Source organism: Hakea prostrata, chromosome 2 (genome assembly GCF_041222555.1).
Source record: "Hakea prostrata isolate BN-2017 chromosome 2, UWA_Hpros_2, whole genome shotgun sequence".
NCBI lineage: Eukaryota > Viridiplantae > Streptophyta > Magnoliopsida > Proteales > Proteaceae > Hakea > Hakea prostrata.
In genome coordinates, this window is record NC_142601.1 from 55,770,304 (window position 1) to 55,830,200 (window position 59,897).

The 59,897-nt window shown below is 37.8% G+C and overlaps 3 protein-coding genes across 10 annotated transcripts in view; all 3 read left to right on the plus strand.

Moving 5' to 3' along the window:
• The window catches only part of EMB2753 (tetratricopeptide repeat (TPR)-containing protein), a 35,377-nt gene extending 19,354 nt beyond the window's left edge, over positions 1–16,023 (plus strand). The window contains exons 10-26 of one of the 2 annotated variants that reach the window (XM_089145209.1): positions 904–981; positions 1,104–1,157; positions 1,273–1,343; positions 5,526–5,580; positions 5,724–5,819; positions 7,413–7,541; positions 7,701–7,783; positions 7,886–8,116; positions 9,352–9,484; positions 9,567–9,677; positions 10,471–10,602; positions 11,452–11,508; positions 11,606–11,703; positions 12,413–12,471; positions 12,562–12,667; positions 12,760–12,860; positions 14,420–16,023. In XM_089145209.1, the coding sequence (XP_089001335.1) occupies positions 904–981; positions 1,104–1,157; positions 1,273–1,343; positions 5,526–5,580; positions 5,724–5,819; positions 7,413–7,541; positions 7,701–7,783; positions 7,886–8,116; positions 9,352–9,484; positions 9,567–9,677; positions 10,471–10,602; positions 11,452–11,508; positions 11,606–11,703; positions 12,413–12,471; positions 12,562–12,667; positions 12,760–12,860; positions 14,420–14,622 (1,797 nt within the window). In that variant the 3' untranslated portion in view covers positions 14,623–16,023. Of the gene's footprint in view, positions 1–903; positions 982–1,103; positions 1,158–1,272; positions 1,344–5,525; positions 5,581–5,723; positions 5,820–7,412; positions 7,542–7,700; positions 7,784–7,885; positions 8,117–9,351; positions 9,485–9,563; positions 9,678–10,470; positions 10,603–11,451; positions 11,509–11,605; positions 11,704–12,412; positions 12,472–12,561; positions 12,668–12,759; positions 12,861–14,419 lie in introns of both variants that reach the window. The other variant, XM_089145208.1, reaches the window with a different exon arrangement.
• Positions 16,024–24,280: 8,257 nt separating this feature from the next.
• Positions 24,281–40,230, plus strand: LOC149025018 (E3 ubiquitin-protein ligase At1g63170-like). 3 transcript variants are annotated; one of them, XM_089145212.1, is made up of 5 exons: positions 24,281–24,509; positions 25,775–26,427; positions 37,968–38,111; positions 38,208–38,502; positions 39,480–40,230. In XM_089145212.1, the coding sequence occupies exons 2-5, from the start codon at positions 25,775–25,777 to the stop codon at positions 39,723–39,725; spliced, it is 1,338 nt and encodes a 445-aa protein (XP_089001338.1). In that variant the 5' UTR covers positions 24,281–24,509; the 3' UTR covers positions 39,726–40,230. The 3 variants fall into 3 exon arrangements, with proteins under 3 accessions (XP_089001338.1, XP_089001336.1, XP_089001337.1); XM_089145210.1 differs by having other exon boundaries at positions 25,505–26,427; positions 39,480–40,227; XM_089145211.1 differs by having other exon boundaries at positions 25,635–26,427; positions 39,480–40,227.
• Positions 40,231–41,969: 1,739 nt separating this feature from the next.
• Positions 41,970–59,600, plus strand: LOC149025019 (uncharacterized). Of its 5 annotated transcripts, none has more exons than XM_089145214.1 (7): positions 41,970–42,182; positions 43,680–43,771; positions 43,898–44,013; positions 48,745–51,052; positions 55,294–55,414; positions 57,909–57,968; positions 58,077–59,600. In XM_089145214.1, the coding sequence occupies exons 4-7, from the start codon at positions 49,077–49,079 to the stop codon at positions 59,223–59,225; spliced, it is 3,306 nt and encodes a 1,101-aa protein (XP_089001340.1). In that variant the 5' UTR covers positions 41,970–42,182; positions 43,680–43,771; positions 43,898–44,013; positions 48,745–49,076; the 3' UTR covers positions 59,226–59,600. The 5 variants fall into 5 exon arrangements, with proteins under 5 accessions (XP_089001340.1, XP_089001342.1, XP_089001343.1 ...); XM_089145216.1 differs by having other exon boundaries at positions 43,903–44,013; XM_089145217.1 differs by lacking the exon at positions 43,898–44,013.
• The last annotated feature ends 297 nt before the right edge of the window (positions 59,601–59,897 follow it).

Below are 59,897 nucleotides of genomic sequence, written 5' to 3' on the forward strand. Positions count from 1 at the left end.
TTTCTAAATGGGTCTTGTTGGCTGGTTTTGACTTTTATAAGGATTCTTGATTTCTAGGTCAAGACGTGATCGAACAGGGTAGGGGAATTCAAATATAAGTTAAAGAGGAGAACTGGAGAAGGGAGAACTGTATGGGGTTTCTAACTTGCAGATAACTGGATGGTGGAGTCTTACATGAAGCTGTGGTGGAAGTGAGGTCAAATCTTCAATCAAAAGAAGGCTGTCAGTTTGTCTTCTTACAAGAACCTTTTCGTTAATGCCTTGGGGACCAAAACTGAAACCCCAGTCTAATCTAATATTAGAACAACAAATAAAAGTTCTGCTAATTGCATAATCTCATTCAATAATCAACTGTAATTTGTCCAAATTCCCCCTCCCCCCCCTTTTTCCGTGTGTGTGGGGTGGAGGGGCTCATGATAAGAATCCTAATGGGACTTGAACTTGGACTGCCTTTTATGTCGTATAAGAAGACCTGTACATGGACTCCTAATCGTTAGCTGCTTTATTACATGTCAACTTAAATAGAGACTGACTTTCAATAAAAGAAACATGGAAGGTCTAAAATGTCCCTGCCTGAAAAAGTTAGGCAGAATTATAAAATTGCCCTTGGGCAACTTAAATTAATTAGACTTGAAAAGAACTACATATGGAATACTAGTATACTACTCTAGTGCTGCTGGGCAGCAGGCCTAGGGGTTTCCTTGAGTCTTGGGACCTTAATCATTTGTTTAGTTTTTCAGGGTTTGGTAATATTAGGTTTATTACTAGCCAAACAAATAAAATGTTCTTTTCAGTTTTTATCTGGGATTTCAGCATACATATGCCAATTTGCTACTACTAATTGGATTCACTACATTAACTGGAATTTCTGATACCCCCTCTCTCTTTCTCTCTCCCATGCAGAGAATACCACTTGATTTTCTAAATGGTGAAAAATTCCGTGAGGCAGCAGTTAGATATGTCAGGCCTCTTTTAACCAAGGTAATGATTTGTAATTTGTGAATGTTTTCTGCTTGGTTATTAGAATGTTAGTTCTGTTTTCGTTTATCTAAATTTGCCCTGGAAACGGAACTCATTTCTCTTTATTGGTGTCTTTCTTTTAGGGAGTTCCTTCATTGTTCTCTGATCTCAGTCCTCTGTATGATCACCCTGGCAAGGTTAGTTTGATTTCTTTGCTTGTGTTTGTGTATCTGTAGAGTGGGAAACAAGCTGTTTTTATTGGGTGCTTATTCTGACAGTTGATCATTTCTTACTTTTGTGTGCCTTCTACAGGCGGATACTTTAGAGCAACTGATTCTTGAGTTGGAAGATTCTATTAGAACAACTGGAGCATATCCGGGGAGGTAATTTATGACTAGTAATTTTTTAATCATCTCATGTTTGCTAGAGGCTAACAAGCTTGCAACCAATATGCACAATATTCCAACATTGTTATGCTTCTTTAAAAAATTTAATGGTCAAATTGCAACTGGTTTTTCCCCCCAGCTGAGAGGCCATTTGTATGTATGCATGCATGTATGCATGTATGTATGTATGTATGTATGTATGTATGTATGCACAAATGTATATATATCAGACAAAAGCTTCAGTTAAGAGGATAGACCCAATGAACTGAACCCAATCAAACTATTCTACAAAAACAGCTCAGAGACCTGTCCACTAACAGATTGTTAATTGTGAATCTGTATCTGGGTTTCATGATAATGTCCCATTTCATCTCTTTTTGGATGGTAGCTGGCAAAGATACATTGTTTGAGACGACTGTTCGTTTTCTGCTGACCCCTGCCACTGAATCGGTTTCATGAAAGCAGTAGTTATTTTCCAAGTAATTGTATCCAAGTATTGTAGGAGGGCCAGCCATATCTGTAATACCAACTAGGGTGGATTTCTTTTACAGATCAAAAACTCCATAGTGGCTGAATCACTTTCTATCCAGAGCGTCTGTGAACCAAGATCCCTTGGACACTCCAATCCTCGGATAAAAAGCCCTAAACACCACCTCAAAATTAGTTATCACCCCTAGGAATGTGTGCAAGACATACACCCCCCTTGCTGCTGCATTGTGAGTTGCCCTTTTGTTCCTGAATTTCCTAAGTTGCCAATTGAGCTTCCATCAACATTTAACTTGTACCAATCTTCCTGAGGTGGTAACCCAAGAAACCCTCCATCAGAGCTCTAGGACTAGTTGGTAAAATATAGTTTTTGTCAACTGAAGGAGAAATATCTTGGGTTTGGATCCTTTCCTTGAAAATCTCCCAATGAGTGCCCAATCAGTGATATGATTCAATCGTGTGGAATATTTTATCCAAAGGTTAAGTAAATCTAATGAGTGCACTTGGATTAGAATATTTACACATGGTTGAATCCTATCACTCGTTGGGCACTCATTGGGAGATTTCTCCAAGGAGAGGAGCCAAATCCAAATATCTTGGGCACATCATCAGCAAAGGAGTGGCGGTGGATCAAGAAAAGGTAGCGGCCATGTTTGAGTGTTTCAAGCGACAGTCAGAATTGTGATTGTGAGGCTTTTTGGGATTGACAGGTTATTATCGTAAATTCATCCAAAATTATGGTAAAAATCGCAGCCCCTCTCACCAACATGCAAAGAGATGAAGGTTCAAATGGGAGCCAAGTTCTGAAGAAGCCTTTGAACAACTCAAATAGGTGATGACTCAGGCCCCTATGTTGGCACTCAAAGATTTTCTAAATCTTTCGAGATTGAGTGTGATGCATCTAGCACTAGTATAGGAGGAGTTTTGGCGCATGAAAGACGACCAATAGCTTTCTTAGCCATGCATTGCAAGGTAAAAGTTTATTTTTATCCACTTGTGAAAAAGAAATGCTTGCTATAGTCCTTGGAGTGCAATGTTGGAGGCATTAGCTACTGGTTAAACAATTTATTGTGCAGATGGATCAAAGAAACTTGAAATTTTTATGGGATCAAAAGATCACTTGACCAGCCCGACAAAGATGGTTATTGAAATTAATGCAGTATGATTTAGTAATTTCCTGTAAACCAGAAAGAGAAAATGTGGTGGCAGATGCATTATCTAGAGAAGGAGAAAATGAAGAGAACTTTGCAATATCCAGCTTAGTCCCACAGTGGCTTGATCCAATTGAGAGGAGATGCAAACTCATCCAAAATTGCAAGAAGTCAGGAAATGTATAACAAAGGGAGAGGCGGTCGAGCCATGGAGTTACAAAGAGGGTGTTTTGTTTTTAAAAACTAGAATCTATTTGTTGGAAGATTCCCACACTGGCACCTATGAAGGCTATCTCAAATCTCTCCAACAGTGAGAATCTGTTTTTTATTGGAATGGAATGAGGAGAAAAATCAGGGAGCACATCAAGCAATGTGGCGCGTGTCAGTGACATAGATGGGAAAATGCCTTTCTTGTGGACCTACTCCCAACCACTTCCCATTCCCACTCACGTATAGATCGATATTTTAATGTAGTGCCAGATTCTAAGGAAAATCTACCATAATTGTCATGGTAGATTGACTTTCTAAATTTGCACACTTGTGTCCGGTTTCCCATCCATATTCAGCCATGCCATGGCTCAAGTATTTTTTTTGAGCAAATTTTTATTTATATGGGATGACTTAGACAATTGTTTGTGATGATCCGGTCTTCACGAGTCAATTTTGGAAAGAATTATTTCTTTTGCAAGGAACTCATTTCAGTTCTTCATCAGCATATCATCCGCTGACAGTCAATCAAATAGAGGTGGTAAATCAGGCGTGGAGATGTACGTGCGGTATTTTACTAGTCATAAGTGAAAGGAATAGGTCAATTGGATTCCGTGGGCGGAATATTGTTACAATACTAGCGTGCATTCTACAACAATAAGACATCTTATGAAATATTTTGTGGTCATGCTCCACCCATGCTTTTTTGTCTTGTGTCCCTAGCACAATTCAAGTGGAATCGGTCGACAAAGAACTCAACATGTGGGATCAAGTTCTAAAACAAATATGGGAACAGTTGCAAGTGGCCCAAAATCGCATGAAAAAAGTGTATGACAAGAAGCACATGGAGAGAAGTTTTGATGTAGGAGATTTTGTCTACCTACTACTTAAAACTTATCGACAAATCTCAATGGCACTTCGAAGAATTCTCAAGTTATCGCCATGTTACTACGAATCATTTGAAGTCAAGTGGCATACAAGCTTCAGTTGCCAAGGGGATCAAAGATTGACCCTTCTATGTTTCATGTATCTTTTCCCAAGAAAAGGGTGGGAGAAAAGATCCAAGTGCTTGCTGAGCTGCAGGATTTCCAGGAAGAAGACATTGTTATTGTTCAGCCACAAGCTTTGTTAGATCGAAGTGTTAGAGGGAAAAAGTAAGATGTTTTGGTGCATTGGAAGGGGTTGGCTCCTGCAGATGCAACTTGAGAAAATTTAGAAGAATTAAGGAAGCGTTTCCCCACCCTTGAGGACAAGGTGAAACCAAGGGGGACCCCCCTCCCAACCCTAAATTGTAGGTGGGGAGTGGAGAATTGGTTATTTGGTTGTAACAGTAACTTGATCGTCAAGTCTGGTGAGTTGTTGTGTGGGTCTAGAGAGTTGTTGTGTGGGTCTTTTTATATATGGGATAATTAATGTATTTAGGATCAAAGAGAATTCTTGTCAAATTAAGCATTTGCTTATTGGGAGTTTGGTTCACTTGAAGAAACTGTTCCTTGTTGTTTTCCTTTCATCTAGAAATATCGGTCGAAGGAAAGCTACTCGATCTGGTGCTCGTAACACAATGTTAGTGGGAGAATTAAAATAGGGTAAATGAAGTGGAGAGGTGTGCTTTTGGTTTTTTGTAATTAATGTATTCCTGTAAAACTCAAGGATTTTATAGTATCATCATATGATCAGCTATGGTATATAGTGCAGGGCATTGGGCTGTTGAAGCATAATTTAGATAAACTCACAATGGTAGAAATGAGGCTGTTGAGATGTATGAGTCGCAAAAATTGGAAGTATGAAGTAACGAATGATCATTCTTATAGTTGGTTTGGGAATAGCTGAAGACATGGCTATGATCCACAGAGGCCTTTGAATATTCCAGTGAGGTGGAGCAATTCAATCCACGTTGATGGAACTGAAAGAGTTAGACAAGGGCCTTAAATACCTTGGGAGGAATAGGAAGAAAAGACATGACCTTGAATAGGGCTGGTTGGAAGGCAGGGTTCATGTAGCTGACCCTTTGTAGTTGGGATAAAACTGAGTAGTTTCTGATGTTGTTATTGGTGTTGGTAGCTATTTAACTGTATGGAATACCCTTTTTGTTGGCCTACTATGGTTGTCGACAACCCTCTCCCACCTTCTCTCCATGACAAATGGAAGATTATTAGCCTTGTATGTGGTCCGGTCCTAGGTTATTTAGATTTTATCTAGAGTTTTCCATGGCTAAGGGGTTAAACTTTATCTTTGTTTTCTGTAGTTGAACTTCTTGTTTATTTTCCTTCTCGATACAGTTATTTATTAAAAATTAAGAGATTTCAGTTTATTACCAAAACCTTTTAAAATGCAGGCATGAGAAAGAGCCCCCTTCAACGCTTATGTGGACCTTATTTTTATTGGCTCAGGTTCTTTTCTTCACTATACCTTGGTTAAATATCCTACTGTCCTCTTGCTTCTTCTTCTTCTTTTTTATTTATTTATTTATTTATCACTTTTATTTATTCATTCATATGAAGGGACTTATTTTAGGGAATTTGTGCTGATGCAGCATTATGACAGACGTGGTAAATATGATATTGCTCTCAGTAAAATTGATGAGGCCATTAATCATACACCAACTGTGATTGATCTCTACTCAGTGAAGGTTTGCGTTTGTCATTTTTAAGGTTATTTGAGTTTTGTCCAGTGCATGCTCTAGTAGTCCCCCCCCCCCCCCCCATGTAACATTTGTTTTACTAATATATTTCTCTTTTATCCTGTCACCTTGCTGTTTATTCCTTTTGTGCTTCATTTTATCTTTTTACCTGGAGGATGGTGCCTTGCATTGAGCATTAGTTGATAATAATCTGTGTAAAACTGGCAAATTTTAACAGTATCTTCTATACTATCTTTGCTCATTATGCAATGGTAGTTAGGGTTTTATGATTGTTCTTAAGTAAGAAATTTGTTGATTAACTAATGAATATTATCAGTCTTCAGAGGAGATTCATTACTGCTTGTTTTTTTTATAGAAACTGTACATTCAAATCAATGGAAAGTAACGAAGTTGCTCATGTGTTTTATGTTTAATTTATTTTTCCCTGAATATGCTTGAGTTGGGTATACGATTCCATTCAAATCCATATTATGAGGGAAACAGGAAACCTGACGGTTAAGGGGTGATTGTATGTAATTTTTTTCAAGAATACTAGGTTACCACAAAATGTCTCATAGCTGGTTTTTTTAGCCTTGTGTTGTGGTTTAAGAGATTCAAGGAGTTCATTCTGAAGAACCACTATATTGATTGTGCTATGCTTTGTTTGGGAGGAAAACATTCCTGGCCTTTTATTGGGATACAAGGTACTTCGCCCCTTTGGGTATGAAGGACCCACTGTTCTGTTGTGACTTCTTGGCATATCTATAGAGATTGGAAGGATGTGATACCCATGTTGTATGTGATCTACAATCTAGACTGCTCAAGGATTTCTGATGATGAATTTTGGAGGTGGTTGTAACATGGATGAGTGATGGATCTGTAGTGAGTTCTGTCTAGGCCTTATTGGTAAGGGTGATTCCTTGAGGGCTGAAAGCCCCCCCCCAAAAAAAAAGTTTTCAACCCGAAGTTAATACCTGAATTGGATACTAGATCCAGTTATACCCGCAAATCTTGATTTCTGGTCTGGATCAAACTGCACTAGCGCCAGCTTTTTCTCACATAACTAGTTTCTCATGAGACACCTGGCTCAGTATATTTATATAATTTTCTGATCAGTAAAAATTGCTTACTTTGGAGAACCACTTCCTTTTCTGAGGTCCGAGAATGAAATTTGAAAAAAGTAGGAAGAGCTCACCTACACCAGACGAATTGAGTAATTGAGAAACGAAGTTTCTTCATAGACATATGTTTATGGAAGCTTTCTTCAGAGGAAGTGGTATGCCTTTATCTTCAAAAATGGGCTACCAGGTGGTGATGGCTTCCAATCCGACGCCGTACTTCACGTGGACTTATTTGAAATTAACAATAGCAGAATTATAGATCTTTCTACTTTGAATTTGGATATACCAACAAATTTTGTCACCTAAAAGATAGTTATTTATTTTGCCAAAAGAAATAAAGATGGTGTCTTTCTTGATTGATATGGCCATTTTTATTCTATCATGAACTTGAGAAATCTATTGGCTATTCGGTTGTTTACTCACAGAGCAATCTATATTTTGTTGACTTTAAATTTCCTGTTGATTTGGTGTCTGTTCACAGGGCAGGATATTGAAGCATGCAGGTGACTTGCCTGCTGCTGCTGCTTTGGCAGATGAAGCAAGGTCTATGGACCTTGCAGATCGCTACATAAATAGTGAATGTGTTAAGCGTATGCTTCAGGCTGATCAGGTGTATATTTTTATTCCAATATTTTTCTTTTATTTTATTTTTTTTGTTGAATTTAATCATTTAATTTTGTGTTAATCTCCTTCAATCTGCATCTTTCTCTATTTTTTGTGTTCTTGTGGGAAACTGAGTTTTTTTTTGAATGTTTGACTTTCTGCAAAGGTTGGACTAGCAGAGAAAACTGCGGTATTGTTCACAAAGGATGGAGATCAGCACAATAACCTTTATGATATGCAGTGCATGTGGTATGCTTTTTGTCCTTTTTTGTTAAGATTTTAGAAGTTTCTATCCCAAGTGGCTATTGTGACTCTACTGCTAATTTGTCTGTGTTTATGCATCCTGAGAAGGTATGAACTAGCTTCTGGTGAAAGTTACTACCGGCAGGGTGATCTCGGTAGGGCTTTGAAAAAGTTTTTGGCTGTGGAGAAGCATTATGCAGATATGACTGAAGATCAGTTCGACTTTCATTCTTATTGCTTAAGAAAAATGACTCTGCGTGCCTATGTGGAGATGCTAAAATTTCAGGATCGGTTGCATTCACATGCATATTTTCATAAAGCAGCAGTTGGGGCTATTAGGTAAAGGATTTTTTTTTATGTGTATATCTATGCTCTAAATTATGTGTCACAGCTGGATGAGAGTTTTGATATCCTAGACGATTAGTTTTGAATGCTAAAGTAACTAGAACCAAGATGGCATTTTGACGATGAACAATTCCAAATTGAACTATGCCTCTGATACGGTCAAAATCCAATATTTTGTTTGGTGGTCAGAAAGTTGGTAAAATTTGACGGCACAATCATTGGTTTTGTATGTATGTTCCTCCCCCCGTGCGCGTGTGCGCGCGCACAGGGGGACAGGTCTTTCTCTTTCTCCTCTTCTCTCCTTTTTCAAACTTCCAGACATAACCTAATCTTAATTGAATGGTTGGTAGTTGGTAAAATTGTAGGACATGAGGGGAAATTATAATAATATCTTAATGGAGCTTTAGGGAGTACTATAAGGATAAATATGCACTGGTGTATAAGTAATCGGGGTATCGGTTCAAGTGTTCAATGACTGCTAGATTCTAGCAAAATTGTGAAGCAAGATGTTAAATTTGTAGGGACCTGTGTATTACTTGATGTTGCAATTCGAATATTTTGCTGTGATATTAGCTGACCTCATCTAGTTGGTGTGATGCTGTATTATTGTACAGTCGTGGGAGCTTATATTTTCAGGAGATTGTATTTCTTTGTGCAAATTCATAGCTTTTTTTGCATTTGTACCATTTCACCTCAATAAATTGTACTTTTTATGGGATGGAACAGTTTAGTAATTTTTGGGCCACTTTTTTACATCAGTTAGTTTGACTATACTGTACTCTTTGTTATTTGTATACAGAGAAACCAAAATATTTCACTAAATTGTTATGCATTTCAATGGAAATGCAATGTATGTTTATGTATTTCCTGTGGCCTAGGATGAAGATGTCACTGGAATGGGAGAAAAGGACATTATGTCTTTCAGAGGAGAGAGATGGGGATGAGGGGATACAAATTTGGGATGTTGAACTTTTTCTGTTTGGTGTTTTCTTGGGGACAAGAATCATGTGTATTTGATTACTATTAATCATCTTGATAAAGAACATGGGAAGATTAAAAAGATTTGGGGATCTTGCAGTCGCTGATCGATGGAGGAGCTGAACCATACCAGCTACCGCCACCCTTGAAATGTTGATCAGTCGTAGTCTCTATAATGGCTTCCATTAACTTGTATCTTGTAGCACTTTTCAACTTTCTATTTAACCATATTCATCTATGCATATATATAGATGCTATTTGAAGCTGTATGATTCTCCTCCAAAATCAGCAACTGAAGAAGATGATGAAATGTCAAAGTTGCTTCCTGCCCAGAAAAGGAAGATGAGACAAAAGCAGAAAAAAGCAGAAGCCCGTGCTAAGAAAGTAAACTAGTTTTATATCGTTTGTTTTTTAGTCACCTTTCTTCTCAGTGATTTAATGTGACATTTTCATATTTTGAAAGGAGGCTGAAGAGAAAAATGAAGAGGAATCAAATGCAACTGGTGCCTCTAGGAGTGGAAAACGGCAACATGCCAAACCAGTAGATCCTGATCCCAATGGGGAGAAGTTGTTGCAGGTAGAAAGGGATTCATGAAACTTTTTTTCTACTGAGTATTTGATTTTTTTTCTTCTTTTTTTTCTCCCCTTTCTCCCCTCTAAATCAGTGTGTTATTGAATATGCACAATCGGGTAGCAGATCATTTGCACTTATGCCAACAAGCTAGTCCTTGAGAGAGCTCAAAGTTGAAAAAATAGCCATAGTTGATTTGTAGTAAATGCAAAGGTGAAAGGTTGAAGTAATTGAGTTATTTCCTACTTGAAAGATAAAATTTTAGACGGCCAGAAATGGGAAGGACCATCTTCACCCCCTGCCCTGGGGGGGGGGGGTTGGGGTGTTACAGTTGAACAGAAAATTACTAGTACTACTGTCCCAGTCATAGTAGCCATGGATATGACTTGGCAAGAATGGATCTTCAAAGGATCAAAGGGTAATTTCCCTTAGGAAAGAAGTTGCTTTCCTTGGCTCAGATGTGTCATGGCCCCTTTGAAGGTGTAGTGTGCCTATGTCGATGGGTAATCATTAATCTCTCCCTTGGGGAAACTCATGCACCTGACTGAGACAGATAAAGGAAAGATTCTCTCACCAAAAACAAGTAAACGCCCGTGAACATTTCTCCAACCTGTCAATGAAATGAACAGAAGGGCTTTCCTCTTTTGAAATAACGTTTTTGCCCACTTGCTTACTCCTTTGAGTGGCTAGCTTTCCTGAAAACTACTCCTCAAGAGTCTTCAGTATCTGCTGACAGAGCACATATATTTAGCTCTTAGGAACAATAACTTACTCTTTGGTTTTGATTTTCATTTGGCAGGTTGAAGATCCATTGTCAGAAACTACAAAATATCTGAAGCTACTGCAAAAGCATTCTTCGGAGTCCTTGGAGACACACTTACTTTCTTTTGAAGTGAATATGAGAAAACAGAAAATATTGCTTGCTTTTCAGGTACATTTACAACCGAAAGCATTCTTAACACCCCCCTCTTACCAAACCAAAAAATAAAAAAAGAATACTAGCAAATTATGGTTGCATTGAAACTACCTTTGTTGAAGGGGTGAAATCACATGGTAGGAAAAATAATTTGTTGGGACAATCTTTCCCATGCACTGGCAAGCCTTGGAAAATGAATTTAAGACATTTCCATAATTTCTCTTTTGGAAAAAGGAATATTAATGTCTTATCTACAAAAACTGTAACAATGTGTTCATCTCTCATTAGTGGAAGCAGCTGTGAGGGCCATATGAAGTAACCGCTATCAAGCATGATGGGAGAGAGGGGGGGGGGAATTTGAGAACTGTAAATCAAACAGGAGTTATCTTCCAAATCTTTGAACCTTTGTTGTTGAAATTTGATACACTAATATTGAAAATGATAAATAAAGCTATGAGTACATCACAATGTGGAGATGAGGTTCAACTAATTCATCCATCTCATGTGGGCTTCCATATGAGGGATTAAAGGACACCTCGTGGTGCCTCTTTTTCTGCCCAGATGAGGGGTTAAGGGACACCTGATGGTGTCTCCTCTCTTTTTCTTTTTCTTTTTTTCCCCATTTTTTTTTTAAGTCTTATTGTTTCCTGTTTGTCTTCACGGAGATGTTTCTCCATCTTGCTACCTTGCATAGTTTTTTCCTTGCTTATGGAGAATTTGATGATTTCGAAGGGTGATAGGGTTGCCAATGGTTGTGTTATCCTCACAAATGTCACTTGTTAGTTGGTTTCATGGAATTACTGTATTTCTAACATTGATTTGCAGGGAAGCATTTCTTTAACTCAGCTTACACTTTTTTTGCAGGCTGTAAAGCAGCTTCTTAGGTTGGATGCAGATAACCCTGATTCCCATCGATGCTTGGTATGTTAATTGTCCAGGCTTAATTGTTTGTCCGTAAGATTTTCTTTTTATTCTTATATGCATCTTTATTACACTAATTTTGGACTTTTTATTGCAGATAAGATTCTTCCATAAAGTGGGATCTCTGGCAGCTCCAGCATCTGATTCAGAGAAACTAATTTGGAATGTCTTGGAAGCAGAGCGTCCTGAACTCAGGTTCCCCACACATTTCCCTGCTATGATAGTGTATTTGTATTTTTCTTGTTGACAATATCATGATCCAGTTAGTGGATGGTTACTTCTGTTTTGCTTGCTTTCTAATTTTCTTATTGCTTGGTTGACAAGTAATTTCCGATAGTTTCTTTTTCAGTAGATCTGGGAGATTCTATGCACTTGTGTAATTTTCTGTTGCTCTAACTCAGTTTAGGAAAGTTCTGCTAAACTCAGATTGGGTTCTTTTTTATAAATAAAGTACATAGGGGTAAGCCTCAATACACGAGTTCTCCCCTTCGTCTTCTGCTCCTTCCCCCCTCTTCTTTTCTCTTCTCATCCCCATTATCTCTGCTGGTCAGTTCTTTAACATCTGAAGTTGCTACAATTCTCTTATTAAGTTTTTCTGTTGGGCAAAGGATATTGAACGTTCACTATCCTCATAGTTACTTGAAAAACTTCTCTTGACTGGTTGGCAAGGCATTGCATAGGCACAGGGATGATGAGACGTGGGATTGTAAACCCCCCCCCCCCCCCCTTCAAAAAAAAAAAAAAAAAAAAAAAAAAAAAAAGAAAGAAAGAAAGAAAAGAAGAAGAAAAAAAGTGAGAAAGAATTTGAGATTCTTCAGCTAATGGCTTGACTGATTATTCCACCCTTCAGTGCTTTTTCTGGAGCTTTTATCTCATATTTCCTCTCTTTTTTTCTTCCCTGCAGTCAATTGCATGGAAAATCTTTGATAGAAGCAAATAGCATTTTCTTTGAGAAACACCAAGGTATTTTTATTCTTTTTCTGTCTACCTTAAACATCTACTAGGGTTTTGTTTGCTACATTCATTTTTCACGGAGATACTTTTCTTTTGTAGATTCATTGATGCACAGAGCAGCAGCAGCAGAAATGCTTTATCTCTTGGATCATGAAAAGAAGTCTGAGGCTATTAAAATTATTGAGGAGTCAGCCAACGATCCCATGTCTCTGTCTCTCTCTTTCTCTTAAAATTATTGAAGAGTCCTATGTGTCTCTCTCTGTGTTGGATTCTAACTCTTCATGTGTTCAAAATCAGAAATGGAGCATTGGGATCAGTGAAGGACTGGAAGCTCAAAGAATGCGTTTCAGTTCACAAACTACTTGGAACAGTATTGGTTGACCCTGATGCCGCATCTAGTAAGTGCCTCCGTATCATTTTGTCCATCTTTTTCCTTTCATGTATTATGCTGAGGGAAAAGATGCTCTCTTACCTGGGATTTAGATACATGAATACTGCTCTACTATTCCATTGTTTTCATGGTGCTGTATTTATTGTTGAGTCATAAACTTCTAATCTTTCGAGAATTCAATCCCGGTCCTTACAGCCTTCATCTTGCCATTTACCCTTTAAAGCCTGGAAGTCATATATCATCACTCCTTGGTGGAATGCGTGAACAATCTCAGTTGATTATGCATTATTGTGTATTGTCAGCTCAGCACTATCACTTTCATTGTTAATGAAGGCAGCCTTTATTTTGTCTTGTTTCAATGCTACTCATCCTCAAAATCTTGTTTACTAGTTTTTACTCGTATGCCTGAGATGCATCTAAATATGTGGTAGATGGTATCTGCTTGTATTTTCCTTAAATTTTAATTGTTTTGCACTGACCATATAATGTTTTTAGAAATGTCCCCAGTTTGTTCGTTCTTTTTAATTCGAGGGACAACAGAGTTAAATCCCTCCCTCTCTCCGATGTCTTTCTTTTTTCAATCTAAACTACTACCTATTTCCACTTATTATCTGAAAACCATTGTGGTTTCTTCTAAGTGGTGCTCTTTTCTTTTTTTTCTTTCTTTCTCTATTTTGTAGTGCAGTTTCGTGAATCAGAACCTCATTAACATCATTCTGCTTGACTGTTATCCCTTCATTATATGCAATTTTAATAGGTTTCCTCTCTCAAAGCCTTGAAAATAGGAATCATTTTTTGTATCTTCTCACCTTTCATCTTCTTTCAAATAATTCTGTGTTTTATTTTATAATTACAACTCAAATAAATATTTTTCAGTAAATTATTAACTTAATTATTTTTTTCTTCCTTAACAATATATATATTTTTTGTTTTTCAAAAAAGAAAAACCTAAATAACAAATCTTCTTTTTTTTTCATTTGTACTTGCCTCACGTGTATGTATGTATGTATGTATGTATGTATGTATACAATTTTGAACTATTGAAGTACAAATGGTAAAGGTGCAACATGTGGTGGGCTGTATGGCAGAATTGGAACTCCTATTTGACATTCTGACCAATTTATCAGATCCTGTCCCTGTTTATCATCTCGATTTGGCACTAATGATAGGCCATGCGGGAAAGTGGCCACTGTACTACCTTCTTTCTAGCCTTCTTAACGATAAAATAGAAGGAAAGGAAATCCTTTCTTACTTTGTATTATCTTTGAGGTTACTTTTGGAGGGGGGGGGGAGGCCATATTGTTCAATGAAGTGAGGTTGGATGTATGAATTGTTGTGTTGGATGCACTTCTTGCACCAAGTACAAGTGTGTGGTGGTGGTTTTTTTCCATTTATTTATTTATTAATAAGGCTGATATGTCGTTGATTTCATTGCACCAAAGCAAAACATTGGTTTTTATTTTTTGGGGTAATACAAAACAGTATTCTTGAGGCTATACAATGTGAGGTGAGCAAATATCATTTCCTTACCAGGTAAATCTCAAGGTTAATTCTGTTCTCATGCAGGATGGGAAGCACGTTGTGCTGAGTACTTCCCTTACTCGACATACTTCAAAGGCCCTTGCAGCTCGGTCATCATGAAATCTGTCGACGACAGGTTATGTAAAGTGCCACAAAATGGGGGCCCAGGCCATCAGGAAGTTCTTGAAACGGGGCCCACTCATTCCCTTAATGGAAAATTAGAGGCCTTCAAAGATCTCACTGTTTAAACTCAATTGTCAGTCTTCTGCTAACCCATCTGGAAGAGTCGTAGGAAATTAAAAGGGTATATTGAAAGAGAATCCCAAGGTTTGGAGCCATTCCACTTTAGAGACAAGAGCAAGTGCACTTCAAGACACTGACATGGAGGAGGTACCTCAAGCCTGAAGATGTTCCTTGAGGTTTTGTGCGCGATTTTGCGGTGAGCAACTAGAATTTTGCATTGAGACTGGGTTTCTTTTTGTTTTTTGCATGCCATTTCTATGTTTACCCCACCCACCCCTCCCAAAAAGAAAATGGTGCAGGATGGATTCTGTGAGAAATGTGTACATTTGCTAGTTCATCATGTTGTCCGAGCTGTTGGATCATGTGCTGTCTTCTGTTTGATCTACAAAATGGAAGGTGATGGGTTGAGGGGTTACTAACGGCATTTCAAGTTCATAAATGCTTAGGGCAAAGAAATGCTTTTCTTGATCTTGTCCGTGCAGGGTACTGCAATGCCTCGATGAGCTCTGTCCTGTTATTACGCGTACTCAGCCCTTTGTTCTTGTCAATTGTTCATTCATCCTATGTGTACACTATAGAATTTAAGAAAATTTTGACAGATTTATATTGTATCCATTGATTTTATCTTGAAGTTCAAGAATCTACCTCGTGCTAAGGTTTACTAATTTTTTTCATTGAAGTTGGAGCAACGTCTTCTTTTGGTCTCAATTGTGCATCTGGGTGTTTGGGAGCAGGACCCGGACTTTTTCATGATTGAGGTTTTCAAGCCAGGCTTCTTAGTGGTTCTCAAAATCTTGAGGGTTAATAATACTAATAGAATAGCGGTAGATGTTGATTGAGTAGTGTTAAAAAAATTCCTGCTCTTGGCCTGTTAGGTGGGTTTTTTGACTGCTTGTGAGGGTGAGTTTGGATCAGGGGATTGTGTTTTCCTCACATCTCTACATTATTTTCGATCACTGACAAGATATTAGAAGTGGATTTCCTTCTAAATATGTGGAGGGATGTAATAGGAGTACATGCTTCAATCCTCCCGGTGGATAATGACTCTAAACTCAATGAGGGTATGGTGGATAAAGGGAAATATTCACTGGAAATACCTTTTGGAAACCATTCTAAATGTGCTTGTTTTGTAGTTGATCAGTAGTTATGAACCTCTGACGGTGGTGTCCATGGTGATGCACTATCTATCTCAGAAAAATTGAGGCATTGCTAGACCTGATTTTAGGTCAACCCAGGTGAAAAAGGTACCCTAGCTTCTAAACAGGAGAAAGAAAGAAAATATTACATGCTATGCCAAATGTTTGTGCCGATTCAATGTGTTGATACACACTGTGAACTATCTCATGGGCTCAGTTGGCTCTCCTAATTCGTTACATGCCAAGAAGTGGAACAGCAAAGCTTGGGCATTCGTCAGTCTCAGCACACAGGATGTGCTCCTGTGCTCCTAGTGGAGTATTTGCACATTGTAAATCAAGTTGCAGAGTGAAAAAAAATCAAAATTTGGAAAAAATCCTTCGCCACAATCACCTCACTCTGGCTCTGATAAACAAAGTGCAGGCTCCGTTTTGAGGCAAAGAGAAATGGAGGATCCAAGAGTCTCCCGCCTCTGTGACTCTCTGCCTCTTCTTCTTCTTTCTCCTTTTCTCCGCCATTCTTCCTATCTTCTTCCCTGACTTATTTTTTTCTCTATTTTCCCTCAATCGAAGGGCTTTCTCTAGGGTTTACTCTTCACACCAAAGCTGCTTTGCACTTTGCTGTTTCTTCTTCTTAGATCTGTGTTGTTAGTTTGATTGGTTTGGTTTGGTTTGTTTGGAAGTATCGATTTGTTTTGGTTTTGAAACAGAAGTAAATTGCAGGTCTTGATTATGTTAGTGGTCATAGATCTGGCTATTCAACTCTTTGGGAAAACCCCTTGCTAGATTTAGATGTTAATCTCTCGGATCTGAAAGCTTTGATGCCGCGAGCCTCTACCGCCACATCATCCGAGCACGGATTTGGCGAAGGTAAAATCACTGCTGTCAAAGCACTTGACCATTCTCTCTTCTCACTAAGTCAAGCGACGAAACCTCCCTACAATGTGTATCTCTCCGCCCCCACAGCATGTTCTCTCTCCGCCCTTGCGTCGTCTCAGTCTTCGCATTTGCGGCGTGTTTTCACCTATTTGGGCACTTGTGGTGGTAGATGCGTAGTTGCATCTTTTGAGCTAATAGTTACTGATGTATTTATAGCTTCATATCTTAGGTTTTATTGGGAGTGACCAATATCGTAACTTGGATGACACTGTCTATTATTGCATGTATGACATTTTGGTCAATCCCTCTCATTGGTTTTAGATTTTTGTTCGAACCTTGTGTTTACATCCAGCTATCTTTCTATATTTTTTATTTTCCGGTGTGTTGCAATTTTTCTTTTTTCTTTTTTTTGGGTGTGTTTTGTATTCTGGTGAAGCTTTCTTTGAATCAACTTCTTCTTCTTACCCAAAAAAGAGAAACCCAAAAAAAGATTGTTAGAAGATGCATCATACGAAATGATAAGAGCATTAATGATACTCACAATCCTTACCTAATGCTTTCCCTACTTGACAAGAAAGAAAAGGAAATAAGGGAGGCATTATTTCGCCGAAAAGCAGCGATATTTCGGAAAAAATACTTCCATGTATATATCATATCATACTATCATACTACTATTATAAAAGCACGAACTGAGGGAGGATGGCTACATTTCACTTCCCAAAACACCCTTATTTTCTAAAACTACTAAACATTTAAGTCATAAAAAAGAATTCCAAAAATGTAATTTCTCAAATAACTAAATGAGATTTAATAACTCAAAACTCATGGCTACATTTACCCCAAAATAGCCTTCTTCCCTAACTACATGATATAATTAATTAAGTCAAAACCATGGCTACATTTTATTTCCCAAAATAGCCTTCTTCCCTAACACATTGATATAATTAATTACGCCTAAAATTGTAAATTCATATTTTATACTTCAATAATATTATATTAATTAAAGTTTACTTGAATCATTAACAACAACAAGCCTAAGGAATAGCAAGAGTTTCTCTTAAAAACTAGGAAATATTAATTGAAGAAGAAGAAGCAATCAAAATCAACTAAGCATGTTGAATACCGCTAATAAATGTAATAATGATAAAAATTAACAATTTATTCTTTATTAAATATTCAAAAATCAAATTTGCAATTAACTAATCGGCGACAATTTTCAAACCGAATTAAATCGTGTGCAAATATTCAAAAATCAAATTTGCAAATAACTAAGGACAATTTTCAAACCGTAATTAAAATCGGGCTAAATATTCAAAACAAATTTGCCAAATAACAATTGGCGACAATTTCAAACCGAATTAAATCGGTGCAAATATTCAAAAATCATATTTGCCAAATAACAATGTGGGGACAATTTTCAAACGTAATTAAATCGGAACTAAATATTAAAAATCTAATTTGACAAATAACTAATGGTATTCATATTTCATACTTTCAATAATATTATATTAATTATAGTTTACCGAATCATTAACAACAAGAAGCCTAAGAAATATGAAGAGTTTCTCCTAAAACTAGGAAATATTAATTATTATATTAATTATAGTTCCGAATCATTAACAACAAGAAGCCTAAGAAATATGAAGAGTTTCTCCTAAAACTAGGAAATATTAATTGAAGAAGAAAAATTAATCAAAACAAGCATCTAAACGTTAGAATACCGCCATTTAAAAATAATAATAATTAGCAACAACTAGCATAAGGAATAGGAAGAGTTTCTCCAAAACTAGGAAATATTAATTGAAGAAGAAGAAACAATTAAAATCAAGGGTAATCACGGACCCCCCGAGGTTTGGTCCAGGTCATTTAGTAGTTAAGTTTCCTTTGATATGGCTCCCCGAGTTTCAAGAAATGATTAAATGAGGACAAGTTTCCGAATGTTAGTTTAATAATTTTTATGACAAAACTACCCTTATCTTTTAATTAATATTATTTTAGTAGATTAAAATTAAAATAATAAAAAAAATCCAAAAGACACAAGGGTATTTTCGTCACAAAATTATTAAACTAATAATTTATGCTAAGTTTGTCCTTAGTTAATCATTTTGAAACCAGGGAGCCATATGCAAAGAAAACTAAATTGGACTATAAGTGATCGGACCAAACCTCAGGGGGTCCAGATGAAAATTACCCTTAAAATCAACCAAGCATCGTTTGAATACCGCTTAATAAATGTAATAATGATAAAACATTAACAATTTATTCTTTATTAAATATTCAAAAATCAAATTTGCCAAATAACTAATCGGGGACCATTTTCAAACGTAATAAATGGGCTAAATATTCAAAACAAAGCAAATAACTAACGGGCCAACAATTTTCAAGCAAAACGTGGCTAAATATTCAAAAATCAAATTCGCCAAATAACAACGGGGACAATTCAAACGTAATTAAATGGGAAATATTCAAAAACAATGAAATGACAAGATGCCACAAAACCTCCCCTCTCAGCACCATCCGACAATTTTCCTCTCCCTCCGGCCCATTGTCCGCTCAAATTCTTCCTCCTCTTTTTGCTTTTTTTTTGGCGATTATTCTCTTATGCTATAATTCATTTTTTCAAATGGTTTGGAGCTTTAAATGAGTTTGTTCGTTTATCTTATGGTTGTTTAGCGTGAATTTGAAGATTATGATTCCATGCACGACGGGCCTTTTGACCGATAACGTTCTTTGTTCGGTCCGGAATCATTGCCAACTATATTGCGAGAAAGTATTCGTTGATGTGTGATTTAGATAAAAGCTTGAAGGTATTATTGTATAAAATGAGTTTTTTTTTATTATTATTTTTGTTATTCCCATTTAGTTTGGAAGGGATTCATGTCATTTTTCTAGGGTTTTTAAAGCTCTGGATGCACAAACAATCTAGGGAATCGAAATTGTGAAGCATGTTGCCATTAGATGTTAAAGCCAATAAATTCTTTGAAGTTCGGATACTCATACATGAAATACCCATCGATACTCTGTTTTATAGCTTGCTATTTCCCCCCCTCTTTTGGAAAAGGATTTCATTCTCGAAAGTGTTTTCTTGTTAACATGAACAAAGCGGCAAAATGAGTTACGTGGAACAAGAAATAGAAGATATAAAAGAGGAGTTGCGGGATATCACACCGGATACTCACTTATAAGATTCTAATCGATGATGCCCTTGATGAGCAAAAACACACATCGGATGCGATGAAAAGGTTGGCGGCGATGCAAGCCTATGACTGGTATGTTACACTCTACTTTATGGCCTCATTAGTAATTCAACTCAGCCAATCCTATTGCCTCGAAGGAGCACATTCGTAGTGTGTTGAATGTGATCCTCCGATTCTTCTCCTCCTCTCTCTTCTTTATCTTTTGGTTTCTTCGATCTTCAACTCGTTGCTTTATAGAACTTAAAATGAGACGTGTTTTAAGATTGCGAGAATGCCGTGCTTAGATTGTCTTTTCATCGTAATATTCATGCCGGCTATTATCATGGTGTTCATTCGCTCTTGAGATTGATTTATTTAGTTTCTTGTAGGGATTGTGGAAAGGTTGACAAGGAGGATTCATGGTTTCGGAGTCTTACGAACCATCCGGCTAAGCCGCTACTTTTGGCGCATATAAAAGAGGGAGTTGGAACTGCGCCAAAGATGAAGGAGCTTTACTCTTGTTCGGTGGTGGAGAGACTGAAAGATCCAGGTCCCCGCAGTGAGGCTCGAGTTATTGGGGTGCCAAACGGAAGGTTCGGAGTTTAGTCATCTTAGAGTTCACGGCTACAAATCTGTTTTGCCTTTTAGAACATAAACAAGTCTTGAACTCAATGATCATCTAAACTTAAGAGTTCGAATTCTTTTGGAATATTCTTTATAAAGAGAAAACGCCCGTGCCGAGAAGGCAAGGAAGGTGACAAATCATTCTCCCCACCATCTTTACTTGACTCTACGCATCCCTTGCCTTGCAAAACACGAGTTGCTTTTTTTTTCTTTCAATTTTTTTATCAAACGTGTAGAAACGATGATCCTAGGCGGAGTGATCATAGTTTTGCAACCGTGTAGTTTCGAATTCTACCCCGATTGAGATTACAAGATGCAAAACTAAGAGACTATACTTATTTGTTTTTTTGTTAGTAAGATTAACATCAATCATTTTTCTCTTTCATTATTTTATTAGTTCAATTTTGAATTCAATTCTAAGTGGATTGTTGAGGATTATGAGTAACTGAATTAGTACGAAATACGATCCATTGTCCTTTTAAAAGCTAGATAACTAGCAAGGTAAGGTGGGGAGAAGGGAGCTACGAGTTTCATAGTACAAAATTGCATGATATATCTAATCAACATGTGGAATACAAAGTCTAAAATTTAAAATCTAACAAAGAAGTGTTGCATGATGCTCCTTTTCTCCCTGCATCATTGAAGCTACAATATCAACAATGGATCCAGTGACAAGAGCCATCTCAACACATTAATGATAACGATAACAAGAAGAACTAGTACACGACCTATATTCTCTATGTGAAAGATGATCCGAAAGATCAAATATTTTTCATAATATAGAGAGACAAAAAAAAACACCCCAAAGCCACACCACAAACACAAAACCAACACGAAAGAAGGCAGATGGTAGGGATAAAGAACACCTCCCCAAATTCTAGATGTTTAATAACCACCACAAAAAGCATAAAAAATACAAAGAAAACAACTACCACAAGAAGTAGAGGATATAATAAAAGGCATACAAAAATAAACCAAACATATCTCAGAAGGTCCCAACCAACCAAATATAATAAAGAAACCCAACTAAGATCGATGAACAAAAGATCGGACATAGTTCTACTTAGGACAACTACTAGACTCACCCTCAGCATTAAAATGTTACAAAATTAATCCTCAAATACCAAAATTTTATGACAAAGATGAACAATACCACTACCAAAAATACAACAAAACTAGAATAAAGAATACCACTACGTTTACTAACGAATGCTAATCCACGGAACAAACCACACGTGCATATGCACGGTGTCTTAAGTATATATATATAAAAATATATATATATATATATATATATATATATATATATTATATATATATATATATATATATATATATATATAGATAAAAGAGGGGTATGATAAGTGATTCTTCAATTTGAATACCATTCTATTATTATCAGTGATTTAGATGCATTACTCGACTTAAAATGGCTTGGAAAATGAGAGAAAGGTATATCTGACCAACAGTAACGAAACAAAATAGACCTAAAAACCCACGTATGATTTTTTGTTTTAAGTTTTTTGAAAACATCATTAACTGAATTAACGTATTATTATTTATTTTTTCAATAAGTTGTCTACCTTGGCCTCGAGTGTTTGTCTTAGGCTGATGAAGCAATAACCATCACTAGTCATTAATTTCAACCGTTCTAGTGAGAGGATTTATTTAAACGATTATATTTAATTTTAAAAATAAATTTTCAAGACATCCTAGATATATATAAGCACCTTAAAACTATATCAAATTAACTATGTACCTCATTAGTACATTTCGTTAACAAATTCTGTTAAGTTATGGTCAGGTAATTTAATAATTCGTAAATTGTCCTTCATCTCTTACAATTTTACAATGTTGTCCTTAATCCCGTGTGACTTTATGATGTTGTTCTTAATAAAATAGCTTTCTAAATTTTATCTTCTTTCTTCCTTCATGTGTTCCTTTAAATACAGGACTAAAGAAGTGCAAGAGTCTCTGCATGGGATTGTAAAACTAGTGATCCGCTTTGCTTTTTCAGTAGAATAATTTATCTTCTACGTGGTTTTTTTTGTTTTAACAATCAAATTCATCATCATCATATTTATGAGTTGCATCACCTTTTGTATGGAAACAAGTTTTGGTTCTGAGCAATATGCAAAAGTTAGAGCATGAGTTAAAAGAAATTTGATCACATCGCATTCGAACTAACAAGACAATCACATTAAACTTCTTTTTGGATAAATGGAATTGTTTTAGCAATTGAGGATCAAAAAAAACAAAAAACAAAAAAGGAATTTGGTCAAACAATCTTAATCGAAAAGGTCATCAGACCCTCCTAGCCAAGATACCTACCGAAGAGCTTGCTTGCCTTGGGATGCAATTGAAAGTACATACATCAAAGTAGGATACAAGGTGATTAATATTCTCTATTTTGAAGTAATTGATCTCAATGAAGCCATTGATGATAAGCTTGTAAGTTTTTGTGATTGATGTAGTGAAGGAGCTCATACTTTTCAGCCCACTCCTTGAGTTAGGCCCTGAAATTAATGCTACCCTGTGTTAGAATCAGAAATGCTTACCTGTAAGTCCCATCATAGACACTTAATTTTATTATAGTGTCCCAAGGCCTAGCCAGATTGGGACACACAGACCACGGCCGCAGCCAACTCAGCCCAGCTCGGCGCATGCGTGTGATCCATATTTAACTCTCTACCGGCATACAACTCACTTAGGAACAATCAATTTATATATAATCAATATTATCATTAACTCCATTTGATGTGGGACTAAACAGATAGGGTAAATTAGATTACCTTATATATGCCAAATTACCAAAATGTTTGGATTGGAATCTTTACATCCAGAAGAATCCTATAGAGTAATAATCAAACAAGAGTCTTAAACCAAAATTAAGGATATAGAGTTTTAATGTTTTTGAGACTTATTTAAATAACATATTATATTATATTATTTGATTTTTAAAACCAAAATCCAACACCTTGAGAGCTATCCAATTTATCAATCATATCTCCTACAGGGCGAAAATATATCAAAGGCCTATCGTTAGGCAATTGCAATTAAGTATTGATGTAAGCAAGTTAAATATTTCAAAGACCAAGAATAACTTTAAATGAAAACTCTACGCTCAACTCATTTATTTGTCTCTCTTTATTGTCCGCAACTTCTTCCTCTCCAATCATAAATCATCGTGAAGTTTGGGAAATATGGTTCATGAATAATATATTTGAATTTAGAATGTGAGAGTAGTATTGAAAATTGATAAATAATATAAGACAATAATAACGGTAAATTGAGTAACTCAAGAGGGGTGAGACTAAAAAAATTCTCTTGTTTTTATATAACATCCCTAGTGGATATCTTTATAATTATATGTTAGGACTTCGCCTCAGACCCTATAAGGGGATTAGGATTCTTAACTTCATACTATAAAAACTATGAGTCATTGGTGTGCCTCATTTTTGTTTTATTTCATATATTTCTTAATATAAGTTTTTTTTTTTAAGTTTTTGAAAAGTTCACCCATGCCAGCTTTGACTTATTTTCGGTGGATAACTATTACACATAATTTAAATATAGTGCGAGGCTTTGCCCGTGACCCAAGAGAATTTGAACTCTAACCTCCTACTTGGAAGTGTTGGTTTCTTACCGACCAAGCCACTTATGTTTATTAATATAGGTTTTATTCCATAAAAGGGGGGGGAAAAAAAGGGGAAAAAAAAACCCATACTCTGGTCTAACAACAGTATACGTATTTTCATAATTTAAGATAATGTCATGAGATGTACCATATTCTTTGTATCATCTTTTTAAATCGATAAAAAAAAAAAAGAAGATGGGAAATGGAAGACAAAACAAATTGGGAAGTCTTTATCGGTTTCTTGTCTGTCCTCTCTCGCCCCTTTGTGTTTCACACTCACATTAACATTTCAAGACGACTCAGTGAAGTAATGGAAGATGAGAAGAGCTGAGGCTAATCCTGAAACTAGGATGGTGAGCAGCAAAAAGGGTGGAAAGGAAGAAAAATTGTGGAACTTAAAAGGGCTTCTCTCATTATTTCTTCTATCCCTTTAATGGCGGCTGGTTAGTACAACTGCTACTTTTTAGCATCTTATCATTTTTCTCCTGTTTCTCATTTGCATTTCATTTATGTTTCTCCATCAACCATCGGATTCAAGACCATCTTTTTCATATGGGTTTCTCTATTTGTTTTTCTTCTTTTTTTTATCACTAAATAAATGGGCTGTGTATTTGTTGCTTGCATCGTCAAGTTTTTGGTTGAATTTGGTGGTCGAATCGGTTGATTTTCTCGAGTGTCCGATCGATTATCTTTTCAAGCTCCTGCGATTTTGGGGGGCTTTTCTTTGATCCTTGGTTTGTCGTTCACTAGCTTGAATATGGTCTGAATTTCATTTGTTTGGGTCACCTGGGCAGTGATTCTTTTTTTGTGGGTCGGTCTTGCGTGGAGATCTGTGGTCGTTTCTGTACTATGTTCATGTTTACAGTCTGGATTTCATTGAATTTGTGGGGTTGTTGATCAACTTGTGGTCCCTTTTATGTCGGAGTGGCCTCTTAGATTCATTTCCTTTTGCTAGTCTGCACTGTGTAGTTCTTATCTACCTCTTTTGAAGCCTTGATTTATAAATTTTCCGTTGGGTGGTATCCGGTACTTCTTGAGTGTGAATACCTTACTACTGTTACGGTGAACTGGTAGTATCATAATCTACTTATAGATTGGGATCATTCAATTCAGAATCCCCTTTTGAATTCTCGTAGCTTCTGTACGAGTAAGCTGATCTTTTACAAAGGTTTACCTAGATCCTTGATTCATAATAGTCTGGTTAACAGAATTTAGGAGTAGAGTTACAGGATGAAGTTATGTTGATTGTCTATTCCTAGTTTAACAATGAATAGAAAGGAATAGTCTTTGGTGAAGAAGATTGCACCCAGATGCCGTGACGGGCTTGTTGAAACCGTTTTGTTTCCAATAATCATGTATTGTTTGAGGTCTATTTTATTATCAACGGTTGTTAAAAAAATTTCCTGAGTAATTTATTCTACTTTCTGTTTCTTTCAAGGGTTTTTCAATGTCTAAGGAGAGCCTGATCTTGGCTATTTCTTGAGGAAAAGGAAACGTATGATCTTGTTGAAGCTTGCATCTAACAGTGAAAAAATGTTTGCTGGACAAATTTTTTGGCCGAAATGCAGGTTATTCAGTACGCGACATGAACTTATGTCACAACTTTGAAATTAGGTCAAGTAAAGCAGTGTGGAAGAGCTCTAGAAAGACAGAAATCTATGACTAACGTTCTATGCTTTGTTTAATTCCAATTTTCTGGTGGACTTAGATGGCCATTCCCTTGCTGGAGCCATATTGTGAAGGCCAAAGTGACAGATTACCCTTGCTAATGGAGCGTCCAGACCAGAATAACAACGTAGAACATGTTGTAGATATTGGGAAGGATGGTGATGCTTCCTCATCTAGTTCACCCCAAAGCGATCCTTTGCCTTCTCTTGATGTGTTGCACCATGATGACAGACCTTCAACCAGCACAAGTGCCCCCCCTTCTCATGCTTCCTCTTCTTCCTCAAACGGGTCAAACTCTAGGAACTCTTTCATTAGAAGGGGTGATGGGTATGGTCGCCGCCATAGGAGCCCACTGAATTCTGGTTTGTGGATTTCTATTGAGCTAGTAGTCACCATAAGCCAGATTATTGCATCCATTGTTGTTTTATCTTTGTCAAAAGATGAAAAACCACAAGCTCCGTTATTTGAGTGGGTTGTGGGTTACGCATCTGGGTGTGTTGCAACCTTACCCCTTCTCTATTGGCGTTACCGTCATCGCAACAACCAGAGCAATGAACAAGATTCAGCACAAGCACGCCAGGGCTCTCAGAGCAGTGCCCCTTCAGAACCCACTTCTTACACTGCTATATCAGTTACTCATGGCTCAGAAGGTGAAGATCGACGCACCACAGTAACAGCCTCTCAAAATATGAGGTACTACCTTGAAACTTTGAGCGTTTCTTCTCCTTCTCTTGTGCGTTTTTCTTTGCACAATTGGAAACTGTTAGCTTGTTTCTGTTTGCCATCGAGTTATCTGTTCTAATTTGGAAAATTCGGTTCTGTTATAAAGATGTTTGGTCTCCTTTTTGTTATGTAATGGTTATTGTGCTAAGAAGTCAGGTGAATTCTAAGTTTTCCATGGAAGTACTACTCTCTCTTTTCCTTCCCCCCCCCCCCCCTCTTCCCTCCCTCCCTCCCTCCCTCCCTCCATAATAGTAAGATTTTCTGTTGTCAGTGGCTGGATTCCCATGTCTGGAGTCTGACTTGCATAGAACAGCAAAGCATCATAGTGTTATCACAACAAAAAACAAAACTTGTTGTTGCTTTAGATAAAGATATTTTACAATCTGTTTGGGGATGGAAAACAGAATGGAGTGTCATACCATATTGACTTTGACTGTCGCAAGCTTGGGCATCTCTGACTCTGTTGTTTTGGGTCCATAGAGTGATTCAATTATTCTGGTCATGGGATGCTACAGTTAGTTATTATATTATGCTGAGTAGTAAAAAATGTGTGACATTTTTGGAGACAGACTTTTTGTATTCTCAATCAAATTAAAGTTGTTTTTAATGGCTTAGCTTGTGTTTTTGTGACCTGTTACTTTAGTGTTCAATTTGGAAAAGCTTGCACTTTACCAATGAGAATAGTTCCATCTCATAAGCTTTAGGTAAACTCAACTTGGCTGCATAGTTGTCAAAGTGCTAGGTGAACCAAGATTGTGGAGAAGGTTAAAGTACAAGGAGAAACCAATTAGGTGACCAAGGTGCCCAGGTCAACCCAAGTGCCTGGACACGAAGGCAACACCTAGACGACTACTTTTGGCTCCATTGACTACGATTCTGAAGACATCAATTTGTGTCCCCTACAGTATTTATCACTGCAGTCAAGGATAGTTCCAACCTTAATTAGGCAAACGACTCAACTCTTTCACCTTGACGTCCTCTGCTTGTTCCATCTAGATAAATATATCACCAGCTTGACCAGAGTAAGGTCTTAAAATTCCTGGTCTTTAGTAGTTCCATTAGTCCCCTTGAAGTACCTGTGGCATATTAATAGGTTTCTGTACATGTGCCTAGCAATAAGGTTACAATCAGCGTGCTTATGACTAATAATTGTGGGGAATTCAATACTATTAATTATTGGAGATATTAGGAAACAGAAAGTCTTAATAAGTACCTCTTCTCTCTATGTAAACAAAAAGAGACTTTACAAGTTTCTACTCTAAATACTAAAATAAAATATCTTGGAGTTTGTGGTGCGTCTATGGTAGCGTGTAAAAGCCTTATGTAATACCTGGTCGCTTGGGGGGATGGCTAACCATGGATTCCAATGGTACTACCAAGGAACAAATTTCGACCGAAATAGAAATTCCAACCTTGCAAAAGGCCAAAATTTCGGTCGAAACTGGACATTTTTTTTCTTCTAAAAATTGTAACTTCAACTTCGGGCCTCATATGGACTCAAAATGATTTTGATTCTTGCATATTACCTATTTCAAGCATAATAAATACTATAGAACTACTAGTTTACCAAAAAACCCATTGAAAATGTAACATCCAAGTATATATTACATATGAGAGGAAGCGAGAATATTACCAAATACTAATTACAAGTCTACCCTATTCTATGTCTCCCTCTTCCATCTGCACCCCATACAAATGACAATACAAGTCCTATGATGTTTGCCCTATATAGTTGTTGACGTAGTCAGCAACTGCAGCTCTGTACGTGGCCTCATCCACATGCCTAAGATTTCCTGACGGTGGGAAATTGTGAATCTCCAAATAAGGAACTTGCTTAACTGCATATGGAAAGGCTAGTGGTGGTTGTGGTATAGAGTGAAAGATCTGCTCAACAAATGAAGGAACACCTTGGTTGTTAGCATAAGGTCCATATTAACAATAAGGTTCTAGTGACTGACTCTGATAGGTGATAGTGGGAGGGACACCATAAGCTCCATAACCATAAGGCTTCAATAGTGGCTGACCTTGAGTCTAATAGCCAGGAGGGAGACTATATGGTCCATAACCATAAGCTCCATAAGTCGACCCAATAGAACCAATACTCTCCACAACAGTATCAAATGAGGACTCTGTGGTCCTATGCCATCCGGATTCCTGGAGGTGGAGGAATCTCTAGAATCATCAATGCTCATCGATCTCATAGATCCCACCAAGCTCTCAGCATCAATCGGACGGTAGGACCCATATGATGGCGTGTCCTTTGTGCTATAATTGTGTTGTCTCCCCTTCCCCTTCCTTGAATATGTAGAGGAAACATTTGGTCTCGAGATGCAGCTCTAGTATAGTTTGAATCCTATGTCGCGTGGGTAAATTGACTCTTGTCTATGAATCTCGGTGGTCGTCCTCCCCTTGACTCTCACGTACTATTGGTGGTGGTGGTGGTTTGTCCCCCTAAGATCAGCTGAATCTTGATCACAAGGTCCAACACCCTCCTCATCCCCTCCATCATCATCATCATCATCATCATCATCATCATCATCATCATCATCATCATCATCATCATCATCATCATCATCATCATCATCATCACCATCGTCGTCAGAGGCCTGAGTCACATCATCCTCAGTGTCGAACCAGACAATCAAATCCTCACTCTGGGTGGATGCACTAGGGTGTGGCACGAAGGGACGGGCGGGCGCTGCATGTGCACTCCCCTCCTGGGCCATGAAGTCCTCCACATCAACCCCCATCTTCTCTACAATCTGTCTACTAGGATGACCTCCCTCCTTAGTCCATATCCAGCAATGGTTCTCCACTGTCCCTGATCCAATCAACTACTGGGTTATCATCATCATCCATCTCAAATATGTTGGCCAACTCGATATTGTTACTCTCTCTATCCATCCCTTGTCTAATATGATCCTCCCTTAGTCTCATATTATAGTGTATGTAGATAAGGTCCTCTAGACGCTTTGCATCCAATCGGTTGCGCCTCTTTAAGTGAATGAGGCTGAAGGTGCTCCAATTTCGCTCACAACTAGTGGCAAAACATGTTTGGGAGAGCACTTTGCTTGCAATGGCACTCAAGTGGGGTAAGTCACGCCCATATTGCAACCACCACTCAGCTGCAACAAACATATACTCCAAGTCATTTCAATATTTAAATAACTAAATTAAATATAGAATATAATAATTAAATATATAATGAAATAAATGAATGAACTTACCCCCAGGGACGGATTCCCATCCCGATATAGACACAGAACTACCGAAGCTCAAAGTGGAATCCCTAAATGCCTTTATCTAATATATAAAGAGAAAAAACAATAACTAATTACTAGTTTAGTGACTTAGTATAAAATTGTGAATTGTGAATATCAAATGATTCAAATCACTATCTCACCATAAGGATGATCTTGTTTAGATGGATCCAATTCCAACTTCTCCACTACAGTTTGGACGGCATCCATCAAATCTTACCCCATCCCAGGATTGTCCTTGTAATGGTACTTGGGATTTAAATAGTATGTTGTGTAAGAAAAAATGTCATAAAAGGGAATAGTTAATGCTTAATAGTGTGATAACATAATAAAAATTAAATTGAATACCAGACTTAACAACTCACCAACCTTATGCAATGGATGCTGCAACATAGACTGCCATCTAATTTGGATGATTTCGAGGACTTTCTTGTTGCCGTGTGGGTGGACTGAGCAACTTGCTGCTTCATCCTCTCTACGGCAACAAATATATGTGGTAGAGTAGGTCTTCTCTGTTGATCTACCATCCTCAACACATGCACCACAGGCTCAAGCATCTTCTCCACTATCTTCACATTATGCCAGAAAGTCTCATCGAGTATGGTCAACTGTGCTCTCCTTCCTCCCACGGATGAAGAACCCTCCCAGCTAAACCACTGCTTTGATGCAAACATGCTCCTAAGGCTAGTCTTCTTACTCTCAAAGCTCTACAGTGCTATCCAATTAGTAACAAATATGGTTATGCTTGGCCTCACTAAGTCACCCAGACACTTGTCCCTCATCATCTTTAATGCGTATGTGTGGTTATAGATGAAGGTGCTAACTTGTTGGGCTTGCTTCACGGTCTTCTTCACAAGCTTGACCTTTCCGATGTCCTTCAGCATTAAGTCAATGCAATAAGCAGCACATGGAGTTCGAAAGAGCTTATATCTGTCCATCCATCAAGGCATCAATACAAAGTCATAAAGGGTACATGTAATGTAAATGTATGTATTTAAAAATGAATTAGTACTATATGTTTTGATACCTGGAGTTCCCCTGCATCTTTAACCCATCTTTCTTGTAGTTGGAGCCATTATCAATCACAATTTGGATCACATTTTCCACTCCAACCTCCTTCGCCACTTGCTTTAATAATTTATAAATATATTTTGCATCCTTATTATCACCGAATGCATCTACTGACTTGAGGAACACTGTCCTCCCATCACAATTCAACATGAAATTGATGATGGATTGTCTAATAGGACCAGTCCAGCCATCAGTAATCACAGTCACTCCATAATGAGCCCACATGGGCTTTGATTCATTAGTATACTCATTTAAGTTCTAATACTTAGGCAAATAGACATTATATGTCTCATATGGAGTGGGTCCCTGTACACCACTCCTAGCCTTGCCCATCTCCTCAATTATATCCCTATAGTAGGGCCCTTGGATTGTATGTGTTGGAATACTGTGGTAATAAGCTCATTTGAAGAAAGTCATCCCCACTTTTTCCTTCACACTCCCCCATAAGTGCTTCACTTTTTTGCTTTTGCTTAGGCCTCCTAAATAAGGCTGGATCATTGCGAAGAATCTCCAGATCCGGATCTGTAGGACGTGCTAATGAAGCTCAACCCCTTGTAGAGGCCCGTGGGTTAGGAACCTCCTGCCTCACACTCTAACTCCTCCTTATAAGGACTTGGGAGCTCTGCCTGTGCCTCCCATACTTGCTAGCTCTCTAGAGGATCCACATTCCACAACCCATAGACCTCTGTTGCCTCCTCATGTCATCAACCCTCTGTTGTTCCTTACTCATCATCATCACCCTCCTGATCTGTTTGGCCTCTGGATCAGGTTCACATCCATACTCTCCTGGCTCATTTAGACCATAATCCTCGGGATCTAGAAGGTCATCTAAGCATGCATCCTCGAACTCCTCCCTATGTGTTCTCTTCTCTTTCCTCTTTTGCTTTCCCCCACTAATATATGAGGCCATTTCCTTCTTGACCTTTGCGGGCATCTTTTAGTACCCTATTGTATCCCTATTTCCACCAGCTAGATGCACCTTCAATCTAGTGGCCCCACCCCCTCCTATTTGTTTCTTGCAGTAATTACACTCGCTCTTCCTCTTATTAGCTGTCAGTGGCCTCCCGTGTTGCCAAGCTATGTCTGATATCTTTGAAAGAGAGTGTCTGATACAAGAAATGCGTACTAAGCATCTAGAAAAGCTCCACAATATGCTCCAAAAATTACATACATGCTTCTAATAATAACCTCTTATTTAAAAATATATATATATATATATATATATATATATATATATATATAAGTATTTTTTTAATATATAAATAGTTTAAAATATATAAAATACACACTAACTATCTTAAAAGCTCCAAAAATTGCATACATGCTTCCACATATACTCTCCTATTTTTAAATTTAAAACAGAAATTAATTAGTTTTTTTTTAATATTTTTAATTATTTAAATATATATTAAATATAGTAAAAATTCATAATTAACAGAAAAAAAAATTGATTCAACACCATTACAGCAATATAGTGTCTCAACTCTCACATACATTAATTTGAAGCTCATACATCTACTATACATATACATTTTTAGCAATATACATAATTTACAAAATAATTTTTAATAACAGAAAAATAAAAAAATACTAGGAAGAATAAAAAATTAATTTTGACACTACAAATTCATAGATCAACACTCTAAAGTAAACATACTTTAATTTGGAAGCAATCCAAGAATATTTAAGGCACAAACAAAACAAAAATAAAAAAACGAGGAAGTTGGTTACTCACCTTGCAAGATTTGAGAAAATCCACAAATGGAGGAGCAAATCTAGCGTTTGAATGAAATGGAGTTGTAGAAATTAGGTGAAAAGAGGGATGAAATCAAGAGAAATAATAAAAAAAAAGTTGAAAATAGGGTTGAAATCACCCTGGCGATATCGCTCGAAACTGGTTGAAACAGCGATAGGTCGAAAAATGACTCGAAAATGGACTTTTTATAACTTAACATTGTATCATTTCGGGTCGATAGCATATCGATCGAAATATCTTATCGTATCGACCGAAGTATCGGTCGATATGGGACACTTTCTGTTCCTATCCTTGTATTTTGTTTCGTTTTTGAAAAGTGCAGACATTTCGACCGAAATTTCGATAACTTCGGTCGAATTTTGTTCCATAGGTACTACCATTAAGTTGGTGTCCTTTGCACTCATGACCATATCTGTAGTATGTTTTTCAAATTATTATTCTTTTTGATTCAGTAGTGACTCCGCTAGAGTTGTTTTAACACATTGAAGCTGCAGTTGTTGAACAGTCTTGAAGTTGGAGAATGAAACCTCAAATCAAGAGACCACTGTTGGTAGAAAGAAAAAAAGACCGAGCTTTAGGGTCTTGAAACCCAAGAACCCTTTCAAGAATTGATGAAGGAAAATTGATCCCTTCAGTGGCAATTGATCCAGAACTTGAAAACCCAAACAAATCTGATGTGAACAGCTTGTAAACTTACTCCAACGATCTTGAAGAGCTTCCCGAGATCGGTTAGGGCAGAGGGTTTGATGATTTAAACTAATGGGGGATGCGGACTGAAATGGGCATTTCGCATATCCTAACACCCTTTCAAAGGGCTATAGGTATCTCAAGGGAAGGATCCTGACCAGACGGAGGAGTAGGTGGAGATCTAGGCTTTGGTTCTAAAGAGAATTCTTGTAATGCCTAGGGGGCGATGGTAATGATCTCTTTTTGTTGGTTGCGAGTTGTGCAAACATATGTCTTCAAGGGACCGTCACAGGAGGAGCTATTTTTAGAGGTGTGGCAGCTGGTTCCTTTGTATGTGGCTGCTCCCCTTCACTTAGTTCTGCTGGTTCCTCCGTAGATGGTTGCTTCCCTCCACTAATTTGTTATTTTCAAAATAGCATCCACGTTAATGAAATCAGAAACAAGCACATCTTCACCAACAAAAGTACACTTCCCTGAAGAGGTGACAATCTGAAGTAGGATAATGATTTCTGAAAGATGACATCCATTGAAACAGAGAGCTTCTGTGATGGATGATGATAGAAGCGATAGTCAGGAAGGATAACCCACAAAGATATAGTGAAGAGTTTGAGGATCAAGCTTGCCATAAGAGTGACGATTCCTACAGCCAAACACCTTAGGGAGAACCACAAAGGGGTTGGAACCATGAAGGACAGCTCTTGGTGCTGTAAAGTTAACTATGTGGGAAGGCATACTGTTGATAAGATAAGCAGCGGTAAGAATAGCATCACTCTAGTATCCGGGGAGGAGCATGGCAGGCAAAAACATGAGAGCACGGGTAGCTTCTAATAGGTGTTAGTCCTTTCGTGCAGCCAATTCATTCTGGGCAGGGGTATCAACATAATTGGCCTGATAAGAATGCCATTATCAGCTAAGTATGCCTCAAAAACATGCTTTAGATATTCTTTGCCATTGTCACTGCAGAATGCTTTGATCTTGCCATCAAACTAGGTCTGAATCATCTTATGTAACTACTAAAAACACTGAAAATTTTCATTTCTGGTGGCACATCAGGTATGCCCAAGTGGCACAATTATGACAATCTATAAATGCAATAATCACCGATGACCAAAAACAGAGTCTTGACAGGAGCCACTTCTTTTATTAGAAGTGGAATAACTCGAGAGGCCTCAGATAATAACTCGTCCTTCTTACAATGTTCAAGTAAATGCAGAAATAGGGAAGCTAGTGTCTTGACAGGAGGGTGACCAAGTCGCTGATGGAGGAGTTGGATAGTAGATGCAGTCAAATGAATCTGTGGTGCTACCATGTTAGTGGAGATGTTGAGGCAGCAGGAGGCAACATTTGGTCAAGTAAGTTGAGACCATCTACCATTTTGCACCGTACCTTGTCAAATCGTCCTTTCTGTCACCAGTTCCTGCACAACAGGATTGAAAAAAAAAAAAAAAGTGACTTTGTTACTTAAATCCCTAATATGGCTACTAATGGATAATAGGTTAGGAGAAAAAAAGGGAACATGTAAGATGGAAGATAAGGTAAGGGTAGAGAACAAAATGGAACCTTTCCCAGAAATAAAGGAAAAGGATCTGTTTTTCACACAAACTGTATCTTTCCCAGAGAGAGGCATATTTTGATGAAACTGAGTGGAAGAACCTGTCATATGATATGTAGCCCCAGGGTATATAATCCAAGAATTAGATATAATTAGGGCACAGAATTGTGGGGGAGAAATACCCGAGTGAGCCTGATGATTACCAGAGGCAGCAGAGTAAGATGCAGATGAAACGGAAGTAGGTTGGCCAGCTTGTGGTAAATGTCGGAGAGCTAGCAGTTCTTCAGTAAAGAGACTGGAAACAGTGTCAGTAGAGGGAGTAAGATCAACCTCGGTCTTTCTTTTGGCCTGAAAATCTATAGGCTTTCCATGTAAATTCCAACATGTTGGGTTGGTATGCCAGGGTTTACCACAATGTTCACACTTGATAGCATCTTTAGTGGAGGTAGTAGCTTCCGTGCTGGACCCAATCTGAGTCTGAAGGGCTGATCTATCAGGTGAGATGAAGGAATTATAGCTATATGGCGTCTGTGTATAGTGTGGGAAAAGGATCATGGCTGAGAACTTGGAGCTGGATGGGCCTCATAGAGACCAACCAAGAAATCATGCACTCATGTCTCATCTTGGTGTTTATGAGAGGCTGCAATATCATCAATAATGGTTGGCTAAAAAATGCTATAGTGGTATCTTCTACTATAGTGCATTAAGAGTTTTGCAATGTTGAGAGGTTGACATCTCCCTTTGTTTGGTGTCATGAACTTGCTTGTGGAGTTCATAAACCTGAACCCTGTTTCCAACCTTACCATAGGTCATCTTGGCATTAGTCCAAATACTAGCTGCAGTGTCCAACAAGAGAAAAGTTTTATGTAAATTTGGTTTCATAGACTGAATCAAGAAGGCCATCGCTAGAGAATCATGTGAAAGCCATTGATCCTGAAGTGGACCAGGGGTTCTTGGCTTCATAGTGGTTCCTGTAAATGGACTAAATTTCGATCGAATGGTCAAAATATCGACCGAAATGCCTGCATTTTTTCTAATCGAAACGAAACTTCAAATATTTTGTTGAAGTGTTTCATTTCAACCGAAATTTCAACCATTTTGCAAGTTTTGACCTAAATTTCGCAGGTTTTGACCTAAACTTTGCATGTTTCAACACTCTTAACTTGTTTTTCCTTGGTTTTTGTAGATTCCTATCCCATTTTTATCTAATTTCCACAACTCCTTTGCCTTCAAACGCCTATTTTGCTCATCTTTTGTCTCCAAACACCTCTTAAGCCACAACAGTTACGAAGGAAACTCCGGCAGCAATAGAATGTGAAGCATGAGCCAACCGTTCTATCAAACAATTCATGTGTGTTGAGGATTTTATGCCTGTATGCAATACAATTTGTACTTGTTGGAACCAATCATTTTTAGTATACTTGAATGATAAATTTCCAGTTGTTTTTTTGGCAAGATATTAGTTCCATTGTGTTTATTATGCTTTAAATAGTTGGGAGGCAATAAATTAAATGAAATGGAGGTTATATAAGGCCCAAAACCTAGGTTTGAAATTAAAAAAAAAATAAAAAAAAAAATCATTGGTTTGACCGAAATTTCGGTCAAACCCTGGAAATCTCGCATTTTCCCTGGGTCAAAACTTCAGATCGAAATTTGTTCCTTGCTGTAATATGGTTTAGCATTCCTTGGCCAATAATGGTCATATAAGCTGATCTTGACCACATTAGGTAATTTGTTCTATCCAAGAGGAACCAAGGAGCTGGTAGTCATTCTTGCCATCAGAATTTTCAGATGTAGTGTGTACAGACCCTGGTATTTTGTCTGATTCTGATGTAATCTTAAAAGTGGTCTGCAAAGCTACTAACCAGACTTGAAGCACTCAGACCAGTGGTATGTATGGAGCAAATATGCAGTCCAGGAATAGGGTAAAGAGTCCAAACTACAGCCCTGAGGGATGAAAACAGATTGTGTAATGGTCTGACAGAGCAGTATCAGTATTGCAGGCTATAATACAATTTAAAGCATTGAAACAGAAGTGTAAACAAATCTGTCTGACTGAATTGCTTAGCTGTTTGTCTGAGATATTGAATATCTTCCACAGTTGTATGCAAGTATAGATAGGCTTCAGATTATGAGACGTCTCCTGAGGTGTTTGAGGAGAGCAAGTAACAGGGCAGGATCTGACTTACTGCTTTAGTCGAGTTATGAATGGGGAATCTTTTTCCCTCCCCCCCCCCCCCCTCCCTTTCCTTTTTTTGCCCAGAATGAATGGGGAATCAAAAGGCAGCAACTTAATCCGTCAATTTCCCTTGAGTGCTGCACTGTAATTTGAAAGAGAAACAAGGAAGAAGTGATGGGAGAGGGGGGCGTGCGATGAGAAGAGAATATGAGGGCTGCAATGGGAAGAATGTTTGGATCGGAAGGGTTTAATATCTGATACCATGCTGTCTCTTAAGAGACGATGTCTAAGAATGCAATTATATAGAGTTACATCTGAGGTAAGAAGGTATGAATCAAAGAAGGAAGAAAATAGGTTGAGTCCTACACACAAAAAGAAGAAGAAAAAGAGGGGAATTATCCCTAGCACAATCTCGAGGGAGATTTCCTCCCCAAATTGCCCTTTACAAGTTCCTCATAGTCAGGTTTTGGGTTTTCTTCCACATAGAGGATTAGGAACCTCAGATCTGCTACTAAAGCACTAAAGCATAGTTATCAATGTGTTGCTCAGATTGAGAATTGCAACTCACATGGGGAAGTTCAAATCTGGTGAATTGTAATGCCTGAGAAAGCTCCTCAGCCATTGTCTTCACTCAAATTCAAATGTATTTAATATGACTATCATTTCTCACTTCACTTGAATTGACTTATTGTTAGCTTATTGACCAACAGTAGTTGACTCTTTAGATGTTCTCCTTTTTCTAATATTAATCTGAGTATCTGATTGTGTGCCATGTGAAACTTTTTCAGCTGTAGTTGCTTTGCCTCATGTCAGGACTTAGATTTTGTGTTTATTTATATTCTTTAATATATAAATATCCATATTATTTCATATTTTTTTCCTTCTTAAAGTCATAATGGCTCATTCTTTAGTGATAATTTGTTTAAAATGTTTGAGCAATTGGATGTTTGCAAACCTAAACTATGACCACCTGTGATATAATTATGGTGTTCTTTAATGTGGAAGATGGTTTGCACCTGGTAGACTCAATGCACTAGTGGACCACTTCAAGATGGCCTTAGATTGCTTCTTTGCGGTGTGGTTTGTAGTTGGCAATGTTTGGATCTTTGGGGGGCACTCCTCTTCTGCTGATGCTCCCATCTTGTACCGGTAACAGTCTGGCTTCAAAGCACATTATATCCTTTTGCTTGCAACCCTACTTTAAAGTAGTTATCCAAATTAACATGGCTTCTGGCACTCTTGCAGGTTATGTATGGTGTTTCTTACATTTAGCTGTATTGGGTATGCCATGCCTTTCATTCTATGTGCAACGATATGCTGCTGCTTGCCTTGCATAATTTCCATTTTAGGCTTCCGGGAGGATCTGACTCAAACAAGAGGAGCCTCTCCAGATTCCATTAATGCTCTTCCTACCTACAAGTTCAAGTTGAAGAGAAATGGAAATAACAATGACCGTGAAATCAATTCAGTAGGGGTGGGTGATGGTGGGGTCTTGGCTGCTGGAACGGATAAGGAGCGTTCAATCTCAGGTGAAGATGCGGTAAGTTTTCTTTCTTCGCAAGATCCATTATGCTTTAACTTCTTGTAAGTCTATTTAATATCATAGTTTTGACCTTCCACGGCAGATCCAGCAAATTTGCTTATGGACCTTGATTCTCCCAACTGATGAAAAACTTTAAACGGAGATAAGAGGAACCCAAACACACACACACCCCCCCCAAAAAAAAAAAAAAAAAAAAAACTGCTCAACAGATCCCCAAAAGAAAGAAACCCAAAACCTTGGGCTTCAGAGCTTTTCATGCATCAGTCATTAATTGTAGTCTTATGTACTAACCATAGTTTCACATTGTGTTTGTGGTTATGAGTTTCTGCTTCACTAATTTACTTCAAGACAGTTTGATGATTTCTGTTGCAATTTGCAGCTGACAGATTAGTGATTTCACTAACCAGTGGTTCACAATATTTTGATTGTAATCCATTATGGATGCTGACCATGTTACTCCACCAATTTAATTCAGTTTGATCTTGGATCTCAGTAGGATTGGTTGTGCTAGTGCTGTTTTCTTCTAATCCTCCCCAATTTTTTTCTTTTCCTTGTGACTGGAGAGAAAGTAATGGTTTTTACCTTACACACCGCAAATTTGTTGCAGTTGCTGGTGATGGCATTCATCTAGATTCTTAGAAACCTTCTTTTGAAAACTAGCTCTCACTGAATGATTTATTATCAAAAAAGATTTTTGCAGACCTCGAACCTTATTTTTCTCAATAAGTCATTGAACTTTCTCATTCTAGTCTGGTTATGTTCCTCATGATTCAACAGATTTCGTGTAGATCCCATTTAGGATGAGGCAGAGTTAAGTGTCTAAACATTGTTGTCATTTGCTGGCACAATCTGTCCATTATTTAATTTTTAGGCATTAACACACATTTGTTTTGGGGATGAGTTGGGGCTTAAGGTGACATCTTGAAGCAAAAATGATCAGCTTCCCTGATGAACAACGCATTTCACCTGTGCAGGTCTGCTGCATTTGCTTGGCAAAATATGATGACAATGATGAGCTGAGGGAACTGCCGTGTTCACATTTCTTCCACATGGGGTGTGTGGATAAGTGGCTGAAGATTAATGCATCGTGTCCTCTCTGCAAGAGTGAGGTAAATGGGAACAGTGGTGCCTCACCGTCTGCTGCAAACTCCAATCGACGCGAGAGAAGGGTAATCAGTGAGTCATCTGGTGTGCATGCCTATGGGAGAACTGGGTTTTGATTGGACAGCCTCCCAAAAATACAAATTATGTATCTGACTTGTGTTGCTAGCTTGAGTTGTTTATATGCCTGTAGAGGAGTGCCCTTTGATCCAACTGATGCTCAGCTCATTCCGTTGCTGTTGATCTGTGTGTGTGTGAGAGAGAGAGGACTTGTAGCAATTAATAGATCCTGTTCAATGAAATTTTAGTATGTCTTTAGCAGCCTTCTGTGACTGAAAGCTTGGGCAATTCCTTGCATCTTGGATGCTATACCAGCATTTTCTCTCCCCTTACTGTAATGAAAGCTGAAATCTAAAATATAGTGGGACACCAGAGATTTGGAATCATGATTACCATTTTCATGGCTGGCCAAGGAAATCAGAATGTGTTAATTTGAAGATTCATCAATTGGAACAATTGAATAAAGGTGAAAGGGAACTACCTGATAGAGGGCTCACTATGATAATGTTTCTTTTGCTTTTAAGAGGGGGTTAGTCTCTAGTGGAGATCATCTCCATTCATTCACTTACACTCACATGTCTTACATCGAGATCTTTCTCTATTCAGCCTACCCGTTCACCCATCCACCACACCCCGGACTTGGTTTCGATTGTTTTTTGGGTTTGATTTGGCTTTTATTAGTTTCAGTGAATCGGTTCAGTACCTTCCTATGTCATAATCCAATTTGAAGACTGTCCATTAAGGGTTCGGATGGATCCATGCTGAACTATCCATCCAAACCGGTAGATTTGCTTGCTTGGTTCATGATGCAATTTGACACCCCTTTCACTTTCAATATGCAAGTGTCATATGCATTATTTTTCTGTTACGCTTGGAACTCTATTATTTTTTTTTTTTGGGGAGGAGGGTGGTTGTTAAATGATCAATTATTTTATGGAGACGAGATTTATAGGAATAAAGTCTAAAGATGATTAGGAAATGGAAGTTGAAGGTAATGAGGACCATTTACTCTTCCTGACTCCCTTTTACCATACATTCAAGGTCAAGATAGTGTAATAATTAAACTCAACGAAATGCGTATGAAATAATCTTCACCTAGCTCATGTTTAGGTTGAACTCATATTCTAATGATCTTGAATTACTAGGTTCAATTGGAGTTTTTCAATTTTTTTTGCAAGTTAGGTTTACTTTATTCTTCATTTAATTTTTTTTATTAAGGTGTTGTGAAAATTTGCCATTTTTCCTCCCAAGTTCTTGTAATTTGGTATTCATTTTAACATGAGATTTTTTAAAAATCAATTTTGGTCTATAATTCATTCCTCCACCCACAAAAGGAAGAAAAAGAAAAAAAAAAAAAAAAAAAAAGAATATTATCTTAAAATGAAGTTTTCATGTTGACAGTTTTATTTCCTCTCATTACATCAAAATGAAAGAGTACAACACGCATCTTCTTATCTCTATTCAATTACCGAAATCACTTTCATATATCATGCATGGGTATGTATGAAACTTTTTTTCTATATTTTACTAAATAAACAAACTTATTACATGTATTAACCTGAAATACCCAAATGGCCCATTTGAAAAGTTGGGATTACTTGGGATTGAGCATGCGTGTCTAGGGGTCAATTGGTTTGTTCGCTTGGATTGAATCGAGTTTTCATTAAAGAATATTTCGCTTCAAATTGAAACTGTTTTTAATCAGGTCCAGCCGGGTTTCTTTTGTAATTCGGTCCGGCCGGGTTTGGGTTTACATATGAAAAGAGAAAATTAATGGAAAAACCTTACTTTTCTTATTGGATTTTCGATTTTATTTGGCCCAATTGGGTTTCTTTGAGGTTGATAAAACCTCCCATCCCAAGCCAACACGATAGTCGAATAGTTCGAGATACATTTTTACACTATTGCTTGTAGAATCCACTGCAGTTATCGAAGACCACAACAAGAAAATCCAAATCCTCTCCACTCGAGCATAAGGTTTAGTTTGATCTTATCTAAGGCGAAGGCGAATAATTCGGGCTACATTTTGATACTAATGCCTGTAGAATCCGCTTTGATTATTGAAAATAACATCAAAAGAGTCCAGATCCTCTCCACCTGTGCAGACATGGGAGACGGCTTGGTCATGTAAAGGGATCTGAATTAATAGCAAAAGAGTAAACACGAAGTCTGAACCTTAAAAAATAATAATAATAACAAATAAAAAAAATCAAAGGGGTAGTTTAGTAATTATATTATTTGAAAGGGCATTTATCTAAAATGCGTAGAACGGTATCTGATATAAACCAATCCTTGCCCTACTTCTCATCCTTTTCAGTAAAATTTAGTTCATTCACAGACGACATCAGTGCTTGGTTTCAGGACTCTTCTGTCTCTGTCTCTCAAATATTTAGGGCTTCTGTTCCGGTTGCTCTAAGATTCTCAATCTCCTCTTTTGTTTCTCCTCGAAGAATTTCGCTACTTCATTATTTATTGGGTTTGTTCTTCGTTCTCTATCCGCATTTGCTGTCTCTGAGGTATGTTTTTCTTTACAGTGTCTCATCCTTTAGGTTTTTTGCATTCTCTTATGTTGTTTCTGTTACCTATTTCCCTAAAATTCCGAATTCATATATTAAAACCTGGTTTTTGAGGGAATTTTATCGGTTGTGGTGATGAATTAGTTGTGTCTGTTTTTTCTAACCGCCTTCCTCTCCGCTTCCGAGTAGTTTTGCATGTTAGGTTGACTACCTTGAACTCCTAGATTGGAGAATGTAAGAGATAAAGGATATTTACATAGCTGAAGCAGTTTGTCATGAAATTGTTACATTTCTCTTCATTTGGACGATGATTGGATGTAGGGTTTTACTATGGTTTTTAACAAATGTAATGTTTCCAATACCTGTGAGTCTGTGATGCGAAGTTTTCACTCTCCATTTCGATCGCGTGCCTGGATCTACTTGGACGTTGCTTCTTTTGTTTGTAGAGTAGAACAACTAGTGGAGCTAAGCGTACGTGAAATATGAAATAGGTTTTCTTTTTTCATTCTTTTTTTTTTTTTTCTTTTTTCATTCTGCTTTCCCCGTTCTGTAGTCGATGCCAATTTGTATTGTTTGGTTTCCTTTTTCTTACGAAGCGACTTTCTTTTCTGAAAAACGAAATCTTGCTGGCAAAAATATGAGGTCATTGAGTGCACGGGCATTATTCTTAATGTGTTTCACTGGCTACCATTCATGATTTCTTTCGTATCTGCAACGGCATCTTTTTACTATTGGACATATTTATTATTATAATTATTTTGTTCTCCCCCAAAACTCAATGTTGTCTCCTTTGAGATTTTTGTATTGGAGCGGCCGAATGGGTTAATTTCCTGAGCATGCATGACCTAATAATGCCCTAATATGGTGGTGTAGATCATGATTGACTACAAAGTATGTATGATTTTTACTTCTTTCTAATTTTTTTAAGCTGTGGATTGTTTCATTTAGTATAATATTTTCTAGGCAATTTCTATTTAACTCTTGCTTGTTGGGATAGTTTGGAGGCTGAAACTATTGGACCTACCCGAGATTCAATTGAGGTCATTTGTTTCTATAGTTGAACAGGTTGCTTCAGCAAAGATGGTACAAGTACAATCCTTTGTATGTTTGTGCCTAGAATTTACACAAGTCTAGTGTTTAATGGTGTTTATATTGTAGAGGAAATTTCGTTTATCGTATCTCTTGTGCAGTTACCTGCTGGGTTTACTCTTAAGGTCTATTTATTATTTTCTCCCATGATCCTCTGATCTCCGTTTGTGGTCAGCCCTTATTCTCGCCATTGTTCTTTCTCCCTTAAATTTCTATAGTGAATCTATTGTGTACATCTCTTCCCTTATATTTCTTTTTTGTAACTCTGTCCTGCTTTCCCTGATTCACTCTCCAGTAGAACTATTTGAATTTAGTGGTTGCTGCTCTGCTTCTGATTGAAGAATCAAAAGAACTTTCTTGGTTCAAATCCTTTTGGACTAACGTGTTGGAGTTGAATGGGTACCCCAGTGTGATTATATCTGCAGAATTTGGAGGTAGTACCCTGCACTTGCATGAATTTGTATCCAAGCTCAGAGCAAAATTGGGAACTCTACTGCCAGGTTGGATTTCAAAGATTTTTTAGTTAAATTTTTGCTGCTGGATGTGGGGTGTGTGTTGGTTGGATTTAAGAGTCCTATTGGTAATCGACTGTCTTGAAATCTCAATGCAACTGAACTCTGAAACAGAATAGGTCTACTGCTGGTTGTGTGCTATTGACTGTAAAGAAGAAGAAGACTTGTTCCTTCTTGAAGCTTGGGAACATAAGGAAGAAAAAGAAAGGAAAAGAAAGTGCTGCCTAAGTGTATGAAGCTCTATATTTTGACTTCATTTAGATACCGGATTCACATCTATTCTGCAATTTTAATTTCCTTGGTGTAATTGTCTTCTATTTTTAGAATTGCCACTGCTTTTTATATTTGGATTGCACATTCTTTTGGGTCCCCTGCCCCATGGCAATCCAAACTAAGGGTTTCAAAACCCAGTATTATGTTACTCTCTCTCCCCTGGTTATTCTATTTTTTCTTAACCCTTTGTTTATATTTCCATCATTCGATTTTGAATGGCAATGAGAGATCCCAACATTTAAAGCTAACCCAAATATTAGGATTTTTGACTTCTCGAAAGGTACGGTTCACCAAATTTCCTTTTAAAACCCCTCCCCCTTTTTTATCCATGAGATCGGCGTGTTTTCTTTATTTTATTAAGAGCTCCTCAAAGTTTTGATAAATTTTTCAAGAACAAATGACCAAGGTTTCGAATTACTTATTTGGATTACTTGAAAGTTGAGAGTGATGATAAATTCTTGGAATTTTCTCTTGGGTAGTTGAAACATGATGGAGGGTGGTTCCCTCTGAAATACTGGCACTCGTAAGTTGTAATGAATGAGTTCAAGGAAAACTGACTATGAAATATTAGCTACTGTGTTCCATCTTACAGGAATGAGACAGATGTAGAGTGAATATATATTTTTTATTTATAGCAGTCATCGCTTACACAACGGTTCAGGAAACATAGACTAAAAAGCATACGGATATATAGTGGCCTGAGGATTGTAACACTGGAAGAGTCAACTTTCAACATAAATGAGAAATTGGAAGGAATCATAATGGGGGCAAGGATCAAAATGTTGATACTAGCTTTTGTATTGGAGTGGTGATTTTAAGAGGCATATTGTATGTCAGAGAGATGCAAGATTCACTTAAGATACGTATGGAAAGGGTCAAGAATGTGTGGAATTCTGTGATTTACGCAAAATATGTATTAAAAGGAGAACACAAGATGATGAAACAAGTGCATTCAATTGAGTATGGATTCAAGATGTGGTCTCTTACATGCACTAATGCTAATTTTTTTCGGTAACACATCACATATTGGTCTGATGCCTTAAAGATATGATATGCATCAGTTAGTATGGTGGATGAAGTGGGATTGTTAGATGCTTGAAACCTTGAAAGAGGGCATTGTATATCAACTGAGGGTTTGTGGTGTATGATTGATCCGTGTTGATGTTACGAAATTCTCTTCCCTTTAATGAGATGTCATAACAAAATAGGCGCTGTACTTTGTGAAATCTACCTGTTTCTGATCTTGCCCCTCTGCTTGTAAAAATGTTCTCTATTGTGCCACCTACCACCCTCACCCGCTTCCCCACACCCCCTACAAAATAAAAAATAAAAAAACATTAGATAAAATACAAGAATAAAATAATAAAAAAGTGGATTTCTTCTCACAGATTTCATGTGTTTCATGCGTATCTGTTGTTAATATCAAGGCCAACCGAGCTTAATTTTCTTTCATCCTGAAGCTTGTATATTAGGACTGAAGAGTTTGGAGAAATTAGAGAAGATTGCATTTCAAGATTTGAATAAGCTTGATTCAATCACTCTATTGTTGCAAGTCCACCCTCAAATTGGAGTATTTTCTTTTGAAATCAGTCGAGGATTGATAGATAGGGTGTTAGGCTTGGGCGGCTTCTGCCCATAGGTTTATGTTGCCATCAGCTTAAAAGTTGAGTTTCTTAGCTAAGTATGGAAATTCTTTAATTAATTGGTTTATTTAGTCTCATCATGTAAATTCTACCCAAATTAAGTTACAAGGGAAAAATAGTATTTTTAATGTTTTATTCCAGTATTAAGTAGGGCACGAAGGAAGGGGGGAAATCTATTTATAAGATAGCTAAAATAAGGGATAGGAAGAGGTAGAGATCTTGACCATGTTAGGTGTATTAAAAATGGAGATGATAAAGTACTAGTATGTTATGAGGACATTAAGAAAAGATGGGAAATCTATTTTTCTAGCCTACTAAACGAGCATGCTTCAAGCACCTGTGATTCAGACGCTTACACCATTCACAAAGGCACCAATTTTTCTAACATATATATGGGGAAATTCGATGTCCGAAATAAAAGAAGCACCAAGGAGGATGAAGATAAGCAAGACAGAAGGTCTTGATGAAATCCCAATAGAAGTATGGAAGAGCCTGCAGGCTAGTTTGATTGATTAAGTTGTTTAATAAGATTATAAGCACAGGAAAAATGCCAGATGAATGGAGGAGAAGCATTGTGGTTCCAATTTATAAAAATAAAGGAGATATTCGAAGCTGTAATAACTATAGGGGCATTAAACTAATTAGCGTAATATGAAATTATGGGAGAGTAATTGAAACCCGTTTGAGATACTTAACCACAATTACGGAGAACCAGTTTAGGTTTATGCCTTGAAGATCTTAAGGGAGGCTAGTTACCTAATTAAGAGACTTATGGAAATGTATAGAGTGTAGGAAAGGCCTTCATATGGTATTTATAGACCTTGAAAAAGCATATGATAGAGTTCCTAGAGCTTTAATTTGGTAAGTACTAGAGAAAAGAATGTTGCAAGTAAATATGTAAACATAGTTGAGGATATGTATGATGGTTCAATGACAAGTGTAAGAGCAGTTAGGGGACAAAATAATGAATTCCCAATTACAGTTGGGCTACATCAAGGATCAACTTCAAGCCCATATTTATTTGCACTTGAACTGGATGAATTAACCAAAGACGTTCAAGACAAGGTCCATTGGTGTATGCTTTTTGTTGATGATATTGTGTTAATAGATGAGACTCAAGTGGGGATTAATGCCAAGTTAGAATCATGGAGAACAACTTTGGAATCAAGAGGCTTTAAATTAAGTAGAATGAAGACATAATATCTAGTTTGTAACTTTAGTCATGATCGGGCAGACGATAAGGTGGTGAAACTTGACGACAAGGAGATTCCTCATAGTGATTCTTTTAGGTACCTAGGTTCAATCATAAAGAGGTGATATAGAGGATGGTGTTTCCCAAAGAATTTAAAATAGGGTTGATGAAGTGGAGAGGAGGCGTGTCCGGGGTCTTGTGTGATCGACGCATTCCATTAAAGCTTAAAGGAAAATTCTATAGGACCATCGTTCGACCAGCTATGATGTACGGTGCAGAGTTTCGGGTTGTTAAAAAGAATCATATAGATAAACTCAATGTAGCAGAAATGAGGATGCTAAGATGGATGAGTGGCAAAACTAGGAATGATAAGATAAGGAATGATCATATTAGAGTTGGTTTGGGAGTTGCTCTCATAAGTGATAAGCTTCAGGAAAGTCGTTTGAGGTGGCATGACCATGTTCAATGGAGACCTATAAATGCCCTTGTATGGAAAAGTGATATAATCCAGATTGAAGGAACTAGGAGAGCTAGGTGAGATCTAAGATAACTCTAAGAGAAGTGGTGAGAAAGGATATGCATAGCTTAGGCCTTGTATCTAACATGACCTCAAATAGAACTGATTGGAAGACAAGAATCCGTGTAGCCGACCCCATTTAGTTGGGACAAGGCTTATTGTTGTTGTATTCCAGTATTAAGTATCCAAGTCCTAAGTCTAGTAGGAGCCCTAGGTGTAATAGCTTTTTAAGTTTTATTTATGATAGAAGTTTATTTCCTATTCTGTTATGGGTTGCTGCAAGGCTGTTTAGGCCTATTTATACCCCCGAGTCTACATCTATATCTATTTTGTGCGTGTATTTGTGAGATCAGCAGATTACCAATCTCTTGAAGAATAGTTCTTTGATCAGTACTGATATTACTTTAATCATTTTGTTTACTGCATATTTTGAAAGAAATGCATTTTTAGAAATTTGATACATCCTAGTCTTGCACCTGTTGACTAGTTGACATAAATGTCTACATCAGTAAACCACACTCTTGTGTCTGTTTGCTAGTTATCACATTGTACTGTGTCAGTTATTAAATTGAATGATTTTGTTTTCTTAACAGTGGGTTTCATAGTTTTGAGTTATGCAATTCTATGATGCCTTTTGGAAGATGATGTGTTTATCATTATTTTTTTCTTCCAACCATTTGTTATTATGAGATACTACAACAGTAAATCCTACCAATGTGTAGGTTACTTCTGTGACTGATGCCTACAAACCAACATTGTTCATGTATTGGCCTAAAGACGTAAATGTTATTAGGCAAGTTGATATATGTGGAATATGTAGGCAGAAGTTAGATATTGATAATATAGGGGTTGGGCCTTGGCACAATGGTTGGTGGATCACAATTGTAACCTTAGGTCAATGCATTGAAACTATATCTGGTTTGCTGACCAAGAAATACCCAGTATTTGGTTTGAATCTTATTTCAACTGAAGGTACTATAGGAATAGTTGGAAGTAGATAGATTTCACTTACAATTTATTTACTTGCTCATCATGATCATCGGTTAAATGGATCGATTCTTTACGAATGTGTGGAAAATATAAGTTATTGAGAAGAATTCCGGTTGGCTGATTGTGAATTGTGTTATTAATTGAATGTACCAACAGAAAGCTTCAGCTGTGGTCTGTACGGTAGTCGGTCTGCATGTTCTTTCCTTACTGAATTTGTCTTTTGGAGGTAGTTGCATTTTCTAGCAGTCTGTCAGATAAGCTAATGCATATTGTACTTGTCCAACATAGATAATAGTTTCTTTATCATGAGGTATTTAAAGAATAGTTTGGATCTTCCTTCTTACAGGTATCTGAAGTTTTCTTGAAGTCAGCAGCTGGAAACACTAAGCTGGTTAGCCTGGCTTTGTACGCGTGGATATTTTTGTTACTTGGTGCTGGTTTCACCTTATCGAACAATCTAAGAGTACAGCAGCTGTCAATGGCAAACAAGCATATTGGGTGGACAGTTGGAACCCTTGTCCTGTATATTGGCATTACACTGACAAACTGATGGGCTAATGAAATCCATTTGGCCTACAGTAGCTGTTAGTACCTAGCAAGGGGATAGAACAGGTAGATCACATATCCACTAGTTAAGGGTTGCAGCATTTTTCATCATAGAACAGGCAAACTGTACAGATGGAATCTGTGTCCAGTAAAGCGGGATTACAGCACTTAGCTGGACCAAATAATCAAAATGTACATTTGGAATCTGTGTCCAGTAAAGCTGGATTACAGCACCTAGCAGGACCAAATAATCAAAATGTACATTTGGAATCTGTGTCCAGTAAAGCTGGATTACAGCACCTAGCAGGACCAAATAATCAAAATGTACATTTGGAATCTGTGTCCAGTAAAGCAGGATTACAGCACATAGCAGGACCAAGTAATCAAAATGTACAGTTGGAATATGCGTCCAGTAAACCAGGATTACAGCACTTAGCAGTACCAACTAATCGTAATGTACAGTTGGCATCCCCATCTTTTAAGCCAGGGCCGCAGCAATTGGGATTGTCTAAAAAGAGAGCTGTACAAATGGAGCCATCTCCAAAGGGCAAAACAGAATCCTTTGAATTAGTCAGGTCTAAGCTGAGAGAATCATTAGCTGCTGCATTGGCAATGGTTGATCAGCAACAGAACAAGGTGGCAACTGTGGGGAAAGATTCTGAGATTGACGCTGCAAGTGCTCCAAAGCAGCTCCATGAGGTCCCTCAACTGTCTGAAGCTGCTTCTGCAAATGTAGATGTGGCTTCATCTTGTCCACCTGAAGGGCATCTAGAGACTTCCTCTAAGGATCATCAGTCTACTATTCAAAAGCACGCTGATGACCAAAATTCTTCTCATGAGTCTTTATATGGTGATAATATAGAAGATGCTTCCAAGACCTGGAAATTTGATGGACAAGAATTCCAATTGAAAAATATTGTTCTCGAAGAAGATATTTCATTCAGTAGTAGCTTCCTGATCAAAGATGAGCTTTTGCAGGGAAATGGACTCTGCTGGGCTACAGATCTTGATTCAAATGCTGCTGATACAATGGAAGGTCATTTAGCCAAAAAACCCAAATTGGTAGATGAAGAAGCATGTTTAGGTAGCAGTGAGCCGAAGCCTCTTTCTCCAGAAACTTTGGCATTTAAAATTGAAGCTGAGCTCTTCAAATTATTCGGAGGTGTCAATAAGAAGTACAAGGAGAAGGGTAGGTCTCTTCTATTCAATTTGAAAGATCGTAGTAACCCTGCACTAAGAGAAAGAGTTATATCTGGAGAAATTTCTCCTGAACGTCTTTGTTCTATGACTGCTGAGGAACTTGCTTCAGAGGAGCTTTCTCAGTGGAGATTGGCCAAAGCAGAGGAGTTTGCTCAGATGGTAGTTTTGCCAGATTCAGACATTGATATGAGACGTTTGGTTAAAAAAACGCACAAAGGTGAGGTTCAAGTAGAAGTTGAACCTGATGATAGTGTTTCCGTGGAGGTTTCTGTTGGAACAAGTTCACTTACTCAGTTTAAACCCAAAACTGATGAGAAAGTTGCTCAACTTCAATCTAAATCTGTCAAAACTGAAACATCTCAGACAGCTGATGTAGGTGACAATAATTTTTCTGATGACCATAATGTCCAGAGTGGCCTAACTACCCTTTCACAGGACGGAACTGATCCAATGCAAGGGCTTATGGTGGAGGAGATGAAAGATGCAGAGTTTCTTCCTCCAATAGTCTCTTTAGATGAGTTCATGGAATCTCTCGACTCTGAGCCACCCTTTGAAAACTTATCCGTGGATGCTGCACAGACTACACCTACCTCAGATAAGAAGGTTGCTTCTGAAGTCGACTCCAAGCTGGATTCCTCTAATACTGGTTCGGTAGATCCCGTTGATACTTCCATGAGTAAACTTGATAAAAATGAGGTCAAGAGCACAAGGACCAAGAGTAATGTAAAGTTGAATGATACTAAACAAGAGGCGAAGTTTCCAAGGAGTGGTAGTAACATAAAATCAAATAACATTCTTGCGGTCTCAAAGACTTCTCCTGGTGGTGATACATCTAAAGTTGAATATGTATGGGAAGGTGTACTTCAGTTGAATTCCGCCACGGTGCCAGTCGGTGGCCTTTTTAGGAGGTGTATATCTTTAACTCTTTATTTTCAAACTGCTCAACTTGCTTTACTGTTATATTTTGTTATACTCCAAAACTTCAGGTCTTATTACATGGATATTTTATTGCTGATTGGTAAAAAAAATTACTGTTTACCGTTCTGCCAATATTCTAACAAGACACTCATAGGAAATTAATTCATTGATTTCAAATTAGAGTTCTCTCTGACTGATTCATTTCCATATTTGTGTATTGAAATTGTCTGAGCTTAGTTTGCAGAGATTCTCAGTTCCTGCCTGTTAATTCATTATCCATCTGAAACCAGCATGTGCCATTACCCTCTGCTTTATAATTCATTCTTTAAATTGGGATCTCTTTGTTTCAGTTACTATTTATATACAATTAATGGTTATACTAATGCTGATGCACTGAATCACATTGAAAATGTTACTGTTATAAGAAAAAGAAAAAAATCTGTGACAAGGAAAGACATTCTTACCAAATATCTTTGTGATGAAGAGTGTATAAGATATACTTACCAAAAGAATCTCAGTGATCTCCTTGGTGGTTGAAGGTTAGCTTCATTAATGGGACTGCCTTTTATCGAAGTATATAGTGGCTGGGAATTTTTTTTGCCCTCTTCCTAGAATTCTTAAAAATTGTCTGGCTCCTTCTGTCCATCCCATGAATTGGCTGCATGGAAGTGTGCTTCAAATAATCTCTCCTTTTGTGTTAGATGCACTCTGTGGTCAAGTAAAACCAAGGGAGATGATTGAGATTCAGGGAGTGATGAACTCTTTGCTGAATATAGAGAAGATTGGTTCTCATACCAATATTTAGAATTGCATGAAGAGTTAACTATTTTTCGTGTATATGAGGTTTTTTAGTCGATATAGTTATGTTTCGGAAATTCATGAAATATTTTCTTGTTCCTATTGAAAATGAAATGAAATGACTATTGAAACTTCAAGTATCCAAATGGACCAAATCTCACCAAATGTTTTGGTTTTGACAGAAATCAAAATGGGGTTTAAATGCAAAATTTCAAACCTTACTTTTAGCTTATCATGACAGGTAGTTCAGTTTATTGGTCACATGGAAGCAGCTCTCATATTGAAGTATTTGTTTAGTTCTAGGAAAAACTATTTTGAATGTTAAGAAGTTAGGAGATGCTGTGTAGCCTCAATGGTATTTAGGGCCAAGGCCAAGATCTTTACTCAGGACCAACTCAAATTGGGTGGGAATTTGGGAGTTGTCGAAATTTTAGTTAGGGTGTTGGGGATGTCAGACAGGGTCGTGGGAGGTTTATTTGAATGATGGATTTAAGGTTGTGTGGAGGATAATATAAGGGATGGTGTTTCAAATTTGGAACCAACCAATTTTTTGTGACTATTTTTACCATGTGGAATGTTCGGGGGCCCTTTTCAGGGCCTAAATGTGCTTGGATGGCCATTGTTCAGAATTTCCAATCTTTCAGAATGACTGATTGTGGGCCTCTACTAACTGTTTGGAGGTCCTGTGTTTTCTGTTTTGTGCATTTTGGGTAAAAGGACATTTCAATCATTCTTTCCTTGAAGCTTTTTTTCCCCCTGCTTGTAACTATTTATAGTCTCTCAACCGGAAAAATGGCTAGGTTGTGATCTTCTTCTTCTGCCTAAACACCACATCTGCTTGGCTGTGGACTAGCAGTCGGGTGAACCACTTAATATCATATGTGCTTTTTTTGCTCTATTTTCCTAATAACTTAATATTAGGAGAGATTCCTTAAAACATCATAGAGTTTTGAGGTGTTGAGGTATAGGGAAGCTTGTTGTGAGTATGCTGGAGGTTATAGCGGTTAGATGGGCTGTAATTAAGTCAGGGGTAGGTATAAGTTGCACTTTTCCAATCTTCTGGGGGTTCTGATGGTGACATTGTTTTAGATCTAGGTTAGAAATTAGGGTTTGTAGGGGATCCAAAAGTTCAAGAAAGGGACTGATCAAAGGCTGTACTGGATTGGAGGGGATGATAGGGTTAAGATATAGGAATGATTTAGTCGCTAGATGTGACTGGACAGATTTCATGGAAAAAAAGAAAAAAAAGAAAGCAAACTGTTCTTTTAAGAACTCAGCAGAAAAATTGCAGGTTTAATAGACTTGATTTCTTGCCTAAGCCCAAGTCAAATGGGAAACCAGTAGAGAGGACTGTCCAATAGCTAATAACAAGAGTTAAGGCTCCAAGACTTGAACACCATGAATGGAGTCCAACCTCAGTAGCAATCTCTCTAAAAGGCACAAAAGCAGCAGCATTATAAGCTTTGAAAGCAATTCAATTCCAACATCAATGATAATCAGTCCAAGTTACACTCTGATGGGGCGTTAAATAGGCTATACTCAGCTTACAAGTTACAAACTTAAGGTTATAAAAGGAATAACTAAATTGATTTTATTCCTATGTGGAGTAGAACTTCTTATTTCAAACTGACTCCTTAGTTCCTAGTTGGAAAAGAACTGATAAAACTAATGCAAACTTCCTATCTAGTAAGGATGCTTTTTTGCTAATTACTAAAAGACATAATTACCCTTAACTTTAAAGAAACTAGTGATTCTCGTGCTTGAACTTCCTATCCTCATTTTGGGCTCGTAAAGAGGCCCATTACAACTTAAAACCATGGAGAAAAGAGCCCACAGCCAGTAAAACCTAATCCTAGATTTTTTTTTCAAGGAAGGTAAGTTCAAATTAAGGGTGGGTTTGCATCATTTTGTCTTCCTTTTAATTTAATTGTGAAAGGGAGTTAGGGAAGGAACAGCTTGCATTGGATATATATTTTAGCAGACATGCAGTTTATGTGGAGATATTGAATTTTTATAATTGTTCAGAAAAGCCCCCCCCCCCCCCTCATGCTGAAATTTTATAACAGAGTTTTCATGAGAATGATGGGATTTATGTATTCTGAAGACTATATAAAGTTTTTATGTGGACTAAAAGAAATATTGAAGGACTAATTTTTGTAGTAAATAATATACTGTTGTCCATGCTCTGCAGTAATTGGAAGGGTGTATTGGGTAACTAACACAATTGGCTGAAACTATAAATCGTGTTAGGAAGGACATCTATTGTGTTGAACTATTCAGTCTTGGTTAATGGTTACTAGGAAACATGTTTCCACACATAAATATTGGTTTTTGGCTGTGTTATCATGAAATGGGTTTATGATAATTGAACTTCAGATATTCTGGACGGTCATGCTTCCATTTCATATACTAATTTTCTTTCTTCTTGGGTGGTCGTGTAGAGCTAACAGTAAGCATGACTTAGCCCCAACTAGTTCACAATACATATAAAAACAAATTATTCAAGTTAGAAGGCTAGACTTCTGATGAAACCAGTCAATTCATCGAGTGGTACTTGTATTTAAGTGAGGCACAAGTGGTAAGAAGTCACGATCTCGAGGCTAATCTCGGTCAGCCTGAAAACTGGGATCTAGCAAGATCTCGGCCGAGATATGGTAAAATTTTGGGGCCAACTCAAGTGAACACGAGGGCCCATCATGGGGGTTTTAAGGGTTAGGTTGGGCCAAATTTTGGTATTTATCTTATTTTAGGCCTTTTAAACACATTGGTGGCCTTAGATTTGTGATCAAACTACCCTATGTATGAGTTCTAACTCGACCCTAAGTTTGAAACCCAAATGTTTAAGGAATGAACATGTAATCTCATAAAACATGAAATACAAAGCCATTAATTGATATAATTGAAAACCAAATGATAAGATATATCAGATAAACTATTGGGAATTCCATCCATATAAATAGTTTAGTGCTCAATAGAATGATACTGCATCATCAGTCTTAAGACAAGAGTAGCATAAGCATCATAACTTCATAAGAACAAGATGAAATGAAATCAATCAAGGCCCAAGGGTTACTATTCACGTAAACAGTGTTTCTCTTTTGGCCCTTCCAGAAGGCCCAATTGAAACTGGTTCGGTTCTTTCGAGGTTCTACATCACAATGGAACAACTATGGTGCTTTCATGTTGTAGACTTGCTACTTTTATGTTCATATGTATGAATCTTTTCGCTAGTTAATATTATGCATGCAAAGAGCAGAGAAAACAATGTTGTGTTCTTCCCGTAGCTTAATTGATTGTTGCTGTGAGTAATTCTCAGGGTTCTGTTTAGATGAAGGCAGGCTGAATTTTGTTCAATTCAATATGTTATGATGAGTAACATGCTGAATACCTCGTATTTTTGCTTAATATTTGCTGAATCTTTTTTTTGTTACAGTGGTGACAAAACATCTACAAATGAATGGCCTAGTCTTCTTGAGATAAAAGGGAGAGTTAGACTTGATTTATTTGAGAAGTTCCTCCAAGAGCTTCGTATGTCCCGAAGTCGTGCAATCATGGTAACTTACTCAGTTCTTTCATGTAATCATTGTCTGTTGCTGGAGCAGTAAGGATCCAGTGATCGTACTTATATAATGTCTTAGAACTGTCTGCTTTTCATGTATTAGAAGTTTTAGAATGCTGTTTCCTTTGTGGGAAGTTTTATTTTAAAAGAAAAATCTAAAGGGCCATTTTTCAGGGTAGAATTGGATTAATTCTCTTTAAAATTGACGGATGAGTTCTAGGAACGAAAAGTTTAAATGATCAGACACTTATAAATATCAGGTGACATAGTTTTGCTGATTAGGGAAATAAGTCTACTCTTATCTTGTGACGTGATAGAAGAACATACCATTGCATGAGGTCCAAGAACTCCTAAGCTTAGTGTAGCCCAGGGTATTTTAAGTGTTTGACCGACTTTGTTTTAAGCTGTTCATTTGTTCTTATGTTTTAAGTTGTCTTGAGTCAGTTCCAGTCAAAACAATGGTTCTTTTTTTCTTTCTTTCTTTTTTCGGGGTCAGTTTAAGTGTTCTTAAGTTGGTTCACATCCTTTTTAAAGACTAATAAGACGGTGTCTCATGTGGTTGTGTTTCATGGGATTTTGTCGAATAGATTCTCTGCAATTAGTTGTTCTCTTTTCAGTTGTTTCCTTCTGTAGTAGACTGTGGCAGCTAATTATTTCTATTGTGGCTAGTTTTACCCTCTTAGTAGGGTCCCTTCTAAGAGTTGATTGTTGATCAATGTGAAGGAGACACCCAGTTGTGACTTGTGATAAACTTCATTAAATCTGTCATGTACTAGCTCTTCCTCTCTCTCTGTTTTTCTCTCCCCACTTCTTTTCTGCCCCCTTCAGCGTTGGTCTTCTAAATTTGAGATTGATATCTTGATGTTTTCTTGCCTCTTACTGGATTTTGGTTCAGTTGTCCAAAAAGGATCTTCACCCTTTTGTTTACAGAAACCTATGCTGCCTAGTGCCTAATTCATGAAGGAGTTTACTCCCATTTAATCAAACTAGGGCCTCCCTAACCACGTGCTACGTACAACGAGAACCTATAGAGCTGCTGTGACACTGATGGATCTACCTATTTGGTAACTGGTGTCAAAATGTCTGCTGTGATACTCTTTTCTGGGAATCCCTCTTACTGATTTTGATCTGTCTGTATCAGTCCCTTTAACCAACGGTTCCTCACTCTATTAAATAATATCCGTTAAAATTGGAGGTATCCTTGTTTTTTCAGGGTTTTCTGGACCTACATATAGTAACTAAGAAGAATCTGTCAGCTAGAATTTATTGATACTATGGGTGTTATTTATTTCATCTACAAGCCTCTTTTAATGATCTGGTCTCAGTTTAACGCTTCTATTTGATTGATTGCTGAAATCACCCAAATCTGGTGATTTTGTTCCTTGTTTTCCCCCCTTCACTTGTTACCACCGCCTCACCTAATCAGATTGATATTCTGGGTTTTTTTCACTCATTGCAACATGCTATATATCCTTATCCTCCAAAAGCTGACTCTGTTACTTTCCAAATCACATCTATGAAATTTCGTGGTATATCTTTTTTCTCTGGGCACAGACAATTGGAGTTTGTTTCACTGCCAAGTGTAATGGGTTATTTGACTAATCCACCACCTGCTAATGAGTATCCTGAATGGACAGCCAGCTGGTAAGGCCACAATGCCATAGTTATCAAGGCAGAGTGACCATTGCATTGAAGAGTTTTGAAAAAGTAAGACACCAGCTTAGGTGATGCCCTTGTAACTATCTTCAAAACTTTCATGGCTGTGGAATACAGTATGGGGCTTTCTCTGGCTGCCAATGTTTTATTTCACACCACAGCTGAGGGCATCTTGGACATGTTTAGGGTAATATGACCAGTATGAGAAACTGAGAAGGAATGGTGAGTTTTATCTAGCCAGAAACAAAGATTGCTTTTATGGCTCAAGTAACTAACAGGTTTTTGGAGGCCCATTAGCTGCAATTTTTGTTGCTGTAAAACTCTGTTTCTGCTCCTCTGCATGGAGAGTATTTGCCTTATGTGGATCCCGTCTGTAGGAAGTCTTGATGCATTGTTCTTTGGTGTTTCTGTAGTTTTTCTATTGTTATGTACTTTTTGGTCCAGAACACTACACAATTCCAACCCCCCCCCCCTCTCAAAAAAAAAAAAAGAAGAAAAAGAAAGAAAGATGACTAGAGAAAGAAGCCCTTTGCCAACATCTATTGAAACCCATCCACCATGGAAATTGAGGTTGAGGCGTACCCTTAAGGAAAGGGGAAATCAACATCCAGCAACGTGGACTTGTTTTCTTTAACCTAAATCCAATGTTCAGCTGAGCTTCTGATGTCAAGGGATCTGAGATTAGTAAAGAGAAATTAATGACATTTAATGCAAGTAGAATCTTGAATAATTATTGAGAATGGCTTTTGTGTTTTGAATTATTCATGTCCGGTTGATCGTTTTGTTTCATTGTCATGTATCGGGCATGTAATTCAATATTTTGATCCTTGCAGGTAGTTCAATTTTGTTCAAAGGGAGGTTCACCAGATAGTGGGTGCATTAACCTTAGCGAGGTGATTCTTTGTGCTTTTACAGTTGTTCCAACACAACATCCCCCCGCCCTACACAAAAAACCAATGTCAGTGATATCTTTTTTGACATTGAATCCCTTTCTCCAACAGGTGGCGAATTCATATATTGTGGACGAGAGAGTGGGATTTGCTGAGCCTGCTCCTGGTGTGGAACTCTATTTCTGCCCACCTCACATAAGTATTGTTGAAATGCTTGGGAAGCACCTACCAAAGGACCATACAGAAACACTTAATACTGCAGATACTGGCCTCATTGGCGTTGTTGTATGGAGAAAGGCTCTTGAAACTTCCTCAATTTCACCCAACTCATCGACCCACCATAAACACTACTTGAAAAAGCAACAATCCTTACGGAGGCACCATGTGAAGGACACTAACACCAATGTAACGTCTAGACCACCAGCACCTCAAGGTGTTGCTGCTGCCAACACCAACCCACCACCCGATGAAGAACCTATTGATGATGTACCCCCTGGATTTGGGCCGGCAGCTACCAAGGATGAGGATGACTTGCCTGAATTTGACTTTGTCAAACCCTCAAATCCTCCAGTTCGATTTCCTGGCCCAAATCCATCTCAGGGACCGGGGATGAGCATGCCTCCTTTACAGACACATGCTCGACCGCAATCTCACCGTCCGGTCGAGCAAATGAGAGATCTAGTGTCCAAGTATGGGCAAGGCATAAAGAATCCTACTGCTGCTACTTGGCAGCAAAATAGAGGAATTGGGGTTGAGGTTCAGCCCTGGAACGATGATGATGACATTCCAGAGTGGCAGCCGCAACCCTCCTCCGCACACCAGCTGCCTCCTCCTCCTCCCCCTCACCCTCACCCTGCCCCACATATGGTGCATGGGTTTCAGCACCCACCATCACACCCCTCAAACCCTCAGCATTTGGTTGGAATGGCATCTCAGTTGATGCTGCCTAGACACCCATCTCAGCCTTTAGGGCCTTTAATTACTCAACAACAGTCAATGTCTATGCAAGTACCATTGCAGCAACTTCAACCCCCAATGAATATGATGCAAGTGCAAGGTCAGGGCCATCAAAGTGGAGCCCCTGCGTGGCAGCAGCAAGGAGGTCCATGGTGGTCCCATCCAAATAGCATTCCTGTCCAGGCAACTGGGTATGGTAATCAGCCAATCGAAGGCCAGTTTTACAGGGGCCCTCCTGGCTTTGGAGCCGTGCAACAAAACATGGAAAGGAGACATGATACATCTAGGAGTAGAGGGTTTTGATTCCTTTTGATGTAAATCCCAGCTTTTGAGCATCTCAAGATGTGCAGTTCTGTAATTTAGTAGATAATGTGCCGTGTGGCCCGTGTAATGTATCTTAGCTCTTAGGTCCTCAAAAGAACCAATGTAAGGTACTTTTTTCTTTTTGGTTTAAATAGATCTCATAGGATCTTGAGGAGGGTAGATGTTATAATTCTCCTTTTTTATATCTAGTCTTGACTCTGAAGTCTGAACCCTCGTTTTGCCATGTAATGTTGCTTTTACAGTTTTTACGAACTTGGCTTGGTTCCTGTGCAACGTTGCTAGACCTGGTGGTGGAACCATTCACTACTGATGATAACAATTGAATTTTTCCTCCAGACGCCCATGTTCTCTCTGGCAAATTTGAACCAGTCGCGTCAGTTACTGAAAAACCATCCATCGTCGTCATGGTTGTGGTGGTTCCAGACTGTTTTTGTGTGTCAACTCTGAACTAACCCAGAAGGTATTATTATACTTCTTTCTTACGGTGCATGCTCATTCTGTATGGATAGATGACGTGGGAAAATTAGGTTTGGAATTTGGATTGTTCATAAAAATCAGTTTTAAACAATTTTTTTTTGGTAACCTACATTTCATTCAAAGCGAACACGTGTGGAGGGTGAGCATAAGTCCACTAACCAATGAAAGAAAACG

Coding starts and splice junctions, on each gene's coding strand:
- LOC149025018 (XM_089145212.1), top strand. CDS start 25,775: ATGGCCATTCCCTTGCTGGAGCCATATTGTGAAGGCCAAAGTGACAGA. Junction 26,428..37,967: donor ACAGCCTCTCAAAATATGAG/GTACTACCTTGA, acceptor TTAATGTGGAAG/ATGGTTTGCACCTGGTAGAC. Junction 38,503..39,479: donor CAATCTCAGGTGAAGATGCG/GTAAGTTTTCTT, acceptor TCACCTGTGCAG/GTCTGCTGCATTTGCTTGGC.
- LOC149025019 (XM_089145214.1), top strand. CDS start 49,077: ATGGAATCTGTGTCCAGTAAAGCGGGATTACAGCACTTAGCTGGACCA. Junction 55,415..57,908: donor CCCGAAGTCGTGCAATCATG/GTAACTTACTCA, acceptor TGATCCTTGCAG/GTAGTTCAATTTTGTTCAAA. Junction 57,969..58,076: donor GGTGCATTAACCTTAGCGAG/GTGATTCTTTGT, acceptor TTTCTCCAACAG/GTGGCGAATTCATATATTGT.